The 70,617-nt window shown below is 42.6% G+C and overlaps 10 protein-coding genes and 2 pseudogenes across 10 annotated transcripts; 11 read left to right on the forward strand and 1 right to left on the reverse strand.

The window, feature by feature from the left end:
- Positions 1 to 437: 437 nt before the first annotated feature.
- LOC125466274 (heat shock protein 30-like) lies at positions 438 to 2,837 on the forward strand. Its single transcript, XM_048560571.2, has one exon. The coding sequence runs from the start codon at positions 2,050 to 2,052 to the stop codon at positions 2,704 to 2,706; it is 657 nt and encodes a 218-aa protein (XP_048416528.2). The 5' UTR covers positions 438 to 2,049; the 3' UTR covers positions 2,707 to 2,837.
- Positions 2,838 to 4,675: 1,838 nt separating this feature from the next.
- On the forward strand, positions 4,676 to 5,588 carry LOC125466273 (heat shock protein 30-like). The gene has a single exon (XM_048560570.2). It carries the CDS (start codon positions 4,806 to 4,808, stop codon positions 5,463 to 5,465), a length of 660 nt encoding a protein of 219 aa, XP_048416527.2. The 5' UTR covers positions 4,676 to 4,805; the 3' UTR covers positions 5,466 to 5,588.
- A 3,075-nt stretch (positions 5,589 to 8,663) lies between these two features.
- On the forward strand, positions 8,664 to 9,635 carry LOC132206122 (heat shock protein 30-like). Its single transcript, XM_059638733.1, has one exon. It carries the CDS (start codon positions 8,852 to 8,854, stop codon positions 9,509 to 9,511), a length of 660 nt encoding a protein of 219 aa, XP_059494716.1. The 5' UTR covers positions 8,664 to 8,851; the 3' UTR covers positions 9,512 to 9,635.
- Positions 9,636 to 13,112: 3,477 nt separating this feature from the next.
- Positions 13,113 to 14,182, forward strand: LOC132206120 (heat shock protein 30-like). The gene has a single exon (XM_059638723.1). It carries the CDS (start codon positions 13,356 to 13,358, stop codon positions 14,025 to 14,027), a length of 672 nt encoding a protein of 223 aa, XP_059494706.1. The 5' UTR covers positions 13,113 to 13,355; the 3' UTR covers positions 14,028 to 14,182.
- Positions 14,183 to 17,623: 3,441 nt separating this feature from the next.
- Positions 17,624 to 18,646, forward strand: LOC125466272 (heat shock protein 30-like). Its single transcript, XM_048560569.2, has one exon. It carries the CDS (start codon positions 17,844 to 17,846, stop codon positions 18,513 to 18,515), a length of 672 nt encoding a protein of 223 aa, XP_048416526.2. The 5' UTR covers positions 17,624 to 17,843; the 3' UTR covers positions 18,516 to 18,646.
- A 3,934-nt stretch (positions 18,647 to 22,580) lies between these two features.
- Positions 22,581 to 23,482, forward strand: LOC132206123 (heat shock protein 30-like). Its single transcript, XM_059638742.1, has one exon. It carries the CDS (start codon positions 22,800 to 22,802, stop codon positions 23,382 to 23,384), a length of 585 nt encoding a protein of 194 aa, XP_059494725.1. The 5' UTR covers positions 22,581 to 22,799; the 3' UTR covers positions 23,385 to 23,482.
- Positions 23,483 to 27,244: 3,762 nt separating this feature from the next.
- On the forward strand, positions 27,245 to 27,977 carry LOC132206126 (heat shock protein 30-like). Its single transcript, XM_059638750.1, has one exon. The coding sequence runs from the start codon at positions 27,294 to 27,296 to the stop codon at positions 27,876 to 27,878; it is 585 nt and encodes a 194-aa protein (XP_059494733.1). The 5' UTR covers positions 27,245 to 27,293; the 3' UTR covers positions 27,879 to 27,977.
- Positions 27,978 to 31,536: 3,559 nt separating this feature from the next.
- On the forward strand, positions 31,537 to 32,619 carry LOC132206121 (heat shock protein 30-like). The gene has a single exon (XM_059638729.1). The coding sequence runs from the start codon at positions 31,789 to 31,791 to the stop codon at positions 32,458 to 32,460; it is 672 nt and encodes a 223-aa protein (XP_059494712.1). The 5' UTR covers positions 31,537 to 31,788; the 3' UTR covers positions 32,461 to 32,619.
- Positions 32,620 to 36,537: 3,918 nt separating this feature from the next.
- Positions 36,538 to 37,562, forward strand: LOC132206127 (heat shock protein 30-like; annotated as a pseudogene).
- A 3,440-nt stretch (positions 37,563 to 41,002) lies between these two features.
- On the forward strand, positions 41,003 to 42,041 carry LOC132206124 (heat shock protein 30-like). The gene has a single exon (XM_059638743.1). The coding sequence runs from the start codon at positions 41,241 to 41,243 to the stop codon at positions 41,910 to 41,912; it is 672 nt and encodes a 223-aa protein (XP_059494726.1). The 5' UTR covers positions 41,003 to 41,240; the 3' UTR covers positions 41,913 to 42,041.
- Positions 42,042 to 46,303: 4,262 nt separating this feature from the next.
- On the forward strand, positions 46,304 to 47,040 carry LOC125466152 (heat shock protein 30C-like; annotated as a pseudogene).
- Positions 47,041 to 53,194: 6,154 nt separating this feature from the next.
- On the reverse strand, positions 53,195 to 53,833 carry LOC125466154 (heat shock protein 30C-like). Its single transcript, XM_048560338.2, has one exon. The coding sequence runs from the start codon at positions 53,816 to 53,818 to the stop codon at positions 53,195 to 53,197; it is 624 nt and encodes a 207-aa protein (XP_048416295.1). The 5' UTR covers positions 53,819 to 53,833.
- Positions 53,834 to 70,617: the final 16,784 nt, after the last annotated feature.

A 70,617-nucleotide genomic window follows, 5' to 3' on the forward strand; every position in this document is an offset into this window, starting at 1 on the left:
TGCAGCCTTCGTGTGGCATCGTTGTGGCACTGCAGGAGGCCCAGGATGGACATGTCATCTGAGGAATAGGAGGGGGAGTTGAAATGGTTCGCGACTGGGAGGTGCAGTTGTTTATTGCGAACTGAGGGTAGGTGTTCTGCAAAGTGGTTCCCAAGCCTCTGCTTGGTTTCCCTGATGTACAGGAGGCCACAATGGGAACAGTGGATACAGAATACCACATTAGCAGATGTGCAGGTGAACATCTGCTTGATGTGGGAAATCTTCTTGGGGCCTGGGATAGGGTTGAGGGAGGAGGTGTAGGGGCAGGAATAGCACTTGCTGCAGTTGCGGGGAAAAGTGCTAGGTGTGGTGGGGCTGGAGGGGAGGGTGGAGTGGACAAGGGAGTCCCTCTGGAAAGCAGGTAAGGGTGGGGAGGGAAAAGTGGTGGTGGGGTCAGATTGCAGATGGCGGAAGTGTCGGAGGATGATGCTTTGGATCCGGAGGTTGGTGGGGTGGTATGTGAGGATGAGGGGGATTCTGTTTTGGTTTTTATTGTGGGGAGGGGGTTTGAGGGATGAGTTGCAGGAGACACAGTCGAGGACATTCTCGACCACTGAGTGGGGGAAGTTGCGGTCCTTGAAAAACGAGTACATCTGAGATGAGGACATCTCCCCTCCCCCTACTGCATCCCAAAATTGGCCCAGCTCATCCCCTCCTACCTAACCTGTCCTTCCTCCCACCTATCTGCTCATCCCACCTCAGGCCCCACCCCCATCTCCTACCTACCACCCTCATCCCGTCCCCTTGACGTGTTCATCCTCCCTGGACTGACCTATCTCCTCCCTAACTCCCTTTACTAGCTCCATCCCCGCCTCTTTGACCTGTCTGTCTCCTCTCCACCTATCTTCTCCTCCATCCATCTTCTATCCCTCTCCCCATCTCTCCCCTCCCCCATTTCTGAAGAAAGATCTAGGCCCGAAACGTCAGCGTTCCTGCTCCTCTCATGCTGCTTGGCCTGCTGTGTTCAATCAGGTCCACACCTTGTTATCCTCAAAAATAACTTCATTGGACATTATCTTATTTGTTTGAGGGAGTCTGGTGTGAGTAAATATCTGCTGCATTTCCTTTGTTACAATGGAGATGCTTAAAAGTACTTGATAAGCTCTAACATGCTTTGAGATATTAGGTAGTTACAACAAGTGCTATAATAATGCAAAGTCCTTGTTTACCTCCACTATCTTCCTCAGAAATCTGTGAGATAGAACAAAATTCATACACTGAAGTACTTTCACAAGTTAATTCACAGTCCCTTTATCCCCCTTGAGCACAGGCCATGTCGCTTGTTTTACTGCCCTTGAGATAAAACAAGGTATCATGGTCAATATTTATTTGGATATGAGTGATGCGGGTCTATTTCTGACTTAATGCTAGTCCTCTGCAGTGGAATTAACTGTCAGATACTAAGTAAAGCCAAATGTTGTCAGGGTGCATTGGTAAATGAATGGAAATGGTTTTGAGTGCTCATGTCAACAGTATTTCTGTACCACATAATTATGCAGTTGCATAAGTTTCCAAGGGTCTGGATATGAGATTGGAGAATATAAGAGCTTATTTGTCTTGGTAGTCACATCATTATTAAAGAGAACTTCTTATACTACACACATACACTTAAAATTCATGAAGTATATTTACACATAACTTTATTGGAACTTTATTTGACACTTTACTGTCAAATAAATAACAAAGTTATGATTAATTAATATCACATTACAATGTTAACACATTATCATTGATCCCCATAAAACAGTTGCGACTGGGAAAAGATCATGCCAGAAGTCTCTAAAATATACCAATGTGGTATTGAGTCAAGATATTCATGATTAAACTAAGTCATTTATTTTCAGCTCATGTGTGGTAAACCAAGAAAGGTTTAGCTCATTCTGGAAATGTCTGGATTCCTGGCAGTAGAATATATAAGGTGTGTGGCCTGTGTGCAGCAGCAGATCAGAGGCTGACGACTGGGAGATCACATCAGTCAGTTTGAGAGACGTGAGAGAAGAAGCAGAGACAATGCTGAGCTTTCGATCTTTCCACCCTTCACGCCTGTGCCAGCAGCCTGTGTACACATTGGGGCCTGTTGAACACAGGCTCTGGGAGCCGCTTCAATGTAACGTGTGGAAACAGGTGGAAGAAGCGAGAAGGAGCATGAACTTCATGAATCGAGTCCTTGAGTTGACAGCAGAATTTTTCGGGGAAGTGCCAAAACATCAGGATAACAAGTCCGATGCTAATGGAGAAAGAAAAAGACATTCTGAAGACAAAGATGGAGATGGCTTTTCTGTGTCGCTGAATGTCCAGGGCTTTCCCCCAGAAGAACTGAGGGTGAACGTATTTGGAAGAAAAGTGCTGGTGACAGGAAAACACAAGAAGAAATGTGATGATGGCAGCGGCTCTTACAGCTACAAATATGAAGAGTTCAGGAGAGAATTCCAGCTGCCAGAGGGTGTCGATGCTGAAGTTCTTCGATGCTGTTTGTCGCAGGATGGTCGGTTAAAGGTTCAAGCCCCAAGCCTGGCATTGCCAGCTGTGAATGAACGGACCGTCCCCATCAACATCACCTCAGACACGACAACTACTCCCCGGCTCATTCCTGACCAAGAAGCAAAGAAACAGGAGAGTGGGAGGGATGTGGGAAACAAGAAAGATGAAGAACAGATGGACAATTAAAACTCAGTCACAATGAAGTTTTTTAGATATTAGAATTGTTTTTATACAGTAATGAATTTCTGAGACCACGATGAAAGTATATTGCTGAAAACCAATTGTCTTCAGCTTGTCAGTATGTACTGTCCTATTATCATCTGTGTGTTACTTACGTATGTATTTTGGGAAAATAAAGACTTTTTTAAATTTATGACAATGATTCTGCCTTTTAACCTCATAAAATGAAACTGATACATCATTGAAGATCTTAACACTGACAGTTTCTCAGTTAAGATAAAAACATAATTTATTGAGATCAATTTAGCACAGAAAAGGATTCAACATGTGAAGATCTGCCTAAACTCAATTCTGTCAATGAGATCAAACTGCAGTACACAGCCAGTACAGCAAACTTAAGGAATCTCCCTTCATGTTCACAATGAGCCAGCAACAACAGCCTGCTGTCCAACACAGACACTAGTCACTGCACCACTCAGTTACTGGATGGTGGGAACTGATTTCATTGGGGTTAAAAAATCAATATAAATATCTGGGAAGTAAAGCAACTAATCATAAACAACTTCTGTAAACTTCTGGTTGAATAAAGTTATGGACAATGTTCTCAAACACAAGGAGTAGGAACAGGAGTGAGCCATTCAGCCCTTGAAGCCTGTGAGGTGATTCACTAATATCACAACTGATATGATGATAGACTTTACTCCAGTTTTCTGTCTATCACAATAACCCATCACTCCCAGATTAACAATAATGTTACCCACACAACTGAATATATTCAAAGATGCAACATCCGGTGCTCAGTTGGAAAGAGAATTCAATTTAACGACCCAATAACAGAAGCGGTTACTCCTGACATGAAGAGAACTGTTATTTTCAAAGAGTACTCCCTATTTCTAGATTTCCGCAAGAGCTGGTCCATCTTTTCAGCAAGCGCAATCTCAAGTTCCCTCTGAATGGCATGTTTCAATAAGGGTTCAAAGGTCAATACCAGTCAGCTGTGTAATATTCTCCTTAGCATAAGGCAGTGGCCTTGTTCCGTCATTAAATTCACTGTGTTACATTGACAAAGAAAAAAACTCATTGTATAGCTGCAAGAAACATCAACTACCATTTCAACAATCATTGATAGAAAGGAGCAATATCAGAGCAGAATCCAAAAGATGTGTTATATGTGGCACAAATGTCAAATAAACTATAGCTGTTTAGTGATCTAATATATTAAAATATGTTGTTTGTCTCAATGCAGGTAAAAAAAGGAATTATATATAAACTCGTAAAGGTATAATTTCCAGTAATTAGGATAGTAGTGTGGAGTATGTGTGTACCAGCAAGTGAGTGAGTAAGTGTGATTGGATAGCGCTTTCATAGACATGACACAGGCCTGATGGAACTAATAGCTTCCCTTTGTGGTGTGTGAGACTAAAGCTACCAGAGTGTATTATTCACTTTCTATTTTTGGAAATCTCATATCACACCATAGTTGGCCACAGGGTTTGGTAATTTTGAAAGACACAGCAGCTAAATTTCTAAATAGTCATTTTAAATATATTTTTTCTTTATAAAAAATGAGCAAAAGGCCTAAGAGAAGGAATCAATACATTCGAGAACTTAACCATGACTGTTGTGTATTTCACTCCATTGCAAATTGATAAATGTCACTTCAATCTCATCTAAATCATTGAAAACCAAATACTGTCTCTTCTTTATGTCATGCCATGAATTGATACTTCAATAAATCAATCCCATCTCTGAGCAATCCTCACTTTCCTGCATTGATTCTGTTTTCCACTCGGCTGTCAATCATTAACGTGTGTGTTCAGTCTGTGCAGTCACTGCCAGTGAACATTCCAGAAGTCCCTGGAATTCCTCCAGTGAGTGTCACTGAGTCGAGTCATTCCTTTTTAAACGAAGCCAGAGGTGAGACGTCATTTATTTTCAGCTCACATGTGATAAACCCAGCAAAGTTTAGCTCATTCTGGAAATGTCTGGATTCCTGGCAGTAGAATATATAAGGTGTGTGTCCTGTGTGCTGCAGGAGATCAGAGACTGACGACTGGGAGATCACATCAGTCAGTTTGAGAGACGTGAGATAAGAAGCAGAGACAATGCTGAGCTATCGGTCTTTCCATCCTTCACACCTGTGTCAGCAGCCTGTGTACACATTGGGGTCTGTTGAACACAGGCTCTCGGAGCCGCTTCAATGTAATGTGTGGAAACAGGTGGAAGAAGTGAGAAAGAGCATGAACTTCATGAATCGAGTCCTTGAGGAGCTGACAGCAGAATTTTTCAGGGAAGTGCCAAAAATTCGGGATAACAAGTCCAATGTTAATGGAGAAGGAAAAAGACATTCTGAAGACAAAGATGGAGATGGTTTTTCTGTGTCGCTGAATGTCCAGGACTTTCCCCCAGAAGAACTGAAGGTGAAAGTATTTGGAAGAAAAGTGCTGGTGACAGGAAAACATGAGAAGAAATGTGATGATGGCAGCGGCTCTTACAAATACAAATATGAAATGTTCAGGAGAGAATTCCAGCTGCCAGAGGATGTCGATGCTGAAGCTCTTCGATGCTGTTTGTCGCAGGATGGTCAGTTAAAGGTTCAAGCCCCAAGCCTGGCATTGCCAGCTGTGAATGAACGGATCGTCCCCATCAACATCACCTCAGACACGACAACCACTCCCCGGCTCATTCCTGACCAAGAGGCAAAGAAACAGGAGATTGGGAAGGATGTGGGGAACAAGAAAGATGAAGAACAGATGGACAGCTAAGACTCTGTTTGAATGAACATTTAAAGATGTAAGAATTGCTGAAAAACTGCAATCAATTTCTGTCAATGTGCAATGAATATAAAATTTTAATTAAATTAAGTGTTTTGAATGTGGAAAACTGTACTGTGCTATTATCAGCAACCATTTGGATTATTTATATGTGTATGTATAGTGAATCAATAAATAGTTTTGAAAGTTAACAATCCTGATTTTACCTTTTACTTGATCAAAACAAAAGTGATACATTACTGCTAGTCTTCACTCAAGATCACATTATTCTCAGTTAAGGTAAAGAGAACTTTTCTGTTGAATTAAATTAAAACCCAGGGCACAAAACCACTTGTTCAAGATCTGCTTAAACCTAAACTCAGGTCATATAGTTTTAGAGTCATGAAGTCATGCAGCACAGAAACATACTCTTTGGAACAACTCAACAATGCCCACCAGGTATGCCAAACGTAACCAGTCCCATTTGTCTGCATTTGGACAATAACTCCACATCTCCAAATACCTTAAAATATAACTCTACCCGCATCAACTACTCTCTCTGCCAGCTCATTCCACAGACGCACCACCCGCTGTGTGGAAATGCTGTCCCCCAGTTCCCTTTTAAATATTTCTCCTCTCGCCTTGAACCTATGCTCTCTAGTTTTGGACTCTCCTACCCTTACAATAATATCTTGACTATTCACCATATCTACACCTCTCATGATTTTATAAATTTTCATCAGGTCATCCCTCAGCGTATTGCATACTGCTCTGGTCACCACTCAACCAGAAGAATGTGGATGCTCTGGAGACAGCACAGAAAAGGTTCAGCAGGATGTTGCCTGGTAGGGATGATTTTACCCATGAAGAAATCTTGAATAGATGGGCTTGTTGTCACTGGAACATAGGAGGTTAAGGAGTGACCTGATTGAAGTTTATAAGGTTGGGAATGCCATGAACAGAGTGGAAAGTATCAGGACTTTTCTCCCTGGATGAAGGGCTCAATTGCTGAGGCGCACAGGTTCAAGGTGGAGAGGCGGAGATTAATAGAGAAGTGTGTTGCGTGTTTTTCATAAAAAGGGTGGTGAGTGGCTGGAGATGGGTTGCCACAGGAGGTGGTGGAAGTGGACACAATAGCAGCATCGCAGAATGTCCTGGATGAATACAGGGCGAGGAAGGGAATAGAGGGATACAGACACTGTACGTGAAGACAGTTAGAGTGTGGAAGGGGAAAATACATCAAGGCATGCTTGGAGGTTGAAGGGCCTGTTCCAGTGCTGTATTGTTCATTGTTCAATCCAAGCGCATGGAAAATAACAGCCAAACCTATCCAGCCTGTCCATACACGTCATCTTGCAATACCGGCAAGAAACTTGTAACATTTTCTGAATACAGGTCAGTCAAGGATATCAAACTATTCTTCAAAGAGCATCCATACAGAGTTCTGCACATGTCAATCTCTTAGACATGGGCTGCAGATTCACAGTCATCAGTAACAACAGCTTGTCGTCCAACTCAGACACCAGATTGTACACCACTCAGATAACTGAGGGTGGAAAGCTCATTCATCGTGTGTTAAATGGCCTTGTGCCTATTGGGGAGTGTAGGCATTGCTGCTTGCATCAGAAGCAGCTTTTGTGAAGCTTCTTTTTCGATAACGTTAAGGTATTATTCTGGTGACCAAAATGAATAGGAACAGGAATAGGCAATTTAGCCAATCACGCTCTCTTCTCTATTCCATAAGGTCAGCAAGAATTTAAATAAAGAATGAAGGAATCCTGCCTCCTGGATAACTGAACATTAAACCCTAACTTGTACACAGACCTGAATAATTCAATGCTGCAGCTTCCACTGCTCACTGGGGAAAAGATATCAATCCAATAACTCTCTGAAAGGAGACAATTCCCCTGATATGAACCATAGATGAGCGAGCCCTAATTTTTAACCTGTGGTCCCGACTCCAGGATTGAACGATGGGACACATACTTTCTGCATCAACAATGTCATGACCCTCTGAAACTAATGTTTTAATTAATGCCCTGATTCCACCGCATCAGGGAGGTGTCTAATACTTCCCTCCACAACACCCAGCAGTTTGCTTCCATCAGGACATTTACTGGATCAAGCTGACTGACAAACAAGTGTTTTGCTGTACAGAGAGAAATATTAACAATATCAATGGTCCTCGACTGGATGTGGGCAATGCCACATGACATCATTAGACAGTCTTTAAATGCAATGCAAGAGTCACAGAGACTTTCAACTATGTTGAAACTAAAATATAGTTGGTTGTTCTTCCTCAGTTGTGCTGTTTCTTTTGAACTAGAAAGGAAGATGTGAATGCAAAGAAGGAACGGATCCAAAGGCTTCTCACAAATTGGGAATGTACGTATGCAAGCAAAAGGAGAATTTGAAGAGCTTTGGGAGAATATCATAGAAAATGAAAGGAATTGGATAGCGCTTTGAAAAAGACAAATCTGGCTTTGTGGAATGATTGGCCTCATTTGCTGCTCTGCAGATCTGAAGCAAATGTTGTGCATTCTTTGCATTATAAAGTGGAAACCCGAAATCAAATGCATACTTGACAAGCAGCATCAGAGGAGCAGGAAAGCTGACGTTTCGGGTCTAGGCCCAAAACGTCAGTCTTCCTGCTCCTCTGATGCTGCTTGGCCTGCTGTGTTCATCCAGCTCTACACCTTGTTATCTCAGATTCTCCAGCAACTGCAGTTCCTACTATGTCAAAAGCATACTTGACAACAGGGTTTTATAATATTGAAGGACACAGGAGTTTCATTTGTCAGTCTTTCACTTTTCAAATAACTTTTTCACTACCACCAATGAGGTACTTGCCTTGGGGACGGATTCAACACTTCATATGAATTATATAAAGCAATTTGCATAGCACTCTACCTCAGACTGAAAAACAGCAGTTCAGTCTCAAGGAAGTAATTGTAAAAAGTTATGTAATAAAATACTAATGATAACTTATCGTTCTCTCATGACATGATTGACTCTTAAAAGCAATTAGAAAGCTTTATTAATCTAACAATCCTCACATTCCTGCACAGGCTCTGCTTTCAGCTCAGCTGTCAATCATTAACATTGCTCCTCCCAGCTGTGCAGCCACTGTCTGTGAACATTCCAGAAGTCTGTGGAATTCCTCCAGTGGGTGCACTGAGTCAAGTGATTCTTGTTTCAAGTTAGCCTGAGATGAGACGTCATTTATTTTCAGCTGACATGTGATAAACCCAGCAAAGTTTAGCTCATTCTGGAAATGTCTGGATTCCTGGCAGTAGAATATTTAAGGTGTGTGTCCTGTGTGCTGCAGGAGGTCAGAGACTGACGACTGGGAGATCACATCAGTCAGTTTGAGAGACGTGAGAGAAGAAGCAGAGACAATGCTGAGCTATCGGTCTTTCCACCCTTCACACCTGTGTCAGCAGCCTGTGTACACATTGGGGTCTGTTGAACACAGGCTCTGGGAGCCGCTTCAATGTCATGTGTGGAAACAGGTGGAAGAACGGAGAAAGAGCATGAACTTCATGAATCGAGTCCTTGAGGAGCTGACAGCAGAATTTTTCAGGGAAGTACCAAGAAGTCAGGATAAGAAACCTGACACTATCGGAGAAGGTAAAGTACAATCCGAGGAGAAGGATGGCGATGGGTTTTCTGTGTCCCTGAATGTGCAGCGCTTCTCTCCAGAAGAACTGAGGGTGAAAGTATTTGGAAGAAAAGTGCTGGTGACAGGAAAACACGAGGCGAAATGTGATGATGGCAGCAGCTCTTACAGCTACAAATATGAAGAGTTCAGGAGAGAATTCCAGCTGCCAGAGGATGTCGATGCTGAAGCTCTTCAATGCTGTTTGTCACAGGATGGTCGGTTAAAGGTTCAAGCCCCAAGCCTGGCATTGCCAGCTGTGAATGAACGGACCGTCCCCATCAACATCACCTCAGACACGACAACCACTCCCCGGCTCATTCCTGACCAAGAGGCAAAGAAACAGGAGAGTGGGAGGGATGTGGGGATCAAGAAAGATGGAGAACATATGGACAGTTAAGAATTTGTCTGAATGAATGTCGAAACATGTAGTAATTGTTGCAACGCAGCAAACAATGTCTGTCAATGTACACTGAAAATAAAAATTTTGTTGTGTTAACTGTCTTGAGCATGAATAATGGTACTGTGCTATTATAAACAATTCATGTGGATTATTTATACATGTTTGCATATTGAATCAATAAATAGTTTTGAAAGTTAACAATCCTGATTTTGCCTTCTTATTTGATCAAAACAAAAGTACTACAATACTACAAAGAATCTTCACTCAAACTTACATTATTTTCAGTTAAGGTAAAGAGACCTTTTATGTGGGATTAAATTAAAACAGAGAGCAGAAAATCAGTTGGTCAAGATTGGCCCTGATCTAAACTCAGATTATGACTAAATATAGTCATAGAGTCATGAAGTTATGCAGCACAGAAACATACCCTTTGTTCTAACTCAACCATGACCAGCAGGTATGCCAAACGTAACTCGTCCCATTTGCCTGTGTTTGGTCCATATCTTGCTCAAATTTTCCTATTCATGCACATTTCCAAATATCTTTAAATATTCTAACTGTACCTGCACCTACCACGTTCTCTGGCAGCTCATTCCATTCTCACACTACCCGCTGTGTGGAAAAATTGTCCCTCAGGTCCCTTTTAAAAAGTTCCTGTTGCCCCTTGAACCAATGCTCTCGAGCTTTGGACTCCCCAACCATTGGAATAAGATCTTGATGATTCACCTTTTCTATGCCTCTCATGATTTTAGAAAACTTCGTAAGGTCACCCCTCAGCATATTGCGTACAGTTCTTGTCACCACACCAGCAGAAGGACTCAGATGCTTTGGAGAGGATACAGAAAGGCTTTTCCAGGAAACTGCCTTGTATGGGCAATTTTAGCCCAGAGTGGAAGGACAAAATATGTCAGCACAGGTTTGGAGAGCTGAGGGGCCAGGTCCTGTGCTGTATTGAGCATTGTTTGTCAGGAGCTCCTGGAAACAAAAAGTCCTCGCCTATCGAGCCTCTCCCTACAACTCAATCCTCTCGTGTTAGTAACATCCTCATAAATTGTTTGTGTATCTAGGTCAGTCAAAGATATTAAATTCATGTTGAGGGACCATCATTGAAGAGCTTTGTGCACCTCAATCGCACAGATGTTTGCAGATTTACAAATCATCAGCAACAAGGGCTTGTCATCCAACTCCCTCAGGGTATGTCTTCAGCCCAACCATCATCAGCTGCTTCATCAATGACCTTCCCCGCCATTGTCAGGTCAGAAGTGGGAATGCTCACCTACGATTGTGCAGTTTTCAGCACCGTTTGCGATTTCTCAGATACTGAAGCAGGCACATTCAAATGCAGCAAGATCTGGACAATCTGGCTTGGCCTGTCAAATGGCAAGTGACATTTGTGCAACACAAATGCCAGCCTATCACCATCACCAATAAGAGCCATTGTAACCACTGCTCCTTAACATTCAATGGTGGTGCCATGACCTATACCTCACTATCAACATCCTGAGCCTTATCATTGACCAGAAACTCAACTCGATTCATCACATAAACACAGTGGCTACAAGAGCAGTCCAGAAGCTGGGAATGCTATGGCAGGAAACTCTCTCCTGACTCCTCAAAGCCTGTCCACCATCTACAAGGCATGTGTCAGGGCTGTGACGGAATGCCCTCCACTTGCCTGGATGAGTTCGGCTCCAACAACACATGAGAAGTTTGACACCATCCAGCACAAAGCAGCGCACTCGATTCGCACCACATCCATAAGCACCCACTCTGTCCAACCCCCACGCTCAGTACCAGCAGTGTCTAATATCTGCAGGATGTGCTGCAGAAATTCACTAAAGATCCTCAGACAGCACTTTCCAAACACACATCCACTTCCATCCAAGGGCAGCAGACAAATGGGAACACCACCACCTTCAACTTCCCCTCCCAGCCCCTCATCATCCTGACTTGGAAATATATCGGTGTTCCTTCACTGTCATTGGATCAAAATCCCAGAATTGTCTCCCAATTGGTCATGTGGGTGAATCCACGGCAGGTGGAGCGCAGATGTTCAAGAAGGCATCTCACCACCACCTTCTCAAGGGAAACCAGGTACGGGCAAGAAATGCTGGCCAGACTGCCACTCCCACAGCCCACAAAAGAGTGGAAAATATAACTGAGGCACCAGGCTGTATACCACTTCTTTACTGGATGGTGGAAAGTACGTTTACTGTGGGTTAAATGATCTTGTGCCTCTCGGGGAGTGTGAGGAAAGCTGACTGCATCAAAAGCAGCTTTTATCAAGTTTCTGTTCCCGTAATATTAATCATACTATTCAATAGGAATAAACAATAGGAACAGCAGCAGGCAATTTAAACAACAAACTCACTTCTCTATTTCATGTGATCACCAATGATTTAACCATAGACTGAAGAAATCCTGCCTCCCTCTAAACAATCACTCCCCTTTTCAACCAGAACCTGTATATGGGGAAGAGGTAACTAACTTGTAATTCTCTAAAAAGAGACAATTGCCCGGATAAGAACCTCAGATGGGCAAGACCTTAATTTAAAACTGTGTTCCCGACACCAGGACTTCTGACCGATGTGACACATCCTTCCAGCATCAACCATGTCAAGACCCTCTGTCTCTAATGTTTCAATTAACAACCCTGATTCCACAGCATCAGGAAGGTGTCTAATACTTCCTTCCACATCACTCAGCAGTTTGCTTCCACCAGAACATTTACTGCATCACACTGACTGACAAACAAGTGTTTGCTGTACAGAGAGAAATATTTACAATATCAATGGTCCTCAATTGGATGTGGGCAATGCCACATGACATCCATTAGACATTCTTTAAATGCAACGCAAGAGTCACAGAGACTTTCAATGATGTTGAAACTAAAATAGAATTAGTTATTCTTCTGTTGTGCTGTTTCTTGTGGACTTGGATGTATGTTGTGAATGCAAAGAGGGAGAAGATCCAAGGACTTCTCACAAACTGGAATTGGACATGTACTTGCAAAAGAAGAATTTGCAGAGCTTCGGGGAAAAAACATTGGAGGTGCAAGGAATTGGACTGCGCTTTGAAAGAGCTGAATCTGGCCTGGTGGACTGATTGGCCTCATCTGTTGCTCTGCAGATCTAAAGCTGTTGTTGAGCATTCTTCGTTTTATAAAGTGCAGATCCTACATCAAACACCTTATCAGCAACAGGGTTTTATAACATTGAAGGACACAACAACTTCATGTTTAAGTCTTTCGCTTTTCAAACTCATTCTTCATCATCAGCAGGGAGGTGTTCTCCTTCAGGACAGATTCAACAGTTTGTTCAAAAAGTACAAATCTAGTTGTATTTCATTCCACCTGAAGCTGAAAAGTAGCACTTCAATCTCAAGGAAGTAATTGGAAACAGTAATGTTACAAAACACAAACACTGCATCTTCATTCTGTATTGACATGATTGACTCTTAAAAGAAATTAAAAATCTTTTGTCATCTAACAATCCTCACTTTCCTGCCCAGACTCTGCTCTCCGCTCAGCTGTCATTCATTAACATTGCTCCTCCCAGCTGTGCAGTCACTGCCTGTGAACATTCCGGAAATCCCTGGAAATCCTCCAGTCGGTATCACTGTGTCGTGTCATTCCTATTTAAAGGAAGCCTGAGATGAGACGTCATTTATTTTCAGCTCACATGTGATAAACCCAGCAAAGTTTAGCTCATTCTGGAAATGTCTGGATTCCTGGCAGTAGAATATATAACGTGTGTGTCCTGTGTGCTGCAGGAGATCAGAGACTGACGACTGGGAGATCACATCAGTCAGTCTGAGAGACGTGAGAGAAGAAGCAGAGACAATGCTGAGCTATCGGTCTTTCCACCCTTCACGCCTGTGCCAGCAGCCTGTGTACACATTGGGGTCTGTTGAACACAGGCTCTGGGAGCCGCTTCAATGTAATGTGTGGAAACAGGTGGAAGAAGCGAGAAAGAGCATGAACTTCATGAATCGAGTCCTTGAGGAGCTGACAGCAGAACTTTTCGAGGGAATTCCAAGAAGTCAGGATAACAAACCTGACAGTATCGGAGAAGGTAAAGTACAATCCTTGGAGAAGGATGGAGATGGGTTTTCTGTGTCCCTGAATGTGCAGCACTTCTCTCCAGAAGAACTGAGGGTGAAAGTATTTGGAAGAAAAGTGCTGGTGACAGGAAAACACGAGGCGAAATGTGATGATGGCAGCGGCTCTTACAGCTACAAATATGAAGAGTTCAGGAGAGAATTCCAGCTGCCAGAGGATGTCGATGCTGAAGCTCTTCAATGCTGTTTGTCGCAGGATGGTCGGTTAAAGGTTCAAGCCCCAAGCCTGGCATTGCCAGCTGTGAATGAACGGACCGTCCCCATCAACATCATCTCAGACACGACAACCACTCCCCGGCTCATTCCTGACCAAGAGGCAAAGAAACAGGAGAGTGGGAGGGATGTGGGGAACAAGAAAGATGGAGAACATATGGACAACAAAGACTTTGATTGAATGAACGTTTTAATGTATAGGAATTATTGCAACGCAGCAATCAATATCTGTCAATGTACACTGAAAATAAAAATTTTGTTGTATTAATTGTCTTGAGCATAGATAAGGGTACTGTGCTATTATAAACATTCATGTGGAGTATTTATAAAGAAGTATGCATATTGGATCAATAAATAGTTTTGAAAGTTAATAATCCTGATTGTGCCCTCTTATTTGATCAAAACAAAAGTAATACATTACTGATAATCTTCATTCAAAATTACATTATTTTCAGTTAAGGTAAAGAGACCTCCTATGTGGGATTAAATTAAAACACAGGGCAGAAAATCAGGTGGTCGAGATTTGCCTCAATCTAAACTCCGACTCATATAGTCATCGAGTCATGAAGTTATGCAGCACAGAAACATATCCTTTGGTCCAACCTGACCGTGCCCACCAGGTATGCCAAACGTAACTCGTCCCATTTGCCTGCGTTTGGTACATATCTCGCTCACCTTTTCCTATTCATGCACATCTCCAAATATCTTTAAATATTCTAACTGTACCTGCACCTACCACGCTCTCTGGCAGCTCATTCATTTCTCACAATACCCGCTGTGTGGAAACATTGTCCTTCAGGTCTCTTTTAAAAAGTTCCGGTTGCTGCTTGAACCTATGCTCTCTAGCTTTGGGCTCCCAAACCCTTGGAATAAGATCTTGGCGATCCACCTTTTCTGTGCCTCTCATGATTTTATAAACTTCCGTAAGGTCACCCCTCAGCATATTGCATACAGTTCGTGTCACCACACCTGCAGAAGGACTCAGATACTTTGGAGAGGATACAGAAAGGTTTTACCAGGATTTTACCTTGGATGGGCAATTTTAGCCCAGAGTGGAAGGACAAAATGTGTCAGCACAGGTTTGGAGAGCTGAGGGGCAGGGTCATGTGCTGCATTATGCGATGTTCATACGGAGCTGGTGGAAACAAAAAGTCCTCGCCTATCGAGCCTCTCCCTACAACTCAATCCTCTCATGTAAGCAACATTCTTCCAAATTTTTTCTGTCTCTAGTACAGTCGAAGATATTAAATTCATGTTGAGGGACCATCATTGAAGTGCTTTGTGCACATCAATCGATCAGATGTTTGCAGATTTACAAATCATCAGCAACAAGGGCTTGTCATCCAACACCCTCAGGGTATGTCTTCAGCCCAACCATCTTCAGCTGCTTCAACAATGACCTTCCCCGCCATTGTCAGGTCAAAAGTGGGAATGTTCACCTACGATTGCGCAGTTTTCAGCACGGTTTGCGATTTCTCAAATACTGAAGCAGGCATATTCAAATGCAGCAAGATCTGGACAATCTGGCTTGGCCTGTCAAATGGCAAGTGGCATTTGTGCAACACAAATGCCAGCCTATCACCATCACCAATAAGAGCCATTGTAACCACTGCTCCTTAACATTCAATGGTGGTGCCATGACCTATACCTCACGATCAACATCCTGAGCCTTATCATTGACCAGAAACTCAACTTGATTCACCACATAAACACAGTGGCTACAAGAGCAGGCCAGGAGCTGGGAATACTACGGCAGGAAACTCTCTCCTGACTCCTCAAAGCCTGTCCACCATCAACAAGGCACGAGTCAGGGCTGTGACGGAATACCCTCCACTTGCCTGGATGAGTCCGGCTCCAACAACACATGAGAATTTTGACACCATTCAGCACAAAGCAGAGCACTCGATTCGCACCACATCCATAAGCACCCACTCCGTCCAACCCCCACGCTCAGTACCAGCAGTGTCTAATATCTGCAGGATGTGCTGCAGAAATTCACTAAAGATCCTCAGACAGCACTTTCCAAACACACATCCACTTCCATCCAAGGGCAGCAGACAAATGGGAACACCACCACCTTCAACTTCCCCTCCAAGCCCCTCATCACCCTGACTTGGAAATATATCGGTGTTCCTTCACTGTCATTGGATCAAAATCCCAGAATTGTCTCCCAAGTGGTCGTGTGGGTGAATCCACGGCAGGTGGTGCGCAGACGTTCAAGAAGGCATCTCACCACCACCTTCTCAAGGGAAATGAGGTACGGGCAAGAAATGCTGGCCAGACTGCCACTCCCACAGCCCACAAAAGAGTGGAAAATATAACTGAGGCACCAGGTTGTATACCACTTCTTTACAGGATGGTGGAAAGCACGTTTACTGTGCGTTAAATGATCTTGTGCCTCTCGGGGAGTGTGAGGAAAGCTGACTGCATCAAAAGCAGCTTTTATCAAGTTTCTGTTCCCATAACATTAATCATACTATTCAATAGGAATAAACAATAGAAACAGCAGCAGGCAATTTAAACAACAAACTCACTTCTCTATTTCATGTGATCACCAATGATTTAACCATAGACTGAAGAAATCCTGCCTCCCTCTAAACAATCACTCCCCTTTTCAACCAGAACCTGTATATGGGGAAGAGATAACTAACTTGTAATTCTCTAAAAAGAGACAATTGCCCGGATAAGAACCTCAGATGGGCAAGACCTTAATTTAAAACTGTGTTCCCGACACCAGGACTTCTGACCGATGTGACACATCCTTCCAGCATCAACCATGTCAAGACCCTCTGTCTCTAATGTTTCAATTAACAACCCTGATTCCACAGCATCAGGAAGGTGTCTAATACTTCCTTCCACATCACTCAGCAATTTGCTTCCATCAGAACATTTACTGCATCACACTGACATTCATACAAGTGTTTGGCTGTACAGAGAGAAATATTTACAATATCAATGGTCCGCAATTGGATGTGGGCATTGCCACATGACATCCATTAGACATTCTTTAAATGCAACGCAAGAGTCACAGAGACTTTCAACGATGTTGAAACTAAAATATAATGAGTTATTCTTCTTCTGTTGTGCTGTTTCTTGTGGACTGGGATGTATGTTGTGAATGCAAAGAGGGAGAAGATCCAAAGGCTTCTCACAAACTGGAATTGGACATGTACTTGCAAAAGAAGAATTTGCAGAGCTTCGGGGAAAAAACATTGGAGGTGCAAGGAATTGGACAGCACTTTGAAAGAGCTGAATCTGGCCTGGTGGACTGATTGGCCTCATCTGTTGCTCTGCAGATCTAAAGCTGTTGTTGAGCATTCTTTGTTTTATAAAGTGCAGATCCTACATCAAACACCTTATCAGCAACAGGGTTTTATAACATTGAAGGACACAACAACTTCATGTTTAAGTCTTTCGCTTTTCAAACTCTTTCTTCATCATCAGCAAGGAGGTATTCTCCTTCGGACAGATTCAACAGTTTGTTCAAAAAGTACAAATCTAGTTGCATTTCACTCCACCTCAAGCTGAAAAGTAGCACTTCAATCTCAAGGAAGTAATTGGAAACAGTAACGTTGCAAAACACAAAAACTGCATCTTCATTCTGTATTGACATGATTGACTCTTTTACATATTTAAAAACGTTTCTCTTTTCACTTTCCTGCACAGACTCTGCTTTCCGCTCAGCTGTCAATCATTAACATTGCTCCTCCCAGCTGTGCAGTCACTGCCTGTGAACATTCCGGAAATCCCTGGAAATCCTCCAGTCGGTATCACTGTGTCAATTCATTCCTGTTTCAAGTTAGCCTGAGATGAGACGTCATTTATTTGCAGCTGACATGTGATAAACCCAGCAAAGTTTAGCTCATTCTGGAAATGTCTGGATTCCTGGCAGTAGAATATTTAAGGTGTGTGTCCTGTGTGCTGCAGGAGATCAGAGACTGACGACTGGGAGATCACATCAGTCAGTTTGAGAGACGTGAGAGAAGAAGCAGAGACAATGCTGAGCTATCGGTCTTTCCACCCTTCACGCCTGTGCCAGCAGCCTGTGTACACATTGGGGTCTGTTGAACACAGGCTCTCGGAGCCGCTTCAATGTCATGTGTGGAAACAGGTGGAAGAAGCGAGAAAGAGCATGAACTTCATGAATCGAATCCTTGAGGAGCTGATAGCAGAATTTTTCAGGGAAGTACCAAGAAGTCAGGATAACAAACCTGACACTATCGGAGAAGGTAAAGGACAACCCGAGGAGAAGGATGTCGATGGGTTTTCTGTGTCCCTGAATGTGCAGCACTTCTCTCCAGAAGAACTGAGGGTGAAAGTATTTGGAAGAAAAGTGCTGGTGACAGGAAAACATGAGGCGAAATGTGATGATGGCAGCGGCTCTTACAGCTACAAATATGAAGAGTTCAGGAGAAAATTCCAGCTGCCAGAGGATGTCGATGCTGAAGCTCTTCAATGCTGTTTGTCACAGGATGGTCGGTTAAAGGTTCAAGCCCCAAGCCTGGCATTGCCAGCTGTGAATGAACGGACAGTCCCCATCAGCATCACCTCAGACACGACAACCTCTCCACGGCTCATCCCTGACCAGGAGGCAAAGAAACAGGAGAGTGGGAGGGATGTGGGGAACAAGAAAGAAGGAGAACCTACGGACAGCAAAGTCTTTGTTTGAATGAACTTTTGAAGATGTAAGAATTGTTCAAAAGCAACAACGAATTATTGTCAATGTGTGATAAAAATAAAAATTTTGTTAAATTAATTGCTTCAAACTTAGAAAACAGTACCGTGCAATTATCGGAAATGGAGTGGATTATTTATATATGTATGTGTATTGGATCAATAAATAATTTTGTAAGTTAACAATCCTGATTTTGCCATCTTCCTTGATGGAAACAAAAGTGAAACATGACTGATAATCTTCACGCAAACTTACATTATTCTCAGTTAAAGGGAATAGACCTTTTATGTGGGATTAAATTAATACACAGGGCATAAAATCACACTGTCCAGATCTGCCTAAATGAAAATTAATAGACAATAGGTGCTGGGGTAGGCCTTTCGGCCCATCGCGCCAGCACCACCATTCATTATGATCATGGCTGATCATCCACAAACAGTTTCCTAACATAGACAATAGACAATTGGTGCTGGAGTAGGCCATTCAGCCCTTAAGTAGATATAGTAACAGAGTCATGAAGGTATGCAGCACAGAAACATACCCTTCAGTCCAACTTGACCGTGCCCACCAGGTATGCCAAATGTAACTTGTCCCATTTGCCTGCGTTTGGTCCATATCTCGCTCACCTTTTCCTATTCATGCACATTTCCAAATATCTTTAAATATTGTAACTGTACCTGCACCTACCACTCTCTCTGGCAGCTCATTCCATTCTCACACTACCCGCTGTGTGGAAACATTGTCCCTCAGGCCTCCTTTAAATACTTAGCATCTCCCCTTGAACTTATGCCCTCTAGCTTTGCACGCCCCTACCCTTGCACTAAGATCTTTGCGATTCACCGTACCTCTGCCTCTCATGGTATTATAAACCTTCATAAGTTCACCCCTCAGCTTATTAAGTATAGTTCTGGTCAACACACAAGCAGAATGATTTTCGTGCTTTGGAGAGGGTACAGAAAAGTTTTATCAGGATGCTGCTTTATATGGGGGATATTAGCCATGAGGAAAAGTTGGATCTATTAGGTTTGTTTTCAGTGGAATACAGGTAGTTGAGGTTTATATGATTGTGAATGCCATGAATAGAATGTAAAGTTTGAGAATGTTTTCACAGAGTGGAGGCACGAATTAACTGGGGATACAGGTTCAAGATGAGAGGGCGGATGTTTATAAGATTTGTGCGATGCAGGTTTATCACGCAAATGGTGTGGAGTGCCCAGAACATGCTGCCAGAGGATGTGGTGGATGCAGACACAACAGCAGCATTCGAGAAACACCTGAACGAGTACATGCATAGGACATGAATAGAGGATACAGATCCTGTCAGTAACGAGACCGAGAGTGTGGAAGGGCAAAAGGTGTAGCACAGGCTTGGAGGGGTGAGGGGCAGGGTCCTGTGCTGCATTGTCCGATGTTCATCCAAAGCTCCTGGAAAAAAATGTCCTCGCCTATTGAACATCTCTCTACAACTCAAGCCTCCTGTGAAAGCAACATCTTGTAAATTTTTCCTGCATCCAGGTCAGTTAAAGATATCAATCTAATGTTCAGGGACCATCATTGAAGAGCTTTGTTCACCTTGATTGCAGAGATATTCCCCATAGATTGACAAATCATCAGCAACAAGGGCTTGACTTCCAACTTCCTCAGGGTAGTGTGCTGAACCCAAGCATCTTCAGCTGCTTCATCAATGTCCTTCCCTCCATTGTCAGGTCAGAAGTGGGAATGTTCACCAACACATTGGTTGCACAATGTTCAGCACCACTCGCGACTCCTCAGGTACTGAAACAGTCCATGTTCAAACGCAACAAGATCTGGACAATATCCAGGCTTGGCTTGTCAAATGGCAAGTGATAATCGCGCCACACAAATGCCAGCCTATCACCATCACCAATAAGAGACAATCTATCCACTGGGCCTTTACATTAATGGTGTTACCATGGCTTATCCCCCACTATCAATAACCTGGGGCTTATCATTGACCAGAAACTCAACTAGACTCACCACATAAACACAATGGCTACAAGAGTATGTCAGAAGCTAGGAACTCCATGGCGAAAAACTCACCTCCTGACTCGTCAAAGCCTGTCCACCATCGACAAGGCACGAGTCAGGAGTGTGATGGAATACTCGCCACTTGCCTGGTTGAATGCAGCTCCAACAACACACGGGAAGCCTGACACCCTCCAGGACAAAGCAGCCCACTTGATTGGTACCACATCCACAAGCATCCATTCCCTCCAAACCCCACACTCAGTCCCAGCAGTGTGTAATATCTGCAAGATCTACTGCAGAATTCCACCAAAGATCCTTAGGCAGCACCTTCCAAATGCATGATCACTTCCATCTAGAAGGACACGGGCAGCAGACATATGGGGATACCATCATCAGCAAGTTCCCCTCCTAGTCACTTACCATCCTGACTTGGAACTATATTGGTGTTCCTTCACTGTCAGTGGGCCACAATCCCAGAATTGTCTCCCAATTGGCACAGTGGGTGAATTCACAGCAGGTGGTGCACAGATGTTCACGAAGGCAGCTCACCACCACCTTCTGAAGGGAAATGAGGTACAGGCAAGAAATGCTGACCAGACCGCCATTCCCAACGCCCACAAAAGAGTGGAAAAAATAACTGAGGCACCAGGCTCTACACCACCTGGTTACTGGATGGTGGAAAGCACATTCATCGCGGGGTAAATGGCCGTGTGCCTATCCTGGTGTGTGTGCAAAACTGATTGCATCAAAAACAGCTTTTATCAAGTTTCTGTTTCGATAATACTAACTGTCCAATTCTAGTGATCGTCAAGAACAGGACTGAGGATAATGGACTGAAGAAATCCTGCCTCCTGGATAACTGACACTCCCTGTTTAAGCCCTAACCTGGACACAGACCTGAATAATTCAATGTTGCAGCTTCCTTTGCTCATTGCAGGAGAAACAGCAAACTGATAGCCCTCTGAAAGGAGACAAAACCCTGATCTGACCCTTAAATGCCTGAGCCCTTAGTATTAAACTGTGCTCCTGATGCCAAGATTTCTGAGCGATGTGACACATCCTTTCAGCATTGAGAATGACACGACCCTCTGAATCTAATGTATCAATGGACAGCCATCATTCCCAAGCATCAGGAAGGTGTCTCATGCTTCCCTCCACGTCTCCCAGCAGTTTGCTTCCATCAGTACATTTACTGCATCACACTGACTGCAAATAAGTGGTTTGCTGAACAGTGAGAAATATTAAAAATGTCCCCAAACTGATGTGAGCAATGCAACAAGACATCCGTTAGAAATTCATTAAATGCTGCGCACAAGTCACAGAGGCTGAACTTATGTTGAACCTAAAATATAGTTGGTTATTCTTCTACTTGTGAACTGAAAAGGAAGCTGTAAATGCAAAGAGGGAGCAGTTCCAAAGGCATCTCACAAACTGGAATTTGTCATTGTACTTGCAAAAGGAGAATTCGCAAAGCTTTGGGAAAAGAGCACGGGAGATGCACGGGAGCATTGGAAGAGAGTAATCTGGCCTGGTGGACGGATTGGCCTCATTTGCTGCTCTGCAGATCTAAAGCAATTGTTGCGCATTCTGCATTTTATGAAGTGTAAATCCCAAATCAAACACATTATGGGCAAATTGGGTTTTGAAGATTTGAAGAACAATGGAAGAACGCAGCAGCTTCATTTCTAAATGTTTAATTTTCGAATTTACTTTTTATTTATCAGCAAAGAGCTACTTGCCTTGAGGACGGATTGAACACTTTACTGAAGTGAAATAAACCTATTTTCGTTTTAATCCATCTCAAAATGATAAATAATATATCAATCGCAAGGATGCCACTGAGAACAGGAATGATAGAAAAACCAAACACAGTCTTTTCATTCTGACAGGACATGAGTTAATGTTTCAAACAATTAAAACCTTTTCTCTGTTTCAACAATCCTCACTTTCCTGCACAGACTCTGCTTTCCGCTCAGCTGTCAATCATTAACATTGCTCCTCCCAGCTGTGCAGCCACTGCCTGTGAACATTCCGGAAATCCCTGGAAATCCTCCAGTGGGAATCACTGAGTCGAGTCATTCCTGTTTAAAGGAAGCCTGAGATGAGACGTCATTTATTTTCAGCTCACATGTGATAAACCCAGCAAAGTTTAGCTCATTCTGGAAATGTCTGGATTCCTGGCAGTAGAATATATAACGTGTGTGTCCTGTGTGCTGCAGGAGGTCAGAGACTGACGACTGGGAGATCACATCAGTCAGTTTGAGAGACGTGAGAGAAGAAGCAGAGACAATGCTGAGCTATCGGTCTTTCCACCCTTCACACCTGTGTCAGCAGCCTGTGTACACATTGGGGTCTGTTGAACACAGGCTCTGGGAGCCACTTCAATGTAATGTGTGGAAACAGGTGGAAGAAGCGAGAAAGAGCATGAACTTCATGAATCGAGTCCTTGAGGAGCTGACAGCAGAACTTTTCGAGGGAATTCCAAGAAGTCAGGATAACAAACCTGACAGTGTCAGAGAAGGTAAAGGACAATCCTTGGAGAAGGATGGAGATGGGTTTTCTGTGTCCCTGAATGTGCAGCACTTCTCCCCAGAAGAACTGAGGGTGAAAGTATTTGGAAGAAAAGTGCTGGTGACAGGAAAACACGAGGCGAAATTTGATGATGGCAGCGGCTCTTACAGCTACAAATATGAAGAGTTCAGGAGAGAATTCCAGCTGCCAGAGGATGTCGATGCTGAAGCTCTTCAATGCTGTTTGTCACAGGATGGTCGGTTAAATGTTCAAGCCCCAAGCCTGGCATTGCCAGCTGTGAATGAATGGACCGTCCCCATCAACATCACCTCAGACAGCAACCACTCCCCGGCTCATTCCTGACCAGGAGGCAAAGAAACAGGAGAGTGGGAGGGATGTGGGGAACAAGAAAGATGGAGAACATATGGACAACAAAGACGTTGATTGAATGAACGTTTTAACGTATAGGAATTATTGCAACGCAGCAATCAATATCTGTCAATGTACACTGAAAATAAAAATTTTGTTGTATTAATTGTCTTGAGCATAGATAAGGGTACTGTGCTATTATAAACATTCATGTGGAGTATTTATAAAGAAGTATGCATATTGGATCAATAAATAGTTTTGAAAGTTAATAATCCTGATTGTGCCCTCTTATTTGATCAAAACAAAAGTAATACATTACTGATAATCTTCATTCAAAATTACATTATTTTCAGTTACGGTAAAGAGACCTTCTATGTGGGATTAAATTAAAACACAGGGCAGAAAATCAGTTGGTCGAGATTTGCCTCAATCGAAACTCAGACTCATATAGTCATCGGGTCATGAAGTTCTGCAGCACAGAAACATATCCTTTGGTCCAACCTGACCGTGCCCACCAGGTATGCCAAACGTAACTCGTCCCGTTTGCCTGCGTTTGGTCCATATCTCGCTCGCCTTTTCCTGTTCACGCACATCTCCAAATATCTTTAAATATTCTAACTGTACCTGCACCTACACGTTCTCTGGCAGCTCATTCCATTCTCACACTACCCGCTGTGTGGAAACATTGTCCCTCAGGTCCCTTTTAAAAAGTTCCGGTTGCCGCTTGAACCTATGCTCTCTAGCTTTGGGCTCCCCAACCCTTGGAATAAGATCTTGGCGATCCACCTTTTCTATGCCTGTCATGATTTTATAAACCTTCGTAAGGTCATCCCTCAGCATATTGCGTACAGTTCTTGTCACCACACCTGCAGAAGGACTCAGATACTTTGGAGAGGATACAGAAAGGTTTTACCAGGATTTTACCTTGGATGGGCAATTTTAGCCCAGAGTGGAAGGACAAAATGTGTCAGCACAGGTTTGGAGAGCTGAGGGGCAGGGTCCTGTGCTGCATTATGCGCTGTTCATACGGAGCTCGTGGAAACAAAAAGTCCTCGCCTATCGAGCCTCGCCCTACAACTCAATCCTCTCATGTTAGCAACATACTTCCAAATTTTTTCTGTCTCGAGTTCAGTCAAAGATATTAAATTCATGTTGAGGGACCATCATTGAAGAGCTTTGTGCACTTCAATCGCACAGATGTTTGCAGATTTACAAATCATCAGCAACAAGGGCTTGTCATCCAACTCCCTCAGGGTATGTCTTCAGCCCAACCATCATCAGCTGCTTCATCAATGACCTTCCCCGCCATTGTCAGGTCAGAAGTGGGAATGTTCACCTACGATTGCGCAGTTTTCAGCACGGTTTGCGATTTCTCAGATACTGAAGCAGGCACATTCAAATGCAGCAAGATCTGGACAATCTGGCTTGGCCTGTCAAATGGCAAGTGACATTTGTGCAACACAAATGCCAGCCTATCACCATCACCAATAAGAGCCATTGTAACCACTGCTCCTTAACATTCAATGGTGGTGCCATGACCTATACCTCACTATCAACACCCTGAGACTTATCATTGACCAGAAACTCAACTTGATTCACCACATAAACACAGTGGTTACAACAGCAAGCCAGAAGCTGGGAATGCTATGGCAGGAAACTCTCTCCTGACTCCTCAAAGCCTGTCCACCATCTACAAGGCACGAGTCAGGGTTGTGATGGAATGCCCTCCACTTGCCTGGATGAGTCCGGCTCCAACAACACATGAGAAGTTTGACACCATCCAGCACAAAGCAGCGCACTCGATTCGCACCACATCCATAAGCACCCACTCTGTCCAACCCCCACGCTCAGTACCAGCAGTGTCTAATATCTGCAGGATGTGCTGCAGAAATTCACTAAAGATCCTCAGACAGCACTTTCCAAACACACATCCACTTCCATCCAAGGGCAGCAGACAAATGGGAACACCACCACCTTCAACTTCCCCTCCCAGCCCCTCATCATCCTGACTTGGAAATATATCGGTGTTCCTTCACTGTCATTGGATCAAAATCCCAGAATTGTCTCCCAATTGGTCATGTGGGTGAATCCACGGCAGGTGGAGCGCAGAGGTTCAAGAAGGCATCTCACCACCACCTTCTCAAGGGAAATGAGGTACGGGCAAGAAATGCTGGCCAGACTGCCACTCCCACAGCCCACAAAAGAGTGGAAAATATAACTGAGGCACCAGGCTGTATACCACTTCTTTACTGGATGGTGGAAAGTACGTTTACTGTGGGTTAAATGATCTTGTGCCTCTCGGGGAGTGTGAGGAAAGCTGACTGCATCAAAAGCAGCTTTTATCAAGTTTCTGTTCCCATAATATTAATCATACTGTTCAATAGGAATAAACAATAGGAACAGCAGCAGGCAATTTAAACAACAAACTCACTTCTCTATTTCATGTGATCACCAATGATTTAACCATAGACTGAAGAAATCCTGCCTCCCTCTAAACAATCACTCCCCTTTTCAACCAGAACCTGTATATGGGGAAGAGATAACTAACTTGTAATTCTCTAAAAAGAGACAATTGCCCGGATATGAACCTCAGATGGGCAAGACCTTAATTTAAAACTGTGTTCCCGTCACCAGGACTTCTGACCGATGTGACACATCCTTCCAGCATCAACCATGTCAAGACCCTCTGTCTCTAATGTTTCAATTAACAACCCTGATTCCACAGCATCAGGAAGGTGTCTAATACTTGCTTCCACATCACTCAGCAATTTGCTTCCATCAGAACATTTACTGCATCACACTGACATTCATACAAGTGTTTGGCTGTACAGAGAGAAATATTTACAATATCAATGGTCCGCAATTGGATGTGGGCATTGCCACATGACATCCATTAGACATTCTTTAAATGCAACGCAAGAGTCACAGAGACTTTCAACGATGTTGAAACTAAAATATAATGAGTTATTCTTCTTCTGTTGTGCTGTTTCTTGTGGACTGGGATGTATGTTGTGAATGCAAAGAGGGAGAAGATCCAAAGGCTTCTCACAAACTGGAATTGGACATGTACTTGCAAAAGAAGAATTTGCAGAGCTTCGGGGAAAAAACATTGGAGGTGCAAGGAATTGGTCAGCGCTTTGAAAGAGCTGAATTTGGCCTGGTGGACTGATTGGCCTCATCTGTTGCTCTGCAGATCTAAAGCTGTTGTTGAGCATTCTTTGTTTTATAAAGTGCAGATCCTACATCAAACACCTTATCAGCAACAGGGTTTTATAACATTGAAGGACACAACAACTTCATGTTTAAGTCTTTCGCTTTTCAAACTCTTTCTTCATCATCAGCAAGGAGGTATTCTCCTTCGGACAGATTCAACAGTTTGTTCAAAAAGTACAAATCTAGTTGCATTTCACTCCACCTCAAGCTGAAAAGTAGCACTTCAATCTCAAGGAAGTAATTGGAAACAGTAATGTTGCAAAACACAAACACTGCATCTTCATTCTGTATTGACATGATTGACTCTTTTACATATTTAAAAACGTTTCTCTTTTCACAATCCTCACTTTCCTGCACAGACTCTGCTTTCCGCTCAGCTGTCATTCATTAACATTGCTCCTCCCAGCTGTGCAGTCACTGCCTGTGAACATTCCGGAAATCCCTGGAAATCCTCCAGTCAGTATCACTGTGTCAATTCATTCCTGTTTCAAGTTAGCCTGAGATGAGACGTCATTTATTTTCAGCTGACATGTGATAAACCCAGCAAAGTTTAGCTCATTCTGGAAATGTCTGGATTCCTGGCAGTGGAATATTTAAGGTGTGTGTCCTGTGTGCTGCAGGAGGTCAGAGATTGACGACTGGGAGATCACATCAGTCAGTTTGAGAGACGTGAGAGAAGAAGCAGAGACAATGCTGAGCTATCGGTCTTTCCACCCTTCACACCTGTGTCAGCAGCCTGTGTACACATTGGGGTCTGTTGAACACAGGCTCTGGGTGCCGCTTCAATGTCATGTGTGGAAAGAGGTGGAAGAAGCGAGAAAGAGCATCAACTTCATGAATCGAGTCCTTGAGGAGCTGACAGCAGAATTTTTCAGGGAAGTACCAAGAAGTCAGGATAACAAACCTGACACTATCGGAGAAGGTAAAGGACAATCCTTGGAGAAGGATGGAGATGGGTTTTCTGTGTCCCTGAATGTGCAGCACTTCTCTCCAGAAGAACTGAGGGTGAAAGTATTTGGAAGAAAAGTGCTGGTGACAGGAAAACACGAGGCGAAATGTGATGATGGCAGCGGCTCTTACAGCTACAAATATGAAGAGTTCAGGAGAGAATTCCAGCTGCCAGAGGATGTCGATGCTGAAGCTCTTCAATGCTGTTTGTCACAGGATGGTCGGTTAAATGTTCAAGCCCCAAGCCTGGCATTGCCAGCTGTGAATGAACGGACCGTCCCCATCAACATCACCTCAGACAGCAACCACTCCCCGGCTCATTCCTGACCAAGAGGCAAAGAAACAGGAGAGTGGGAGGGATGTGGGGAACAAGAAAGATGGAGAACATATGGACAACAAAGACGTTGATTGAATGAACGTTTTAACGTATAGGAATTATTGCAACGCAGCAATCAATATCTGTCAATGTACACTGAAAATAAAAATTTTGTTGTATTAATTGTCTTGAGCATAGATAAGGGTACTGTGCTATTATAAACATTCATGTGGAGTATTTATAAAGAAGTATTCATATTGGATCAATAAATAGTTTTGAAAGTTAATAATCCTGATTGTGCCCTCTTATTTGATCAAAACAAAAGTAATACATTACTGATAATCTTCATTCAAAATTACATTATTTTCAGTTACGGTAAAGAGACCTTCTATGTGGGATTAAATTAAAACACAGGGCAGAAAATCAGTTGGTCGAGATTTGCCTCAATCTAAACTCAGACTCATATAGTCATCGGGTCATGAAGTTATGCAGCACAGAAACATATCCTTTGGTCCAACCTGACCGTGCCCACCAGGTATGCCAAACGTAACTCGTCCCATTTGCCTGCGTTTGGTCCATATCTCGCTCGCCTTTTCCTATTCACGCACATCTCCAAATATCTTTAAATATTCTAACTGTACCTGCACCTACACGTTCTCTGGCAGCTCATTCCATTCTCACACTACCCACTGTGTGGAAACATTGTCCCTCAGGTCCCTTTTAAAAAGTTCCGGTTGCCGCTTGAACCTATGCTCTCTAGCTTTGGGCTCCCCAACCCTTGGAATAAGATCTTGGCGATCCACCTTTTCTATGCCTGTAATGATTTTATAAACCTTCGTAAGGTCATCCCTCAGCATATTGCGTACAGTTCTTGTCACCACACCTGCAGAAGGACTCAGATACTATGGAGAGGATACTGAAAGGTTTTACCAGGATTTTACCTTGGATGGGCAATTTTAGCCCAGAGTGGAAGGACAAAATGTGTCAGCACAGGTTTGGAGAGCTGAGGGGCAGGGTCCTGTGCTGCATTATGCGCTGTTCATACGGAGCTCGTGGAAACAAAAAGTCCTCGCCTATCGAGCCTCGCCCTACAACTCAATCCTCTCATGTTAGCAACATACTTGCAAATTTTTTCTGTCTCTAGTTCAATCAAAGATATTAAATTCATGTTGAGGGACCATCATTGAAGAGCTTTGTGCACTTCAATCGCACAGATGTTTGCAGATTTACAAATCATCAGCAACAAGGGCTTGTCATCCAACTCCCTCAGGGTATGTCTTCAGCCCAACCATCATCAGCTGCTTCATCAATGACCTTCCCCGCCATTGTCAGGTCAGAAGTGGGAATGTTCACCTACGATTGCGCAGTTTTCAGCACGGTTTGCGATTTCTCAGATACTGAAGCAGGCACATTCAAATGCAGCAAGATCTGGATAATCTGGCTTGGCCTGTCCAATGGCAAGTGACATTTGTGCAACACAAATGCCAGCGTATCACCATCACCAATAAAAGCCATTGTAACCACTGCTCCTTAACATTCAATTGTGGTGCCATGAACTATACCTCACTATCAACATCCTGAGACTTATCATTGACCAGAAACTCAACTTGATTCACCACATAAACACAGTGGTTACAACAGCAAGCCAGAAGCTGGGAATGCTATGGCAGGAAACTCTCTCCTGACTCCTCAAAGCCTGTCCACCATCTACAAGGCACGAGTCAGGGTTGTGATGGAATGCCCTCCACTTGCCTGGATGAGTCCGGCTCCCACAACACATGAGAAGTTTGACACCATCCAGCACAAAGCAGCGCACTCGATTCGCTCCACATCCATAAGCACCCACTCCATCCAACCCCCACGCTCAGTACCAGCAGTGTCTAATATCTGCAGGATGTGCTGCAGAAATTCACTAAAGATCCTCAGACAGCACTTTCCAAACACACATCCACTTCCATCCAAGGGCAGCAGACAAATGGGAACACCACCAACTTCAACTTCCCCTCCCAGCCCCTCATCATCCTGACTTGGAAATATATCGGTGTTCCTTCACTGTCATTGGATCAAAATCCCAGAATTGTCTCCCAAGTGGTCATGTGGGTGAAACCACGGCAGGTGGTGCGCAGACGTTCAAGAATGCATTTCACCACCACCTTCTCAAGGGAAATGAGGTACGGGCAAGAAATGCTGGCCAGACTGCCACTCCCACAGCCCACAAAAGAGTGGAAAATATAACTGAGGCACCAGGCTGTATACCACTTCTTTACAGGATGGTGGAAAGTACGTTTACTGTGCGTTAAATGATCTTGTGCCTCTCGGGGAGTGTGAGGAAAGCTGACTGCATCAAAAGCAGCTTTTATCAAGTTTCTGTTCCCATAATATTAATCATACTGTTCAATAGGAATAAACAATAGGAACAGCAGCAGGCAATTTAAACAACAAACTCACTTCTCTATTTCATGTGATCACCAATGATTTAACCATAGACTGAAGAAATCCTGCCTCCCTCTAAACAATCACTCCACTTTTCAACCAGAACCTGTATATGGGGAAGAGATAACTAACTTGTAATTCTCTAAAAAGAGACAATTGCCCGGATATGAACCTCAGATGGGCAAGACCTTAATTTAAAACTGTGTTCCCGACACCAGGACTTCTGACCGATGTGACACATCCTTCCAGCGTCAACCATGTCAAGACCCTCTGTCTCTAATGTTTCAATTAACGACCCTGATTCCACAGCATCAGGAAGGTGTCTAATACTTCCTTCCACATCACTCAGCAATTTGCTTCCATCAGAACATTTACTGCATCACACTGACATTCATACAACTGTTTGGCTGTACAGAGAGAAATATTTACAATATGAATGGTCCGCAATTGGATGTGGGCATTGCCACATGACATCCATTAGATATTCTTTAAATGCAACGCAAGAGTCACAGAGGCTTTCAACGATGTTGAAACTAAAATATAATGAGTTATTCTTCTTCTGTTGTGCTGTTTCTTGTGGACTGGGATGTATGTTGTGAATGCAAAGAGGGAGAAAATCCAAAGGCTTCTCACAAACTGGAATTGGACATGTACTTGCAAAAGAAGAATTTGCAGAGCTTCGGGGAAAAAACATTGGAGGTGCAAGGAATTGGTCAGCGCTTTGAAAGAGCTGAATCTGGCCTGGTGGACTGATTGGCCTCATCTGTTGCTCTGCAGATCTAAAGCTGTTGTTGAGCAGTCTTCGTTTTATAAAGTGCAGATCCTACATCAAACACCTTATCAGCAACAGGGTTTTATAACATTGAAGGACACAACAACTTCATGTTTAAGTCTTTCGCTTTTCAAACTCTTTCTTCATCATCAGCAGGGAGGTATTCTCCTTCAGGACAGATTCAACAGTTTGTTCAAAAAGTACAAATCTGGTTGCATTTCACTCCACCTCAAGCTGAAAAGTAGCACTTCAATCTCAAGGAAGTAATTGGAAACAGTAATGTTGCAAAACACAAACACTCCATCTTCATTCTGTATTGACATGATTGACTCTTTTAAATATTTAAAACCTTTTCTCTTTTCACAATCCTCACTTTCCTGCACAGACTCTGCTTTCCGCTCAGCTGTCAATCATTAACATTGCTCCTCCCAGCTGTGCAGTCACTGCCTGTGAACATTCCGGAAATCCCTGGAAATCCTCCAGTCGGTATCACTGTGTCGATTCATTCCTGTTTCAAGTTAGCCTGAGATGAGACGTCATTTATTTTCAGCTGACATGTGATAAACCCAGCAAAGTTTAGCTCATTCTGGAAATGTCTGGATTCCTGGCAGTAGAATATTTAAGGTGTGTGTCCTGTGTGCTGCAGGAGGTCAGAGACTGACGACTGGGAGATCACTTCAGTCAGTTTGAGAGACGTGAGAGAAGAAGCAGAGACAATGCTGAGCTATCGGTCTTTCCACCCTTCACACCTGTGTCAGCAGCCTGTGTACACATTGGGGTCTGTTGAACACAGGCTCTGGGAGCCGCTTCAATGTCATGTGTGGAAACAGGTGGAAGCAGCGAGAAAGAGCATGAACTTCATGAATCGAGTCCTTGAGGAGCTGACAGCAGGACTATTCGAGGGAATTCCAAGAAGTCAGGATAACAAACCTGACAGTGTCAGAGAAGGTAAAGGACAATCCTTGGAGAAGGATGGAGATGGGTTTTCTGTGTCCCTGAATGTGCAGCACTTCTCTCCAGAAGAACTGAGGGTGAAAGTATTTGGAAGAAAAGTGCTGGTGACAGGAAAACACGAGAAGAAATGTGATGATGGCAGCGGCTCTTACAGCTACAAATATGAAGAGTTCAGGAGAGAATTCCAGCTGCCAGAGGATGTCGATGCTGAAGCTCTTCAATGCTGTTTGTCACAGGATGGTCGGTTGAAGGTTCAAGCCCCAAGCCTGGCATTGCCAGCTGTGAATGAACGGACAGTCCCCATCAACATCACCTCAGACATGACAACCACTCCACGGCTCATCCCTGACCAGGAGGCAAAGAAACAGGAGAGTGGGAGGGATGTGGGGAACAAGAAAGAAGGAGAACCTACGGACAGCAAAGTCTTTGTTTGAATGAACTTTTGAAGATGGAAGAATTGTTCAAAAGCAACAATGAATTATTGTCAATGTGTGATAAAAATAAAAATTTTGTTAAATTAGTTGCTTCAAACTTAGACAACAGTACCGTGCAATTATCAGAAATGGTGTGGATTATTTATATATGTATGTGTATTGGACCAATAAATAATTTTGTAAGTTAACAATCCTGATTTTGCCATCTTCCTTGATGGAAACAAAAGTGAAACATTACTGATAATCTTCACGCAAACTTACATTATTCTCAGTTAAGGGGAAGAGACCTTTTATGTGGGATTAAATTAATACACAGGGCATAAAATCACACTGTCCAGATCTGCCTAAATGAAAATTAAAAGACAATAGGTGCTGGGGTAGGCCTTTCGGCCCATCGAGCCAGCACCACCATTCATTATGATCATGGCTGATCATCCACAAGCAGTATCCTAACATAGACAACAGACAATTGGTGCTGGAGTAGGCCATTCAGCCCTTAAGTAGATATAGTAACAGAGTCATGAAGGTATGCAGCACAGAAACATACCCTTCAGTCCAACTTGACCGTGCCCACCAGGTATGCCAAATGTAACTTGTCCCATTTGCCTGCGTTTGGTCCATATCTCGCTCACCTTTTCCTATTCATGCACATTTCCAAATATCTTTAAATATTGTAACTGTACCTGCACCTACCACTCTCTCTGGCAGCTCATTCCATTCTCACACTACCCGCTGTGTGGAAACATTGTCCCTCAGGCCTCCTTTAAATACTTAGCATCTCCCCTTGAACTTATGCCCTCTAGCTTTGCACGCCCCTACCCTTGCACTAAGACCTTTGCGATTCACCGTACCTATGCCTCTCATGGTATTATAAACCTTCATAAGTTCACCCCTCAGCTTATTAAGTATAGTTCTGGTCAACACACAAGCAGAATGATTTTCGTCCTTTGGAGAGGGTCCAGAAAAGTTTTATCAGGATGCTGCTTTATATGGGGGATATTAGCCATGAGGAAAAGTTGGATCTATTAGGTTTGTTTTCAGTGGAATACAGGTAGTTGAGGTTTATATGATTGTGAATGCCATGAATAGAATGTAAAGTTTGAGAATGTTTTCACAGAGTGGAGGCACGAATTAACTGGGGATACAGGTTCAAGATGAGAGGGCGGATGTTTATAAGATTTGTGCGATGCAGGTTTATCACATAAATGGTGGGGAGTGCCCAGAACATGCTGCCACAGGAGGTGGTGGATGCGGACACAACAGCAGCATTCGAGAAACACCTGAACGAGTACATGCATAGGACATGAATAGAGGATACAGATCCTGTCAGTAACGAGACCGAGAGTGTGGAAGGGCAAAAGGTGTCAGCACATGCTTGGAGGGGTGAGGGGCAGGGTCCTGTGCTGCATTGTCCGATGTTCATCCAAAGCTCCTGGAAAAAAATGTCCTCGCCTATTGAACATCTCTCTCCAACTCAAGCCTCCTGTGAAAGCAACATCTTGTAAATTTTTCCTGCATCCAGGTCAGTTAAAGATATCAATCTAATGTTCAGGGACCATCATTGAAGAGCTTTGTTCACCTTGATTGCAGAGATATTCCCCATAGATTGACAAATCATCAGCAACAAGGGCTTGACTTCCAACTTCCTCAGGGTAGTGTGCTGAACCCAAGCATCTTCAGCTGCTTCATCAATGACCTTCCCTCCATTGTCAGGTCAGAAGTGGGAATGTTCGCCAACACGTTGGTTGCACAATGTTCAGCACCACTCGCGACTCCTCAGGTACTGAAACAGTCCATGTTCAAACGCAACAAGATCTGGACAATATCCAGGCTTGGCTTGTCAAATGGCAAGTGATAATCGTGCCACACAAATGCCAGCCTATCACCATCACCAATGAGAGACAATCTATCCACGGGGCCTTTATATTAATGGTGTTACCGTGGCTTATCCCCCACTATCAATAACCTGGGGCTTATCATTGACCAGAAACTCAACTAGACTCACCACATAAACACAATGGCGACAAGAGTATGTCAGAAGCTAGGAACTCCATGGCGAAAAACTCACCTCCTGACTCGTCAAAGCCTGTCCACCATCGACAAGGCACGAGTCAGGAGTGTGATGGAATACTCGCCACTTGCCTGGTTGAATGCAGCTCCAACAACACACGGGAAGTCTGACACCCTCCAGGACAAATCAACCCACTTGATTGGTACCACATCCACAAGCATCCATTCCCTCCAAACCCCACACTCAGTACCAGCAGTGTATAATATCTGCAAGATCTACTGCAGAATTCCACCAAAGATCCTTAGGCAGCACCTTCCAAATGCATGATCACTTCCATCTAGAAGGACACGGGCAGCAGACATACGGGGATACCATCATCAGCAAGTTCCCCTCCTAGTCACTTACCATCCTGACTTGAAACTATATTGGTGTTCCTTCACTGTCAGTGGGCCACAATCCCAGAATTGTCTCCCAATTGGCACAGTGGGTGAATCCACAGCAGGTCGTGCACAGAGGTTCACGAAGGCAGCTCACCACCACCTTCTGAAGGGAAACGAGGTACAGGCAAGAAATGCTGACCAGACCGCCATTCCCAACGCCCACAAAAGAGTGGAAAAAATAACTGAGGCACCAGGCTGTACTCCACCTGGTTACTGGATGGGGGAAAGCACATTCATCGCGGGGTAAATGGCCGTGTGCCTATCCTGGTGTGTGTGCAAAACTGATTGCATCAAAAACAGCTTTTATCAAGTTTCTGTTTCGATAATACTAACTGTCCAATTCTAGTGATCGTCAAGAACAGGACTGAGGATAATGGACTGAAGACATCCTGCCTCCCGGATAACTGACACTCCCTGTTTAAGCCCTAACCTGGACACGGACCTGAATAATTCAATGTTGCAGCTTCCTTTGCTCATTGCAGGAGAAACAGCAAACTGATAGCCCTCTGAAAGGAGACAAAACCCCTGATCTGACCCTTAAATGCCTGAGCCCTTAGTATTAAACTGTGCTCCTGATGCCAAGATTTCTGAGCGATGTGACACATCCTTTCAGCATTGACAATGACAAGACCCTCTGAATCTAATGTATCAATAGACAGCCATTATTCCCAAGCATCAGGAAGGTGTCTCATGCTTCCCTCCACGTCACCCAGCAGTTTGCTTCCATCAGTACATTTACTGCATCACACTGACTGCAGATAAGTGGTTTGCTGAACAGTGAGAAATATTAAAAATGTCCCCAAACTGATGTGAGCAATGCAACAAGACATCCGTTAGAAATTCATTAAATGCTGCGCACAAGTCACAGAGGCTGAACTTATGTTGAACCTAAAATATAGTTGGTTATTCTTCTACTTGTGAACTGAAAAGGAAGCTGGAAATGCAAAGAGGGAGCAGATCCAAAGGCATCTCACCAACTGGAATTTGTCATTGTACTTGCAAAAGGAGAATTCGCAAAGCTTTGGGAAAAGAGCACGGGAGGTGCACGGGAGCATTGGAAGAGAGTAATCTGGCCTGGTGGACGGATTGGCCTCATTTGCTGCTCTGCAGATCTAAAGCAATTGTTGCGCATTCTGCATTTTATGAAGTGTAAATCCCAAATCAAACACATTATGGGCAAATTGGGTTTTGAAGATTTGAAGAACAATGGAAGAACGCAGCAGCTTCATTTCTAAATATTTAATTTTCGAATTTACTTTTTATTTATCAGCAAAGAGCTACTTGCCTTGAGGACGGATTGAACACTTTACTGAAGTGAAATAAACCTATTTTCGTTTTAATCCATCTCAAAATGATAAATAGTATATCAATCTCAAGGATGCCACTGAGAACAGGAATGATAGAAAAGCCAAACACAGTCTTTTCATTCTGACAGGACATGAGTTAATGTTTCAAACAATTAAAACCTTTTCTCTGTTTCAACAATCCTCACTTTCCTGCACAGACTCTGCTTTCCGCTCAGCTGTCAATCATTAACATTGCTCCTCCCAGCTGTGCAGCCACTGCCTGTGAACATTCCGGAAATCCCTGGAAATCCTCCAGTGGGAATCACTGAGTCGAGTCATTCCTGTTTAAAGGAAGCCTGAGATGAGACGTCATTTATTTTCAGCTCACATGTGATAAACCCAGCAAAGTTTAGCTCATTCTGGAAATGTCTGGATTCCTGGCAATAGAATATATAACGTGTGTGTCCTGTGTGCTGCAGGAGGTCAGAGACTGACGACTGGGAGATCACATCAGTCAGTTTGAGAGACGTGAGAGAAGAAGCAGAGACAATGCTGAGCTATCGGTCTTTCCACCCTTCACGCCTGTGTCAGCAGCCTGTGTACACTTTGGGGTCTGTTGAACACAGGCTCTGGGAGCCGCTTCAATGTCATGTGTGGAAACAGGTGGAAGAAGCGAGAAGGAGCATGAACTTCATGAATCGAGTCCTTGAGGAGCTGACAGCAGAACTTTTCGAGGGAATTCCAAGAAGTCAGGATAACAAACCTGACAGTGTCAGAAAAGGTAAAGGACAATCCTTGGAGAAGGATGTCGATGGGTTTTCTGTGTCCCTGAATGTGCAGCACTTCTCTCCAGAAGAACTGAGGGTGAAAGTATTTGGAAGAAAAGTGCTGGTGACAGGAAAACACGAGAAGAAATGTGATGATGGCAGCGGCTCTTACAGCTACAAATATGAAGAGTTCAGGAGAGAATTCCAGCTGCCAGCGGATGTCGATGCTGAAGCTCTTCAATGCTGTTTGTCACAGGATGGTCGGTTAAATGTTCAAGCCCCAAGCCTGGCATTGCCAGCTGTGAATGAACGGACCGTCCCCATCAACATCACCTCAGACAGCAACCACTCCCCGGCTCATTCCTGACCAAGAGGCAAAGAAACAGGAGAGTGGGAGGGATGTGGGGAACAAGAAAGATGGAGAACATATGGACAACAAAGACTTTGATTGAATGAACGTTTTAATGTATAGGAATTATTGCAACGCAGCAATCAATATCTGTCAATGTACACTGAAAATAAAAATTTTGTTGTATTAATTGTCTTGAGCATAGATAAGGGTACTGTGCTATTATAAACATTCATGTGGAGTATTTATAAAGAAGTATGCATATTGGATCAATAAATAGTTTTGAAAGTTAATAATCCTGATTGTGCCCTCTTATTTGATCAAAACAAAAGTAATACATTACTGATAATCTTCATTCAAAATTACATTATTTTCAGTTACGGTAAAGAGACCTTCTATGTGGGATTAAATTAAAACACAGGGCAGAAAATCAGTTGGTCGAGATTTGCCTCAATCGAAACTCAGACTCATATAGTCATCGGGTCATGAAGTTATGCAGCACAGAAACATATCCTTTGGTCCAACCTGACCGTGCCCACCAGGTATGCCAAACGTAACTCGTCCCATTTGCCTGCGTTTGGTCCATATCTCGCTCGCCTTTTCCTATTCACGCACATCTCCAAATATCTTTAAATATTCTAACTGTACCTGCACCTACACGTTCTCTGGCAGCTCATTCCATTCTCACACTACCCGCTGTGTGGAAACATTGTCCCTCAGGTCCCTTTTAAAAAGTTCCGGTTGCCGCTTGAACCTATGCTCTCTAGCTTTGGGCTCCCCAACCCTTGGAATAAGATCTTGGCGATCCACCTTTTCTATGCCTGTCATGATTTTATAAACCTTCGTAAGGTCATCCCTCAGCATATTGCGTACAGTTCTTGTCACCACACCTGCAGAAGGACTCAGATACTATGGAGAGGATACAGAAAGGTTTTACCAGGATTTTACCTTGGATGGGCAATTTTAGCCCAGAGTGGAAGGACAAAATGTGTCAGCACAGGTTTGGAGAGCTGAGGGGCAGGGTCCTGTGCTGCATTATGCGCTGTTCATACGGAGCTCGTGGAAACAAAAAGTCCTCGCCTATCGAGCCTCGCCCTACAACTCAATCCTCTCATGTTAGCAACATACTTCCAAATTTTTTCTGTCTCGAGTTCAGTCAAAGATATTAAATTCATGTTGAGGGACCATCATTGAAGAGCTTTGTGCACTTCAATCGCACAGATGTTTGCAGATTTACAAATCATCAGCAACAAGGGCTTGTCATCCAACTCCCTCAGGGTATGTCTTCAGCCCAACCATCATCAGCTGCTTCATCAATGACCTTCCCCGCCATTGTCAGATCAGAAGTGGGAATGTTCACCTACGATTGCGCAGTTTTCAGCACGGTTTGCGATTTCTCAGATACTGAAGCAGGCACATTCAAATGCAGCAAGATCTGGACAATCTGGCTTGGCCTGTCAAATGGCAAGTGACATTTGTGCAACACAAATGCCAGCCTATCACCATCACCAATAAGAGCCATTGTAACCACTGCTCCTTAACATTCAATGGTGGTGCCATGACCTATACCTCACTATCAACATCCTGAGACTTATCATTGACCAGAAACTCAACTTGATTCACCACATAAACACAGTGGTTACAACAGCAAGCCAGAAGCTGGGAATGCTATGGCAGGAAACTCTCTCCTGACTCCTCAAAGCCTGTCCACCATCTACAAGGCACGAGTCAGGGTTGTGATGGAATGCCCTCCACTTGCCTGGATGAGTCCGGCTCCAAAAACACATGAGAAGTTTGACACCATCCAGCACAAAGCAGCGCACTCGATTCGCTCCACATCCATAAGCACCCACTCCATCCAACCCCCACGCTCAGTACCAGCAGTGTCTAATATCTGCAGGATGTGCTGCAGAAATTCACCAGAGATCCTCAGACAGCACTTTTCAAACACACATCCACTTCCATCCAAGGGCAGCAGACAAATGGGAACACCACCAACTTCAACTTCCCCTCCCAGCCCCTCATCATCCTGACTTGGAAATATATCGGTGTTCCTTCACTGTCATTGGATCAAAATCCCAGAATTGTCTCCCAAGTGGTCGTGTGGGGGAAACCATGGCAGGTGGTGCGCAGACGTTCAAGAAGGCATCCCACCACCACCTTCTCAACTGAAACCAGGTACGGGCAAGAAATGCTGGCCAGACTGCCACTCCCACAGCCCACAAAAGAGTGGAAAATATAACTGAGGCACCAGGCTGTATACCACTTCTTTACTGGATGGTGGAAAGTACGTTTACTGTGCGTTAAATGATCTTGTGCCTCTCGGGGAGTGTGAGGAAAGCTGACTGCATCAAAAGCAGCTTTTATCAAGTTTCTGTTCCCATAATATTAATCATACTATTCAATAGGAATAAACAATAGGAACAGCAGCAGGCAATTTAAACAACAAACTCACTTCTCTATTTCATGTGATCACCAATGATTTAACCATAGACTGAAGAAATCCTGCCTCCCTCTAAACAATCACTCCCCTTTTCAACCAGAACCTGTATATGGGGAAGAGATAACTAACTTGTAATTCTCTAAAAAGAGACAATTGCCCGGATAAGAACCTCAGATGGGCAAGACCTTAATTTAAAACTGTGTTCCTGACACCAGGACTTCTGACCGATGTGACACATCCTTCCAGCATCAACCATGTCAAGACCCTCTGTCTCTAATGTTTCAATTAACAACCCTGATTCCACAGCATCAGGAAGGTGTCTAATACTTCCTTCCACATCACTCAGCAATTTGCTTCCATCAGAACATTTACTGCATCACACTGACATTCATACAAGTGTTTGGCTGTACAGAGAGAAATATTTACAATATGAATGGTCCGCAATTGGATGTGGGCATTGCCACATGACATCCATTAGACATTCTTTAAATGCAACGCAAGAGTCACAGAGACTTTCAACGATGTTGAAACTAAAATATAATGAGGAATTCTTCTTCTGTTGTGCTGTTTCTTGTGGACTGGGATGTATGTTGTGAATGCAAAGAGGGAGACGATCCAAAGGCTTCTCACAAACTGGAATTGGACATGTACTTGCAAAAGAAGAATTTGCAGAGCTTCGGGGAAAAAACATTGGAGGTGCAAGGAATTGGACAGCGCTTTGAAAGAGCTGAATCTGGTCTGGTGGACTGATTGGCCTCATCTGTTGCTCTGCAGATCTAAAGCTGTTGTTGAGCATTCTTCGTTTTATAAAGTGCAGATCCTACATCAAACACCTTATCACAACAGGGTTTTATAACATTGAAGGACACAACAACTTCATGTTTAAGTCTTTCGCTTTTCAAACTCTTTCTTCATCATCAGCAGGGAGGTATTCTCCTTCAGGACAGATTCAACAGTTTGTTCAAAAAGTACAAATCTAGTTGCATTTCACTCCACCTCAAGCTGAAAAGTAGCACTTCAATCTCAAGGAAGTAATTGGAAAGAGTAATGTTGCAAAACACAAACACTGCATCTTCATTCTGTATTGACATGATTGACTCTTTTACATATTTAAAAACGTTTCGCTTTTCACAATCCTCACTTTCCTGCACAGACTCTGCTTTCCGCTCAGCTGTCATTCATTAACATTGCTCCTCCCAGCTGTGCAGTCACTGCCTGTGAACATTCCGGAAATCCCTGGAAATCCTCCAGTCGGTATCACTGTGTCGATTCATTCCTGTTTCAAGTTAGCCTGAGATGAGACGTCATTTATTTTCAGCTGACATGTGATAAACCCAGCAAAGTTTAGCTCATTCTGGAAATGTCTGGATTCCTGGCAGTAGAATATTTAAGGTGTTTGTCCTGTGTGCTGCAGGAGGTCAGAGACTGACGACTGGGAGATCACTTCAGTCAGTTTGAGAGACGTGAGAGAAGAAGCAGAGACAATGCTGAGCTATCGGTCTTTCCACCCTTCACACCTGTGTCAGCAGCCTGTGTACACATTGGGGTCTGTTGAACACAGGCTCTGGGAGCCGCTTCAATGTCATGTGTGGAAAGAGGTGGAAGAAGCGAGAAAGAGCATGAACTTCATGAATCGAGTCCTTGAGGAGCTGACAGCAGAACTTTTCGAGGGAATTCCAAGAAGTCAGGATAACAAACCTGACAGTGTCAGAGAAGGTAAAGGACAATCCTTGGAGAAGGATGGAGATGGGTTTTCTGTGTCCCTGAATGTGCAGCACTTCTCTCCAGAAGAACTGAGGGTGAAAGTATTTGGAAGAAAAGTGCTGGTGACAGGAAAACACGAGAAGAAATGTGATGATGGCAGCAGCTCTTACAGCTACAAATATGAAGTGTTCAGGAGAGAATTCCAGCTGCCAGAGGATGTCGATGCTGAAGCTCTTCAATGCTGTTTGTCACAGGATGGTCGGTTAAAGGTTCAAGCCCCAAGCCTGGCATTGCCAGCTGTGAATGAACGGACCGTGCCCATCAACATCACCTCAGACACGACAACCTCTCCCCGGCTCATCCCTGACCAGGAGGCAAAGAAACAGGAGAGTGGGAGGGATGTGGGGAACAAGAAAGAAGGAGAACCTACGGACAGCAAAGTCTTTGTTTGAATGAACTTTTGAAGATGTAAGAATTGTTCAAAAGCAACAATGAATTATTGTCAATGTGTGATAAAAATAAAAATTTTGTTAAATTCGTTGCTTCAAACTTAGAAAACAGTACCGTGCAATTATCGGAAATGGAGTGGATTATTTATATATGTGTGTGCATTGGACCAATAAATAATTTTGTAAGTTAACAATCCTGATTTTGCCATCTTCCTTGATGGAAACAAAAGTGAAACATTACTGATAATCTTCACGCAAACTTACATTATTCTCAGTTAAGGGGAAGAGACCTTTTATGTGGGATTAAATTAATACACAGGGCATAAAATCACACTGTCCAGATCTGCCTAAATGAAAATTAATAGACAATAGGTGCTGGGGTAGGCCTTTCGGCCCATCGAGCCAGCACCACCATTCATTATGATCATGGCTGATCATCCACAAACAGTATCCTAACATAGACAATAGACAATTGGTGCTGGAGTAGGCCATTCAGCCCTTAAGTAGATATAGTAACAGAGTCATGAAGGTATGCGGCACAGAAACATACCCTTCAGTCCAACTTGACCGTGCCCACCAGGTATGCCAAATGTAACTTGCCCCATTTGCCTGCGTTTGGTCCATATCTCGCTCACCTTTTCCTATTCATGCACATTTCCAAATATCTTTAAATATTGTAACTGTACCTGCACCTACCACTCTCTCTGGCAGCTCATTCCATTCTCACACTACCCGCTGTGTGGAAACATTGTCCCTCAGGCCTCCTTTAAATACTTAGCATCTCCCCTTGAACTTATGCCCTCTAGCTTTGCACGCCCCTACCCTTGCACTAAGATCTTTGCGATTCACCGTACCTATGCCTCTCATGATTTTATAAACCTTCATAAGTTCACCCCTCAGCTTATTAAATATAGTTCTGGTCACCACACAAGCAGAATGATTTTCGTGCTTTGGAGAGGGTCCAGAAAAGTTTTATCAGGATGCTGCTTTATATGGGGGATATTAGCCATGAGGAAAAGTTGGATCTATTAGGTTTGTTTTCAGTAGAATACAGGTAGTTGAGGTTTATATGATTGTGAATGCCATGAATAGAATGTAAAGTTTGAGAATGTTTTCACAGAGTGGAGGCACGAATTAACTGGGGATACAGGTTCAAGATGAGAGGGCGGATGTTTATAAGATTTGTGCGATGCAGGTTTATCACATAAATGGTGGGGAATGCCCAGAACATGCTGCCACAGGAGGTGGTGGATGCAGACACAACAGCAGCATTCGAGAAACACCTGAACGAGTACATGCATAGGACATGAATAGAGGATACAGATCCTGTCAGTAACGAGACCGAGAGTGTGGAAGGGCAAAAGGTGTCAGCACATGCTTGGAGGGGTGAGGGGCAGGGTCCTGTGCTGCATTGTCCGATGTTCATCCAAAGCTCCTGGATAAAAAATGTCCTCGCCTATTGAACATCTCTCTACAACTCAAGCCTCCTGTGAAAGCAACATCTTGTAAATTTTTCCTGCATCCAGGTCAGTTAAAGATATCAATCTAATGTTCAGGGACCATCATTGAAGAGCTTTGTTCACCTTGATTGCAGAGATATTCCCCATAGATTGACAAATCATCAGCAACAAGGGCTTGACTTCCAACTTCCTCAGGGTAGTGTGCTGAACCCAAGCATCTTCAGTTGCTTCATCAATGACCTTCCCTCCATTGTCAGGTCAGAAGTGGGAATGTACGCCAACACATTGGTTGCACAATGTTCAGCACCACTCGCGACTCCTCAGGTACTGAAACAGTCCATGTTCAAACGCAACAAGATCTGGACAATATCCAGGCTTGGCTTGTCAAATGGCAAGTGATAATCGCGCCACAAAAATGCCAGCCTATCACCATCACCAATAAGAGACAATCTATCCACTGGGCCTTTATATTAATGGTGTTACCATGGCTTATCCCCCACTATCAATAACCTGGGGCTTATCATTGACCAGAAACTCAACTAGACTCACCACATAAACACAATGGCTACAAGAGTATGTCAGAAGCTAGGAACTCCATGGCGAAAAACTCACCTCCTGACTCGTCAAAGCCTGTCCACCATCGACAAGGCACGAGTCAGGAGTGTGATGGAATACTCGCCACTTGCCTGGTTGAATGCAGCTCCAACAACACACGGGAAGTCTGACACCCTCCAGGACAAAGCAGCCCACTTGATTGGTACCACATCCACAAGCATCCATTGCCTCCAAATCCCACACTCAGTACCAGCAGTGTGTAATATCTGCAAGATCTACTGCAGAATTCCACCAAAGATCCTTAGGCAGCACCTTCCAAATGCATGATCACTTCCACCTAGAAGGACACGGGCAGCAGACATACGGGGATACCATCATCAGCAAGTTCCCCTCCTAGTCACTTACCATCCTGACTTGGAACTATATTGGTGTTCCTTCACTGTCAGTGGGCCACAATCCCAGAATTGTCTCCCAATTGGCACTGGGGGTGAATTCACAGCAGGTGGTGCACAGAGGTTCACGAAGGCAGCTCACCACCACCTTCTGAAGGGAAATGAGGTACAGGCAAGAAATGCTGACCAGACCGCCATTCCCAACGCCCACAAAAGAGTGGAAAAAATAACTGAGGCACCAGGCTCTACACCACCTGGTTACTGGATTGTGGAAAGCACATTCATCACGGGGTAAATGGCCTTGTGCCTATCCTGGTGTGTGTGCAAAACTGATTGCATCAAAAACAGCTTTTATCAAGTTTCTGTTTCGATAATACTAACTGTCCAATTCTAGTGATCGTAAAGAACAGGACTGAGGATAATGGACTGAAGAAATCCTGCCTCCCGGATAACTGACACTCCCTGTTTAAGCCCTAACCTGGACATGGACCTGAATAATTCAATGTTGCAGCTTCCTTTGCTCATTACAGGAGAAACAGCAAACTGATAGCCCTCTGAAAGGAGACAAAACACCTGATCTGATCCTTAGATGCCTGAGCCCTTAGTATTAAACTGTGCTCCTGATGCCAAGATTTCTGAGCGATGTGACACATCCTTTCAACATTGACAATGACAGGTGCCTCATGCTTCCCTCCACGTCAACCAGCACTTTGCTGCCATCAGTACATTTACTGCATCACACTGACTGCAAATAAGTGGTTTGCTGAACAGTGAGAAATATTAAAAATGTCCCCAAACAGATGTGAGCAATGCAACAAGACATCCGTTAGAAATTCATTAAATGCTGCGCACAAGTCGCAGAGGCTGAACTTATGTTGAACCTAAAATATAGTTGGTTATTCTTCTACTTGTGAACTGAAAAGGAAGCTGGAAATGCAAAGAGGGAGCAGATCCAAAGGCATCTCACCAACTGGAATTTGTCATTGTACTTGCAAAAGGAGAATTCGCAAAGCTTTGGGGAAAGAGCACGGGAGGTGCACGGGAGCATTGGAAGAGAGTAATCTGGCCTGGTAGACAGATTGGCCTCATTTGCTGCTCTGCAGATCTAAAGCAATTGTTGCGCATTCTGCATTTTATGAAGTGGAAATCCCAAATCAAACACATTATGGGCAAGATAATAAAATGTGAGGCTGGATGAACACAGCAGGCCAAGTAGCATCTCAGGAGCACAAAAGCTGACGTTTCGGGCCTAGACCCTTCATCAGGGTCCTGATGTTGTGCTCCTGAGATGCTGCTTGGCCTGCTGTGTTCATCCAGCCTCACATTTTATTATCTTGGAATTCTCCAGCATCTACAGTTCCCATTATCTCTGACATTATGGGAAAATTGGGTTTTGAAGATTTGAAGAACAATTGAAGAACGCAGCAGCTTCACTTCTAAATGTTTAATTTTAGAATTTACTTTTTATTTATCAGCAAAGAGCTACTTGCCTTGAGGACGGATTGAACACTTTACTGAAGTGAAATAAACCTATTTTCGTTTTAATCCATCTCAAAATGATAAATAGTATATCAATCTCAAGGATGCCACTGAGAACAGGAATGATAGAAAAACCAAACACAGTCTTTTCATTCTGACAGGACATGAGTTAATGTTTCAAACAATTAAAACCTTTTCTCTGTTTTAACAATCCTCACTTTCCTGCACAGACTCTACTTTCCGCTCAGCTGTCAATCATTAACATTGCTCCTCCCAGCTGTGCAGCCACTGCCTGTGAGCATTCCGGAAACCTCTGGAATTCCTCCAGTCGGGATCACTGAGTTGAGTCATTCCTGTTTAAAGGAAGCCTGAGATGAGGTGTCATTTATTTTCAGCTCACATGTGATCAACCCAGCAAAGTTTAGCTCATTCTGGAAATGTCTGGATTCCTGGCAGTAGAATATATAAGGTGTGTGTCCTGTGTGCTGCAGGAGATCAGAGACTGACGACTGGGAGATCACATCAGTCAGTTTGAGAGACGTGAGAGAAGAAGCAGAGACAATGCTGAGCTATCGGTCTTTCCACCCTTCACACCTGTGTCAGCAGCCTGTGTACACATTGGGGTCTGTTGAACACAGGCTCTGGGAGCCGCTTCAATGTCATGTGTGGAAACAAGTGGAAGAAGCGAGAAAGAGCATGAACTTCATGAATCAAGTCCTTGAGGAGCTGACAGCAGAATTTTTCAGGGAAGTACCAAAAATTCAAGATAACAAACCTGACACCCTCGGAGAAGGTAAAGTATGATCCTTGGAGAAGGATGGAGATGGGTTTTCTGTGTCCCTGAATGTGCAGCACTTCTCCCCAGAAGAACTGAGGGTGAACGTATTTGGAAGAAAAGTGCTGGTGACAGGAAAACACAAGAAGAAATGTGATGATGACAGCGGCTCTTACAGCTTCAAATATGAAGAGTTCAGGAGAGAATTCCAGCTGCCAGAGGATGTCGATGCTGAAGCTCTTCAATGCTGTTTGTCGCAGGATGGTCGGTTAAAGGTTCAAGCCCCAAGCCTGGCATTGCCAGCTGTGAATGAACGGACCGTCCCCATCAACATCACCTCAGACACGACAGCCACTCCCCGGCTCATTCCTGACCAAGAGGCAAAGAAACAGGAGAGTGGGAGGGATGTGGGGAACAAGAAAGAAGGAGAACCTACGGACAGCAAAGTCTTTGTTTCAATGAATGTTTGAAGATGTAAGATTAGTTGAAAAGCAGCAGTGTATTTCTGTCAATGTGTGATGACAATAAATTTTTTGTTGAAATAATTGGAAACCTGTACTATGCTATTTTGAGCATTCATGTGAATTATTTAAATGCCAATTGGTTCAATAAATACTTTGGAAGTTAACCATCCCAGTTTTGCCGTCCTACTTGATCAAAACTGAAGTGATACATTACTGATAATCTTCACTCGAACTTTTATTATTCTCAGTTAAGGTAAAGAGATCTTTTCGGTTGAATTAAATTAAACATAGAGCACAAAATCAGCCGGTCAAGATCTGCCTAAATGTAAATTCAAGTGATATAGAGTCATGAAGCCACAATAACCACCCTCCGGCTTATTTCTGACCAAGAGGCAAAGAGACAGGAGAGTGGGAAGGATGTGGGGAACAAGAAAGATGGATGTTTATCACTAATGTATTTTGAACCATTTAAAATATTAGAATTGCTCATATGGAGACTGAAATTGCTGATCATCTGAATTTTTTTTAACTTTATTCATTCACAGGATGATGGTGTTGCTGGCCAGGCAGCATTTAATGCCTATGCCTAATTGTTAAGAGTCAACCACATTGCTGTGGGCCTGGAGTCACATGTAGGCCAGACCAGGCAAGCATGGCAGCTTTCTTCCCTAAAGGACATTAGTGAACGAGATGGGTTTTCCCAACAATCAACAATGGGCCTATGGTCATCATTAGATTCTTAAATCCAGATATTTTATTAAATTCAATTCCACCATCTGCCAAGGTGGGATCTGAACCCGGGTCCCCAGGACATTATCTGGGTCTGCTGGATTAACAGTTCAGCAATAATACCGCTACACCATTGCCTCCCTCAGTATATTGCCAAATTTTAACTGTTTTTTACTTGTAAATATGTTATATATATATATATTCTGTTCTTAGCATTCACGTGAATTAGTTTTGTATGAATATGGGGCAATAAATAGCCTTGAAAATTAACAATGATGATTCTGCCCTCTTACTTGACAAAAACAGAACTGACACATTACTGAAAAGCTGAATTTATTATTTTCAGGTTCAAAGATCAATAAATTTACAATCTAGATCATTAATTCAGTGGGTCAATACCAAACAAAGTCGGATTCAGTCCTGGCAGTTATCAAACTCTGTTAAAAGAGTCAGTGCAGCACATTTAAGGACCTCTGTCTGTGCACAGATAGGTCCTACAGGTTCGCAATGAGCAGCAACAACGGCTTGTCCAACACAGACTCCAGCCTGCTCACCAATCAGTAACTTGATGGTGGGAATCATTGTTTTGGATCACAGATTGTATCCAAGTTGTTCTTTTCAGATTCGGTTAAACGTAGTTGAGAAGGTTCAAAGACAGCAATTTGCATAAATATGAACATTTATTGAATAATAACAAAAAATGAAAAAAGAAAGGAAAATTTATCAAGTAAATAAGAATTAAAAAGAGAGGAAAATAGCAACATTAAGGCCCATGCCCTTCTGCCTGTCAGGGACCTCTCGATCAATGGTTGGTCTTGAGGCTGAGGTTGCTCATGGCACTGTTCACAATACGGGTCCAAGATGATGTCCAGTGACTAGGAATGAAACTCTCTCTCTTATATAGTGGAATAAACAGCAAGGCACAGAAAAAAAAACATCTACAGAAAAACACATTGCTTGTGCCAGCTTCGGCCCGTGCAGGAATGTTCACAGGACTCGTTCAAGGTCATGCAGCTGTCGACTATTATCAACGAGTTTATCCCTTCGGCCCACCCTTTACAATCCATCCCTGGTGATATTTGACGGTGCCTATTGCAATTGCAGATGCAGATGCAAATCAGCAACAACTGCACGAAAACGTATAATAAGAGTATTTAACTTACAGTAGAAGATTAAAATAAAACTACAATGAAAATAACTACTATCAATACAAACAATATCATGATAGGGTGTATCATCAAATTAATGACTGCAGTGGACCTTGGGGATCAACCCTGAAATATATATCCCACCTATTGTGTACAGTCAAGGCTGTGTTGGGACCAGCAAGTTGTGTCACCTGACTGAGGTGACCATCTACATTTTTTTTCAGTTAGTCTATTTATGTGATTAGCTTTAAAATTCTGTATATTCCAGCATATTTCATTTTATTCAATCCTCCAGTTCCCTGTCCACAGATCACCTCACGCAGCAACAGTAAAATAATACCATGCATAGGTTTAACATTTCTACAGCTCTCTTCACCTGTATCTGCCTTGAGATGCTTCTTCAATATGTTTCCATCCTTGTCAATTTTATGAATGATTGTATCATTGAGTGGTAACTGTCTCCATACGCAGGTACAATCTTTGAGCTGCAATATACATGGGATCAAACAGTACAGCTCTAATGGTCATCAGACTTTACCTTCAACTTATGCTTCTCACTTTTTATTTCTTTCGGGGTTCTCTTACCACAGACTCCTACAGCACCTGAGTCTAAGCTCAGCCTTTTTTCACATACACTAATTGTCCCAACACATTACAATGTCACCTACTGGTTTAAACTATTATATAAATGCTCAGGATGGGGTTTCCATCCGTCATCTGATGGGCCCTTTCACTCAGTCTACCACTACCACTCCCAGAGTCGATATTCATTCATTTCTGTAACATTTTGACATAATAGCTTATCACACTTTTTATTTCGATTGTAATTCTTTTAACATCCCTTTGACTTATATTATGGTCATTGTTTTAAAGTCAGTTTCTGAATGGATTTTGTGTCAGTATCTTATCATTTGAACTATGTTTTTGTGCTCTTCAAGGCCACACCAATCCTTTTGCCAGGTAGGTGTACGTGTCCGAGATCCATTCTTCAGCGCATGTTTTTGTATCATCTCATTTTTGTTACCTCTGAGGTAATACTCACTGTTGTACACCTACATCAGTGTCCCAAGACCATGTCACACATTCTTGACTCCAACATGATCTCAAATTATCTTTGAGGTTTTAGTTGCCTCTCTATGCATGGTTCTGATGCCTTAAATAGTGGCTTGATGACCAAATTCAATCTCTTTTTAAAGTAAAAAGATAAAGACACAAACATTGCCAAGAGAAAGCTGTCAGTTTGGTGCTCTCATTGAAACCCCCTTTTCACTACTGCAACATTTTAACCTGAATTGCAACTTCAACCCATCATTCCAATATTTTTTCTCTTCTGCCACCAGTCTCTACCCTTAATTATTTTGTTTCATCCAATTTTGCAATTTAACTATTGCTACCATATCTAATTCCAGGGATCTGTAAAGATTTGTAGTCCATGGAATGTAACCTTTTACTATTTTAAAATTGAAGTCAAACATTTCTGTTTGATTCAAGCACGACAGAAGTTGCTGGAAAAGCTCAGCAGCAACTGCAATTCGTAGACACAGTCAGTCAATGGGGCATTTTATAAATTTCTGCTTTGATAATAATACTAGTCTGACTCCAGGTTAAAACATAGGCAGATTCTAAACAAGGCCTCACACCTAAAATGCATTGTCTGACCTGAGATGTCACCTCTTGCATACACTGATAAAACAGTGAGCTACCTCGAGGCAGTGGGCTGAAAGAAATGCGGGGATTTGCATTTTGATCAACTGAAACCTGCATTTCCTTTCTAACCAGTTAAAGATTTAACAGGAGGGAATCAGCCAGCCAGTTTAGGTTTATTCAATACATTCGCATCAGTTGTATGATCCTTTAGTCTGTTACTTATAAATTCTGTGTCCTGATACCTCCTCTCTCACTACAGCTGAGGAAGGAGCCACGCCCCATAAGCCAGCATTTTCAAATAAACCTGTTGGACTATAACCTGGCGTCATAACCTGGTGTTGTGCGATTTTTGACCTAAACCATTGTCAGCCATTAATGGTCCCCATTAGTAGCTATTGATTCTCCCAGGCTGGTCTTTACCCATTGCCCAACATTTTATTTCCTCTCTCTGGGGTCCATCTCCACCTATCATTTACTCCTCCTCCCTCCTACCACGCCTTCTCTAGCATATATATGTCCCTTTCCTGGCTACAATCAGTGCTGAAGAAATATCACTGGATTTGAAACATTAACTCTACTTTCTCTCCACACGTACTGCCCAACCTGCTGCGTTTTTCAAATAGTTTCTGATATTGTTTCTGATTTCCAGCATCTGTAGTTCTTTTTTATATACCATTTACATGTTGCACAAAATAAATCCACCAACATTCCTTAAATAGCACCTTTCGAACTCACAACCACGTCAATCTCGAAGGACACGGGCAGAAGATACTTGGGAACACCCTCACCTGCAAGTTCCCCTCCAAGCCACTCACCATCCTGGGTCAAAATCTTGGAATTCCCTCGAAGTTATTGTGGGTCTTCCTATAGCACATGGACTGCAGTGGCTCAAGAAAGCAGCTCACCACCACATTCTCAAGAGCAAATACAGATGGGCAATAAAGGCTGGCCCAGCCTGTGATGCCCACATCCAGTGAAAAAATGTGGGAAAAAGCAAGAATTGTTTTTGGGGCTTTTTTTCTTTACTTCAATAGAAAATGTCAAATTATCGAGGTGATTCAAAGGCATCTTTTGAAAGGCTGTTGGGTAAGTGTCTGCAAAGAAATACTCTGTTCCACTTTGGCATAAGATCAGAGATCTGGTATGAATGGGATTGGTTTTTTCAAAATATTAATCTTGGGTGCCCCAGTGGGCATGGTGTTCTCCTGCCTGATACCACATCGCCAGAGGAAGCAGCAGAGACAAGTGTAATTACAGCATTTAAACATTTGGATGAATACATGAACAGGAAAAGGTTTGGAGGGATATGGGCCAAACGCAGGCAAGTGGGACCAATTTAGCTTGGGAAGTACGGTCAGTGTAAACTAGTTGGACCGAAGGTTCCGTTTCTGTGCTGAATGACTCTATGGCATTATGTCAGTAGTTTATTGGTCAATTTCTATATTTTAAAAATTTGTTCACCGAATGAGGGCATTGCTGGCCAGGCCAGCATTTATTGCCCATCCTTAATTGCTCAGAGGGGAGTTAAGAGTTAACTACATTGCTGAGGGTTTGGAGTCACATGTAGGCCAGAGCAGGTCAGGTTGTCAGCTTCTTTCCCTAAAGGACATTGGTGAACTGGAGGGATATCCCCAAAAATTAACAATGGCTTCATGGTCATCATTAGATTTTTAATATAAGGGTTTTTTTTTTTGCCTTGAATTCAAATTCTACCACTTGCCATGGCAGGATTCGAACCTGGGTTTCCAGAACATTACCTGGGTCTCTGCATTAATAGTCCACCAATAAGAGCACGAGACCATTGCTCCCTCTATAAATTGTCTATAGACTTTAACTGTGTTGAAGAGCACAGCAGCTTAAACTGGAAACATATCTTCATGCATATAATTTATTTTGAAGATGAGGGGACATACTTTTCAGGTGAGAGGAGAAAGATTTAAAAGGATATGAGGGGCACTTTTTTCTACACACATTGTGTTCGTGTGTGGAATGTTGAGGCAAATGGGTCAAGTGCAGGCAGGTGAGACTAGTTTAGTTTAAGATTATAGGTTGAAGTGGATTGATCGGGCCAAAGAGTATGTTTCCATACTGTGTGATTCTTTGACTCAAGTGGTTGAGTTACATCACATTGAGCCCTCTTTCTAAGAGTAAAAGGAAGCAAGTGCTGAAATTTTGCATTTCATAATATTTTTGTTTTATTTAGTGGACAAACTGAATCGGGGATATTACTGCCTCAAAATGTTTATTTTCATCATGCATTTGTTTTAATTTTATGTATTTTTATCACACATGCAAATAACATGACAGTGATCAATTCAAGATAATAAAATGTGAGGCTGGATGAACACAGCAGGCCAAGCAGCATCTTAGGAGCACAAAAGCTGACGTTTCGGGCCTAGACCCTTCAATTCCCTAAGATTAGGAAAACAAGATTCGGCATTACAATATCCATAAATTTTCTAAATTCACAATAAATTGGTATTCAATGTCTATTTTCCCTTTCCTGTTCCCCACTTCCTTCCCACTGTCCTCACAGACAGTAAGAACTTTCTGACGTAGGTCCTGACCCAAAACATCAAATTTCCTGTTCCACTGATGCTGCCTGAGCTGCTGTGTGCCTCCAGCTCCACACTGTGTTATTTCTTCCCACTCTCCTGTTTCTTTGTCTCTTGGTCAGGAATGAGCCGAGGAGTGGCTGTCGTGTCTGAGGTGATGTTGATGGGCACGGTCTGTTCATTCACAGCTGGCAATGCCAGGCTTGGGGCTTGAACCTTTAACCGACCATCCTGTGACAAACAGCATCGAAGAGCTTCAGCATCGACATCCTCTGGCAGCTGGAATTCTCTCCTGAACTCTTCATATTTGTAGCTGGAAGAGCCACTGCCATCATCACATTTCTTCTTGTGTTTTCCTGTCACCAGCACTTTTCTTCCAAATACTTTCACCCTCAGTTCTTCTGGGGAGAAGTGCTGCACATTCAGGAACACAGAAAACCCATCTCCATCCTTCTCCAAGGATTGTCCTTTACCTTCTCCGATACTGTCAGGTTTGTTATCCTGAATTTTTGGTACTTCCCTGAAAAATTCTGCTGTCAGCTCCTCAAGGACTTGATTCATGAAGTCCATGCTCTTTCTCGCTTCTTCCACCTGTTTCCACACATGACATTGAAGCGGCTCCCAGAGCCTGTGTTCAACAGACCCCAATGTGTACACAGGCTGCTGACACAGGTGTGAAGGATGGAAAGACCGATAGCTCAGCATTGTCTCTGCTTCTTCTCTCACGTCTCTCAAACTGACTGATGTGATCTCCCAGTCGTCAGTCTCTGATCTGCTGCAGCACACAGGACACACACCTTATATATTCTACTGCCAGGAATCCAGACATTTCCAGAATGAGCTAAAGCATTTTTTGATTTAGTTTGTTTTGTTATTGTCACATATACCTAGGTACACTGAAGAGTTTTGCTTTGCGTACAATACAGGCAGATCATACTATACAAAGTGCATTAGGGTAATAGAACACAGCCAGAAATACCATGTTACAGCTGCAGAGTTGGTGTACAGGTAGTAAGATCAGCATTAAGTTTGAAATTTGAGAGGCCCATTCAAGAACCTAATAACAACAGGGAAGAAGCTGTTCTGAATCTGTTGGCATATGTTTAAGCAGTTGTGATTTCTTCCCAATGGAAGAGGTTGGAAGAGATTATAAATAGGCAGGGAGGGAACATTGATGATGTTGGCTGCCTTCTCAAAGCAGCAAGAAGTATGGATGGGGTCAATGGACAGAAGGTTGGCTTGTGTGACGGACTGGGCTGTGTTCACAATTCTCTGAAGTTTCTTACAGTTCTGGGCAAAGCAGTCGCCGTACCAACACATGGTGCATCCTGGTAGAATGTTTTGTACGAAGCTTCTATAAAAATTAGTAAAAGTCTTTACGACGTGCTGAAATTCCTTCATCTCTTGTGGAAGTAGAGGCGTTGTGCTTTCTTGACAATAGCGTAAAGGTGGGTGGTGCAGGAAAGATTGTTGGTAATCTTCACTCCTAGGAGCTTTACAGTCTCAACCATCTGCCTCAGCACCACTGATGAAGACAGGGGCAGGCCCTCCTCCTTGCTTCCTTTGCTCTGTTTATCATGTCTGTGCTTAAAATAGATGAAATGTCTCAGCTTGTTTATTTTAAACAGGAACAAATTAACTCAGTGACACACACTGTCAGATCCAGCTTTTTCTGGAATCTATTCAGCACAGATGGGAGGAGTGGCATCAACTTTTGAGATATCAATTCTTGTAAATTAAGAACTTCGACTGGAAATTGACATTCAGGCCAGTTTGTTGTGAAATCTATTACATTTCCAAAACTATCCCCTACAGAGCCATTAATTCATTTGCTTTGAGCACATGTTTCCGTGCAATGTGTTGCCAAAATGGCTCATTATTATACAATTTTACAACCGTGATTACTTTTATTAATGGCTTCACTTTGCGCACAGTAACTTAGCATTAATTTCCATAAAACATACAAACTTGAAACAGTATTTGTATGGTGGAGGAACTATAACATTCACTTAATTAAATTCAAGTTAAGACTTCCACACTAGCTGTGGCACTGCTTACTGCTGTCGGTAGATAGTCTATGTAGAAATGGTAGTACTTAAACTGTCCTCAAAATAATCAGGGAAGGGAATCAGGAAATGAAGAACTGAAACAATCGGAGCACTTAGACTAGCGGATAATGATGACTCCATGTATGTGCCTGTCACAGTTATTTTTAAATATTAGACGAGATTAATAAATAGATGCGGAGAGTTCAGAAATCAGAGTTGAGCAAATCTGCAGCGTCACGGTACTACCAATAAAAGTCAAGTCAACTCATTTATTGGTTAATTATTAGTGTATGGCATGCTGTCAGCTGTTGGAAAGAGCTGCTGACTCAGGGCATTAAGTTAGAAAGTGCAGACTATAAACTAGGCAGAACATTCTGCTTCTGATTGATATCAATACAACTCACAGACCAATATCTGTATTCCTGCTGATGTAATCCGCTGAGACAGCAGTCCCAACAATGAAGACTTCAAAATAACAATAATCTAAGGATGATTCTTGAAGACTTTTAATGATAGGGCTGTGACTATTTCGTTTGGCAGCTTGCTCCATTGTGGAATTGTCCTTGGGGGAGAAGAGAAGAGTTGATACACTGCATTAGAAACAAATTGTGTCCTTGCAGAGATAGTAGGAACTGCAGATGCTGGAGAATCTGCGATAACAAGGTGTAGAGCTGGATGAACAGCAGGCCAAGGGGCACCAGAGGAGCAGGAAGGTTGACAGTTCAGGCCTAGACCCTAGCCTTCCTCTTCCCTTGTGTCCTTGCAGTTTGTGGGGATGGCTACTTTGTGGTTTTTGACAACTCCTATAAGTCCACACCCTGTTTTAGAGAACATGATCAGAAGACTCTCTCTTTTCAGTGCTATAATAATTCCTATTCCTAATCTTTGCTCAAGGATGTAACACTGGGACAATGATTCAATCTTATTTATATTCCTCACTGTATAGAGATTCTTCACAGCTTGCATATCCAACATCCTGGTGCACTATTTTCCACAGTCAGTTATAAAGTAAGCACATGCAATTTTAGCTGTGCAGTCAATAATCATCTAAAACAATCCATCGCTAATGATTTTATAATTATTAAACAAAACGTTCAAATATTTTTAGGAAACCATTTTCCTATTGTTGCTGCAGTTACTGTCAGGCAAATTGTCATTTTGCATCTTGATTGCTTAGGCAGTAATAATCCAGAAGGATTACCTCAGCAAAAAAAAAAAATGCCACACAAGAGCACATCAGCACTTCTAGGCAACAATGAGAGCGAGTGTAAAACGTGAATTATTTTCATCTGTCCGTGATACTCACATTTGCAGCATTTACTTCCTATTTAGACCTCTGATTAACCAGCTACTTAATTCATGGACCAACCATTGCTACTGTCGGGGTGAGCTCTACCTGTCCATACAAAGTGACCCATACCTGCTTTAATCCAAAGCGGCCCATGTTTGAAAGACATAAAATGGCCAACGACCATCAAAACAAAATGGACAACCTGCTCCCACATTTAAGTGAAACTCAATGGTACCTTTGAACAAGACTACGCCAAGATTAGCAAAACTGCCTTTCCAACAATCATCCAAGACAGTTTTAATAAGAGAATGTCTAAGAACAGATAAGGGATTAATTCCAGCCTCATTAAAGAAAAGATGATCATCCCAGTAAATGAATAACACCAGGTGCAGTTCTCAACCCTTGAACCAGTCAAGATTAACTCCCTAGATAACAGTGTGGAGCTGGATGAACACAGCAGGCCAAGCAGCATCTCAGGAGCACAAAAGCTGACATTTCAGGCCTAGACCCTTCATCAGAGAGGGGGATGGGGTGAGGGAACTGGAATAAATAGGGAGAGAGGGGTGGCGGACCGAAGATGGAGAGAAAAGAAGATAGGTGGAGAGGAGAGTATAGGTGAGGAGGTAGGGAGGGGATAGGTCAGTCCAGGGAAGAGGGACAGGATGAGGTGGTAGGTAAGAAATGGAGGTGTGGCTTGAGGTGGGAGCAAGGGATGGGTGAGAGAGAGAACAGGTTAGGGAAGCTGAAACAGGCTGGGCTGGTTTTGGGACGCAGTGGGGAAAGGGGATGAACTGGGCTGGTTTTGGGATGCAGTGGGGGATGGGGGAGATTTTGAAGCTTGTGAAATCCACATTGATACTATTGGGCTGCAGGGTTCCCAAGCAGAATATGAGTTGCTGTTCTTGCAACCTTTGGGTGGCATCATTCATGGGCCTCCTGCAGTGCCACATGGACATGTTATCCGAGGAATGGGAGGGGGAGTTGAAATGGTTCGTGACTGGGAGGTGTAGTTGTTTATTGCGAACCGAGCAGAGGTGTTCTTCAAAGCGGTCCCCAAGCATCCGCTTGGTTTCCCCAATGTAGAGGAAGCCACACCGGGTGCAATGGATACAATATACCACGTTGGCAGGTGTGCAGGTGAATATCTGCTTAATATGGAAGGTCATCTTGGGGCCTGGGATGGGGGTGAGGGAGGAGGTTTGGGGGGAAGAGTAGCACTTCCTGCGGTTGCAGGGGAAGGTGCTGGGTGTGGTGGGGTTGGAGGGGAGTGTGGAGCGGACAAGGGAGTTGCGGAGAGAGTCTTCTCTCCAGAAGGCAGACAAGGGTGGGGATTGAAATATGGCTTGGGTGGTGGGGTCGGATTGTAGATGGCGGAAGTGTCAGAGGATGATGCGTTGTATCCGGAGGTTGGTGGGGTGGTATGTGAGAACAAGGGGGATCCTCTGGGGGCGGTTGTGGCGGGAGCAGGGTGTGAGGGATGTGTTGCAGGAAATGCGGGAGATGTGGTCAAGGGCATCCTCGAACACTGCGGGGGGAAAGTTGCGGCCCTTGAATAACGTGGACATCTGGGATTTGCGGGAGTGGAATGCCTCATCCTGGGTGCAGATGCGGTGGAGGCGGAGAAATTGGGAATAGGGGATGGAATTTTTGCAGGATGGTGGGTGGGAGGAGGTGTATTCTAGGTAGCTGTGGGTGTCAGTGGGTTGAAATGGACATCAGTTTCTAGCTGGTTACCTGAGATGGAGACGGAGACTGAGACGGAGACTACTTCCCCCCACTGCATCCCAAAACCAGCCCAGCTCGTCCCCTCCCTCCACTGCATCCCAAAACCAGCCCAGCCTGTCTCCGCTTCCCTAACCTGTTCTTCCTCTCACACATCCCTTCCTCCCACCTCAAGCCACACCTCCATTTCCTACCTATCACCTCATCCTGCCTCCTTGACCTGTCCGTCTTCCCTGGACAGACCTATCCCCTCCCTACCTCCTCACCTATACTCTCCTCTCCACCTATCTTCTTTACTCTCCATCTTCAGTCTGCCTCCCCCTCTCTCCCTATTTATTCCAGTTCCCTCTCCCCATCCCCCTCTCTGATGAAGGGTCTAGGCCCAAAACGTCAGCTTTTGTGCTCCTGAGATGCTGCTTTGCCTGCTGTGTTCATCCAGCTTCACACTTTGTTATCTTGGATTCTCCAGCATCTGCAGTTCCCTTTACCAAAGATTAACTCCCTAAGGAGGTGCAAAGACAGCAGCTAAACTTACTTTGTGGTGAATAGTTGCTTCTTTCAAACTACCTGCAATATTAAATAGACTCTAGTTAAAAATTCCTTAAATCAATAAAGTAGCTTTAACATATAACTAAAGTATAAAAGTATTAGTGGAAAAGCATTTAAAGTTAATTGCGAAAGTTAGTTAGCCTTAGGAAATGCCTTATCTTATGCCCTGAGCAAGACAGATTGTTTACACCCCGTTAATTACAAAGTGCGAACAGTAGAAGTAGCTGTACAAATTTACATTTTACAACTAACTTTATAATGGAAATTAATCTTACAGCAATTAGATAAAACTAAACAGTCTTTTGTATTCTTACAAATATAATTAGGACAGTGGGAAATATTAGCGGAATGGCTAAATTTGATAAAAGAAAGCACACGTAGTACAATGAATAATAGAATTCACACTGGCCTTAGAGATAAGCAACCCGAGACAGATCCAATGGAATGTAGCCAATAACTTTAGAATGTAAATAAATAGGATGCATAGAAAGATCCCAAATCTTAGAGATTACAAGGTCTGTTAAACACCACAAGATCATGGGAGCATGGGGCTGTCCACAGGAATGCCCATAATTGATTAGGTGTCCCACAGGGCTGGGTGTATGGATTAAGGGGTAAGGATAATGATTACACTATATTTGATTATTATAACAGAAAATGTATTAAATGTTGTATTTTCGTCTGAATTGAGCCAAAAGTTTAGGGAAAAATCATTTTCTCATGTCGAGGCTATATTTGAGGAATATCCTTTCGCCCACTCCCTGCATTAACTGATTTCTGCTTGAATAAGCATCTTCCGTTTGCCTGAACCCTGCCTGCCTCCTGAGTGTTTGACACTGTTCAGGGTGGTACACTCCACAGGTCACTCCTACAACTGTCTAGAAGAACACCAAGGTTGTTTCCACTCACTAAGATCTATGCACAAATGCCACAGCTACTGGCAAAGTCAGGGAAGATTAGTTCAGGTCGCGCTACTATAGAAAGTATATTACTAAAGGAGAAAAATGGTGCAGAAAAGATTTACTAGGATACTACCTAGACTGGAAAGCTTGAGTTAGGAGGAGAGGTTGGATAGGCTGGGACCTTTTCTCCCCTGGATTGTGGGTGGCGTGGTAGAGGTCTATAAAATCAGAAGAAGCATAGATAAAGGTAGATAGCCAACAGCTTTTCCTCAGGGCAGGGGAGTCAAAAACTAGAGGATAAAGGTTCAAGGTGAAAGGGAACAGATACAAAAAAGGGTACAGGGGCAATTTTTTCCACAGTGGGTCCAGAATGGGCTGCCAGAAGTAGCGGTGGAAGCGACTACAATTTTGTCATTTAAGAAACATTTAAACAGGTACATGAATTGGATAGGTATGGTAGGAAATGGACCAAATGCAGGCGAAATGTGATTAGGTTAATTGTGAAAACTGGGTGGCATGTGTAAGTTGGCCTGAAGGGCCTGTTTCCATGCTGTAGGCCTCTGACTCTATCCGATGCACAATTAAATGTGGAAATTGGGAAGCTGCTACCCAAGACGAATTGCATCATGAGCTTTGGGAAGCAGCATCTTGTTACCTGGCTCTCCATTTAAAAACCTCAGGCAGTGTACAGTTCCTGTGCTTGCACAATAAATCCAAAGTACATCCACCACACAATGTGATAAAATTTCATTCCTTATCCAAATATTTTTACATCAACTTGCCTGTAATGGGACTGAAAATTTGCAATGTCATTCTTTTGAGTTTGAGATGTTGTTGGATTTCATTTAAATTAGGGCTTTGTTTTGAAACATTTTCTCTCTCAATCTTTCTATGAATGTCTCTATTACTTTTCTTATACTTTGGCATCAAGTTCATTGCTCTCAAGTGCACTTCAATGCTTGTCTTTGTTAAAACATATTTTTGGAACAGAGACCAAGGAAATCAGGCCAATAGTCCTGACTGTAATGAGTAGCGTAAAAGACAACTGGAAAACAAGGCCAGAGCTGGTTTATCTCTATATCCGGGCATCCAGTGATTGTGCCTGGAAGAATTAAAGTTAAAAGTATTTGAAAGAAAAGTACCGACGAGCAGAAAATACAAGAAGCAAAAAGCGTTGGAAGTAGCAAATCTTATAACTACAAATGTGAACACTCTGAAGAGAATTCCAGTTGTTAGGAGATGTCAATGATGTAGTGCTGTTTGTCACAGAACAGTCGGTTTATGTTTCAAACCCAATGTTTGGCACTGCCAGCTGTGAACGAATGACGAAGAGTGTATTCAGCATCCGATAGCTTTAATATTAAAGCTGATCATCAAAAAGTGATATAGTGATTTTGAGAAGGATGCAAAGTGAGAGAGAAGATTGGGGAATGGCATTAGGTGCACTGATCATTCAGAAGGCTGGTGTAGCCTTGATTGGCCAAATGTTATAGCACAGAAAGCCAACTCTTTGAATCATTCCGGCTAGCATCGCGTCTGATCCAGCAGACACCTGCCAATTTAAAATTGGCACAGGGATGTGAGAAAGAATACAATATTAATCCTATTTAAAAGGAACAGCAGAAATCAGAGAATCCCTACAGTACAGAAGTAGGCCATTTGGCCTATTGAGTCCAAACCCTTCGAAGAGCATCCCACCCAGACCCACTGCCATATCCTATCCTTGTAACTCTGCAGTTTCCCACAGCTAACCTACCTATCTGCTGGACATGAAAGCATAGCCAATCCATGAAACCTGCACATTTTTGTTCTGTGGGAGAAAATCAGAACAAACCCACGCAGGCATGGGGAGAACGTGCAAACTCCACACAGGCACCCGACAGTGGAAATGAACTCTGGTCCCTAGCACTGAATGGGAACACTTACAACTGATCAAATGCACACCTGTATCCTGACCCTTGTGTTCACATTTCTAAATCTATATAAATGTTATGTAAGAGTCTAATAACCGCTGGATGCTAAATACATTCAATTCAATATTTTTAGTCATTTCCTTCATTGTTCCATATCTTGAAATGAATTGTTTTCACTTTACAGTAAATTGCTCCATAGATCTTAACCCTGATCCTAACCTAGCAAAAAGTCACAAACACAATAACCAAGTAATTGAAAGAGACAGGAGTAAAGAAATGATACATTGTTTGAAATGCGAAAGTGATATTTAATAAAGAATTCATTAACACAGTGAAACATCCAAGGCTCATCACAGAAGCCTTACCAACACAATTTCTTTTCTAAGGAAATATTAGGAAAAGTCACCACGAAGCTTAGCCATCCAGCTGGATGTTAGGGTGGATTTTCTGAAAAAAAGGAAGAGGAATGGAAGAGGTTTGAGAAGAAAATTCCAGACACTAATACCCAAGCAACTGAAGGCACTGCAACAAATAGGAAAGTGACTAAAACTGGGGATTTGCAAGAGGCTTGAACCAAAGGAACACATGGATCTCACAGGAGTGTGTGAATGGAAGACGTTACCGAGATAAGGAGGGAATGAGGTCATACAGGGATAAAATGAGGATGAGAATTTCAAAGTTGAAAGATTGTCAGACTGGGTATCAATTTGGCTTGATAAAAGAATCAAGTTTGATTCATTCTTTATATTGTCAAATATTACATTACATACAATACAAAACAAGTTACTCTGGGTTCAACTTATGTGATGTGCATCAAGAATTCAATGCCTTTAAGGATCATCATAAAAAGCAGGAGGAGGATTAGGCCAGTCAGCCCATTGTCCCTGTCCTGCCACTGAACAAATCCATGGTTGACCTGTGTGTCCTTCAATTCATTTTCCAGTCAGCCCATCCATTAACCTTGATGCCCTTATTGGACAGATTTTTGGCCGATGTAACCTTGAATAAATTCAATGATCCAGTTACCACAGTTCTCTGAAAAAGAGACTTCCAGACATTACTGACCTCACAGGAAAAAAAACTCATTTCCATATTAAACGTGAGACCCCTTATTTTCAGCATTGACCCTAGCAAGCCTCTATGGCTCTTTTATGTTTCAAATAAAGATCACCTCTCATTCTCCTACATTCCACTAAGTACAGGCCCAATGTGCTCAACCTTTCCTCAGTCAGAAAACATTTTATTCCTGGAAGCAACCAAGTGGACTTTCTCCAAATTGCCTCCAGTGTAAGATTATTCATTCCATTAGAAAACAGACTTAAACTGTACACCGTACTTTCGGATCCGTCATATATGATGTCTGGGAAACATGTTCTATTTCTTTACCATCAAGCTGTGTGTGCTGTGCAATTTGGCTAACAAAATTGTATTCACAAAGTGTCAAATGGCTTTAGGTTCTTCTGTGTGCCAAGCAGGGACACAAAACATTGCAGCTATTGACATTAAAAGTTACAAATTGCTGACTTTGCACATCTCAGGTGTCAGCCTTTGCTCTGCACATGGCAGATATCTTTCTCAGTCTGTGGTTTTACGCTCAGTCGGAGGCTACTGTAACAGGCGGTCTGAATGTTCAAGTATCAGATGAGACTTAAAAGTCTTGGGTGGTGAGACTGCAGCTGGATTGTAGATCACTGGAGAATGCTGTGAAAGAAGCTGCCACTTCAGGCACAAAAGTACAGAGACTGATGAACTTTGCCTTGTATAACTATTAACATGATGGTATCATTCATACTGTTTCTCTTGTGCAGGGTTTGCATGCTCAAATTTCAGTTGTTTTTGAAATGAAATCCTGCAAAAAGTAGCCATATTCTTTCCACATAATGTAACGGTGGATTTGTAGTTCCTGATAAAACAACATCAATAATGAAAAGAGAAACTGAAAAAGCTACCGAAAAGAGAAACACCACATCCTGCATTCATCATCAGCATAAATGCAAGGATGTCAAATGTCAACCAATCACAGGAATTTATACTACAAAGAGAAGCAAGTGTTGATTGACTATCAAGTTGAGTCAGATTGGCCAAAATATTACCTTGGAACGATAAGCTCCCAAGCTCGCTGCTGATTCAATAAAGGCTCAATGAATGAACATATTGCTTTGGTTTGTGGAGAATGGGTCCCTCCTTTCACCACTTTTAGCATCAATAACAATCCAACTAAAGCACTAAATCAGCACCACTCCCTCATTTCTCAGGTTGTGCTTTTGTTTCATATTTTTCTATTCATCTTTCCAATTACAATGTATTTATTTCTATGCCCGAGACAACATAAAGAGAATAATGGGAGCTAAACAGAGTGCATAGAGTCATGAACAGGCCAAAGACATGATCCAAGACAGAAAAAGAGAAGCTTTCAAGCTTAAATCTATACTTTGTAATCAAGTCAACAGCAGATAATTATTAGTTGGACTGTTTGTTGCTGAGTATATATTAATCAGGCAGGTTTCAAATTCTGGAACAAATTCTATGAGCCCATCATGAAATAATTGCCACATTGTTGTCTTTATTTGTTCATGGGATGTGGGCGTCACTAGCATTTATTGCCTAGAATATTGCTACGGAAATAGAAACCAATTTAATGCGCCAAATGTAATAAGGCTTGTTGCAGTTAACCTATGCTCAGTTATTGTAGGTCTTTGAGGAGAAATGCGTTTGAAAAACAAGTGGCAACAAAAGTTGGCATTTAAGAAGAAACACACCAATTATATAGGACCTTGCACAACCTCAGGATATCCCAAATGACTTTACAACAAATGCAGCATTTTTGAAGTGTAGTAACCAAGGTAATGTAAGAAATGCAGCAATTTGCCACAACATTTTACATAATGATTTACTGTTGACACACAAAACTGGCTATGCAGATAAATGTTACATATTCCATGCTCATAACTCGCAAACAGCAATTTATGAGATCCCAGTAAATTTGTTTTGTGCTGATGTCATTTGGAAAAAAAACATGTTAATCAGTGGATCTCCAGCTGTTTTCTTTTAAATTCAGTTGTGCATTTAATGTTAATATTGATCTCTCCCTGCACCTTCCCAGCAGCTGTAACATTGTATCCTGCATTCTGTTCTGTTACCCTGATGCACTTGTGTAGTACGATCTGCCTGTAATGCACAGAGGACAACACTTTTCACTGTGCCCCAGCAATAATAACTCAGAACAAATCAAAAAAAGTGGTAGTGGCAAGGCCATTAATCTCCATTCCTACTCGTCCTACAGGAAGATGGTACTAAGTCACCATCACGGATGGCTGCACTTCATATGATGTAAAACGTATACAGTGCTGTTCAGGTGTGGTCTTCAAAATGTGCAGTAGAATCTTTAACACCCACTTGAGCCATGAGCACAGGCTCTCAATCTTGTTTTGGAATTCTAATCAATTTCTACTAACCTCTTGAACAAAATGGGCCAAACTTCAGGTTCAAAGGTTTTATGGACTCTATGGGATAGGGAACACTAAGGCATTGAATGTCTTATGACACACCTAGAGTAAGGCCATTCACTTCAGGCCAGCTCCTATTTGAACGTCCTTAAATACAGTCCCGACAGAACAACTGTGATTACTCATAGTGGCTATAACCTGAGCATGATAGAGGGGTACTCAGCTGACTAGCTTAGTGCATCACTCACTGAGTGTACAGAACCAGTTCTCAAAAAGGTGTGGGGATAAGTGTGCACCATATACAGTACATATGCACTGCAGTAACCAAGGATCCTTCAACAGCCCCTTGACCTCTGCAACCTAGACATGGAAATAGCTGGGTCAAAATCCTGGGACTCCCTCAACAGCATTGTGGGTATCTCTATCCCAACGACTGCAACGGTTCAGACAGATTGCTCACTAACATCTTCTCAAGAGCAGTTGGAGATGGGCAAAAAATGCCGGTTTAGCCGGGAATGCCTACATCCTGTGAAAGGATGTAAAAGGAACTAACATTTAGATGGGAATGATCAAGCCAGCCAAGCAAACGACACTGGTCTTGGACAAAGGTGCTCCTCTCTCTGAGTGCAAGAAGTCACATTCCTAAAAAAAAAAATCATGATATGCTTTTTAAAACTCTGTGTAGCTCTTGCTAACAAATTGAAGGTCCTATGAACGGATGCCAAACTTTCCATTGAAACCAAGGCTGAAAAGAGTTTGAATCTGGTAAATGCCAAGCTGGCTCAGAGTGGAAAATTGGTAACATTTTAATCTGGAAATTACATTTCAGCATTCTTACAAACTTTACCAGTAACGCAAAGATTTCCTCAAGAACGTCATTGGTTTTCTGACAAAGTCAATTGTACAGAATAGATCACTGGCTTGGTGAAGAAAATGAGTTTGTCTTACACATTCTCATTGCAACTCAGATGGAAGGAAACCCATCTGGAATTAACAGTCTGATATTATCTTCAAATTGAAACAAAAGTTTAGACAGGTTATATTTGCAACATTTGAATTTTAAAGTGAAATTTCACATTTGTAAATTATATTAGTTGATGAATATTGGAGTACTTTGAACAAAATCCAATATAGCCAAAATCAGTCCATCTGCCTCAGTTCAGTGATAGCATCATCTCCTCTGAACGAGATTACGCACTTAAATCACAATCCAGAGACGTTTATACAATGTAAGCTCATGTTTCAGCAAGGTTGAGAGAATTGAGAAAATGCTATACTATAAAAGTTTATTATTTTAGCAATAAAAGTACACGAGAGATGAACTGGTCATTACCACATTGGCTTTTGCGTGAGCTTGCTCTGTGCAAATTGGCTACCACAGCCCCAACATTACATATATCAACAGGATACAAGGACAGATTTTTACTTGTAAAAGAGAAAAGCTTTGACTTTGAGACTCAATAGTCGCTTTTCTTGCGCCGAAAGAATAAATGTCTCAGGTACTTGAGTTCATCCAGAACTCTGATGCCTTTGACCTGATCACCAGGTATTGCTTGCTGACTTTGACCGAGTTCCACACAGTATCTTAGGATACTTTAATACATGATCATGCCAGAAAGAATGGACAAAATTACAGCAATGCTATTCAAGAGCAATCAACTTCCTCAATTTCCCCTTCAGCTGTCTGGCTGAAGAATTTGATCTTCCTCCCTTTCCCAAGAGAGGATGGAAGCAGCATGCATGTTAATCATAGTTTCAGATCCAGTCAGTTTACCTTCTGGAAACAATTATTTGGGATAGGATGAATAATGACATGGAAAGAGCTATGTGGATTACGAAGAGGAAAAAATACTTTTAACTAACAAGCTGGGTTTTATTTTGAAGAGGTTAATGAAGGCTTATGAGGGTAATGCTGCTTATGTAGTACACATGGACTTTTAGAATATTTTCTGACATAATACCATGCACCAGACTTTGGGTTCAAGTTTATTTCATGAACTATAAAAAAGGACAGTAGCAACATAGATACAAAACTAGTTGAGGGATGGGGACAATGGTCAACAGATAGTCTGGGCTGGAGGAAAGTGGACATGGAGCTCCATAGGACTCTGAATTAGGACACTTTTTCTCATGTGTAATAACAAGCTAAAGCAGAGGGAACAATGTCAACATTTGCAGATAATACAAAACTTGGAAGCATCATGCTACAAGGAGTGCAGAACTTCAAAAGGACAATTTGATGGAGTGGGCACATAGGTGGCAGATTCCATTCAATGCAGAGAAGGTAGGAAGGACCCAGAAAGAATACAAAAAGGATGTAATTCAAAAGAGTGGGTTGGTCTGAAATGCACAGTCTGCAAACCTGGTGACAGCAGGGTCAATTGAGACACTCAAAAAAAGGCACTGGATGATTATTTATGTAAAAATAACATACAAGAATATGGGGAAAAGACAGTAGAGTGGCTCATCTGGAGACCTGATGCAGATAACATGTGTAAAATGCCATCCTCGTGCAATGCAACATTTATGATTGCAATGTTTCATAGCTGGCATCCACAGTTTGTTGTTTAAATCAAGGCAATTTCAAAAGCAACATTGCACACCAAATTGCTGAAAATAACCAGGTTGGCACTTACTGTGAAGGCTATATACCACATACACATCTGTGCCAAGGATACTCTTAGCTTCCTAATTTTTACAGGAGGTAGCAACATCCAAGTTAATATTATTACTTTATTGGTGGAGAATCTACATAAACATAGGAATGGAATCTAGTGAGGCAGTGTTCAAGAAACTAAATGCACTGCAGACTGTTTCACTACTGTACCTTAAAAGTGCATAATACTCTTTCAAAGGAAGTGTTTGAAAGTTAATCTCCATTTTAACCTCAATGGAAGTTTGAGTACAAATATTACATTTTAGAAATTAATCTTAATGCTCTAGTGTTGGTGTAGGAAATTTGCACTTCCTTGAAAGCCAACAATTTGTTTCATTCAATCCATAAAATTGCCACGCCACTTTGACTGCAGTTTGCAATGTTGGAAAATTTTCAACCTAGGCGAGACAACGTCACTTATATTGTTATGACAGAAGCTAAAATGGTGGAAAGAAGGACATATAGCTTAATGGCTGACAACTGATGACTTCCAGGGCAAATCAGAAATGGTAGAAGCAAGCAAATTTTCAAAAGATCTATTAGCCTTAAACATTGAGAAATCAAAAGTCATGTGCTGTCAGTTCTCAACTGCGGCTCTTGTTATTTTGTCAGTTGAAGGAAACAAATCACTCGGGGGCTTGCCTTCTGCAAACAGGGTGAGGAACTGTCACTGTAAAACCGAGAATTATCAGCTGCCATTACAGAGGTCATCTCAAACATTCATAACTTGTCATGAAGTTTTATTTCCCCGCTTGGAACAGGACGTCTGTTTAATCGCCAAAGTATTTGTGAGTACCAGTTGCGCAAGTACATAGAAGATATACTGATAAAATGAAAAGTTTGCACAGTGGAATTACACATTACAGCTCAAGTCATATGGCCATGGATTAAAGCCTCATTGGATAATTTAGGAGTGTTGTCATAATTGATAAACAATTTAGAATGACATCAGTGCTATAGCAGGAGTGCAGCATTATCACATGATGACGACTTTCTGATGTCATGTTAAACTGTAGTCTGTATTCAAATGAAGACCACAAATCAAACTAAAGCAATACTCAAATCTAAAAACAACTCTACTAACAAAGTGAAGGACTTATTTACAGGTGCACACTGTGAAAGCTTGATGACTGTTTGCTTGTAGAACTTTACATCAAATAGTAATTTTCTAAACAGCTTTGGGATAGCCAGAGGATATCCATCATTGGCCACTTCACAGTTAAGGCCAGAGTAGGGACCTTGAAACAGAAGGGCTCTTCTGGTGCTGTAATCGTTTTCCGACCTCTGGATTCAAGTCACACCTGTTCCAAAAAGATACACATCATATTATTCCTGAACTGTGGATTTCTCTAATTGCTGGTGGCTGCTTTTTTTAAAAATTGACTTGTACAGAGCAGCTAGATCAGGGATTGTAGGTTGAATGTTATTGGCAATCTCAAAATTTAAATCAAATCTTTGATGGCACCTCCAGCAATAAAGCTACCATAACCCAGAGCCTGACATCAACTAGATGCAGGTATTCTTCCTGGTCTCATCATTTTGGTTGGTTTTACCAGCTTAGCAGATGCAGAGCTATATAAAATACAACCCCTTTTCTACAAAATCTTTGAATTTCTGAAACAACCTGATGTTCTTGGATAACAAAGTGTGAAGCTGGACAAACACAGCAGGCCAAGCAGCATCTCAGGAGCACAAAAAGCTTACATTTCAGGCCTAGGCCCTTCATCAGAGAGGGGAATGGGATCTCATCACCTTGATGAATTGCGTGCTTGGCCGTTTGAGAGCAAAGAGGGTCGAGCATATTGTGTATCTGAAGTAGCACCTAGGCCAGAACCAAAGATTTCATTCTGCTGAAAGGTATTTGTGAATCAGAAGAGTTTTTACCAGATTATTCATGAGACTAGCACTCGAATCCAAAACCAGCCCTGGCAGCTGTGGAAATCCAAATTTAAGAATCATGTCTCCGCAGTATTTAAAGGCATCAAACACCAGCCCTGGAATAACACTATTTGAACATCTCCTGGCTCACTGTTGGGCATTCTCATCCATGTTAAAAGGATGACACAATCCTCTTGCTGAAACAATAATTCAGACAGTCATTGCCATTGCTCAATTTGACAATTGGCAAATCCAATAATTGATAGTATGCTTGAAATCAATTAAATTAATCTAATCCAAATGAATGGAATTAAAAGCTCAAAACAAAAACACTGCAAAAGGGACAAACTTCTTACACATTGTAAGAACATTTTTAGATGCATTTAGCAAGCTTTCCCCCCCTCCCTCTTTACCTTTACTGCTTGAAAACAGCAAATCCTAGGCTGAAAATACAATATATGAACTACAACACGGGAATGCTGGTGATTCAAGGCAAATTCTTCATCTCCATGTACACCCTACAAGACATTGCAACTGTAAAGGAATCCCAATATAAAAGTAATTTTCTTTTTGTGTAAAATGACAAAAAACCTATCTTCAGACATTCTTTGCTAACATGTCACAAATTTTATACTGATTTATAATAATCACTGATAGAAGGTTGAGATGTCATGGACCTCTTAAAAAAATCCATACCTCCACAGCCAAGATGCTTTCCAAAATGCACATGCAATCATTAGTAGCAGCATTTTTTTGCAACTTTGATTACACTACCTTGGTGCAACATTAGCTAGAATTACAGACTCAACTAACAGCATGGAAACTGACCCTTTGGTCCAACCTGTCTATGCTGACCAGATGTCCGAAATAAATCTAGTCTCATTTGCCAGTATGTGGCCCAAATCCCTCTAAACATTTCCTATTCATATACCCATCCAGATGCCTTTTAATTGTAATTGTTCCAGCCCCTACCACTTTCTCCAGTAGTTCATTCCATACATGCACCAACCTCTTGAAAAAGCTGCCCTTTAAGTCCCTTTTATATCTTTTCCCTCTCACCTTAACCCTTCCCCCCCCCTTTCCCTGGGGAAAAACCTTG

This window comes from Stegostoma tigrinum, chromosome 31 (assembly GCF_030684315.1).
Source record: "Stegostoma tigrinum isolate sSteTig4 chromosome 31, sSteTig4.hap1, whole genome shotgun sequence".
NCBI classification, from domain to species: Eukaryota; Metazoa; Chordata; class Chondrichthyes; order Orectolobiformes; family Stegostomatidae; genus Stegostoma; species Stegostoma tigrinum.

What these genes read in the sequence shown, in the direction of transcription:
- LOC132206120 (XM_059638723.1), top strand. Translation starts at nt 13,356, where the DNA reads ATGCTGAGCTATCGGTCTTTCCACCCTTCACGCCTGTGCCAGCAGCCT.
- LOC125466154 (XM_048560338.2), bottom strand. Translation starts at nt 53,818, where the DNA reads ATGCTGAGCTATCGGTCTTTCCATCCTTCACACCTGTGTCAGCAGCCT.
- LOC132206124 (XM_059638743.1), top strand. Translation starts at nt 41,241, where the DNA reads ATGCTGAGCTATCGGTCTTTCCACCCTTCACACCTGTGTCAGCAGCCT.
- LOC132206126 (XM_059638750.1), top strand. Translation starts at nt 27,294, where the DNA reads ATGCTGAGCTATCGGTCTTTCCACCCTTCACACCTGTGTCAGCAGCCT.
- LOC125466272 (XM_048560569.2), top strand. Translation starts at nt 17,844, where the DNA reads ATGCTGAGCTATCGGTCTTTCCACCCTTCACGCCTGTGCCAGCAGCCT.
- LOC125466274 (XM_048560571.2), top strand. Translation starts at nt 2,050, where the DNA reads ATGCTGAGCTTTCGATCTTTCCACCCTTCACGCCTGTGCCAGCAGCCT.
- LOC132206123 (XM_059638742.1), top strand. Translation starts at nt 22,800, where the DNA reads ATGCTGAGCTATCGGTCTTTCCACCCTTCACACCTGTGTCAGCAGCCT.
- LOC132206122 (XM_059638733.1), top strand. Translation starts at nt 8,852, where the DNA reads ATGCTGAGCTATCGGTCTTTCCACCCTTCACACCTGTGTCAGCAGCCT.
- LOC132206121 (XM_059638729.1), top strand. Translation starts at nt 31,789, where the DNA reads ATGCTGAGCTATCGGTCTTTCCACCCTTCACACCTGTGTCAGCAGCCT.
- LOC125466273 (XM_048560570.2), top strand. Translation starts at nt 4,806, where the DNA reads ATGCTGAGCTATCGGTCTTTCCATCCTTCACACCTGTGTCAGCAGCCT.